Below are 72,089 nucleotides of genomic sequence, written 5' to 3'. Positions count from 1 at the left end.
TCTTCCTAGCATTGATGGACGTTACATTTTGACATGTTTTTGCAATGGCTGGTACCTGTTGTTCCTTTGCATGTTTAGTGCTTCCTTCAGGATCTTTTGTAGGGCAGGCCTGGTGGTGACAAAATCTCTAAGCATTTGCTTGTCTATAAAGGATTTTGTTTCTCCTTCACTTATGAAACTTAGTTTGGCTGGATATGAAATTCTGGGTTGAAAATTCTTTTCTTTAAGGATGTTGAATATTGGCCCTCACTCTCTTCTGGCTTGGAGAGTTTCTGCCAAGAGATCTGCTGTTAGTCTGATGGGCTTCCCTTTGTGGGTAACCCGACCTTTCTCTCTGGCTGCCCTTAAGATTTTTTCCTTCATTTCAACTTTGGTGAATCTGACAATTATGTGTCTTGGAGTTGTTCTTCTCGAGGAGTATTGTTGTGGCGTTCTCTGTATTCCCTGAATTTGAATGTTGGCCTGCCTTACTAGGTTGGGGTTCTCCTGGATGATATCCTGCAGAGTGTTTTCCAACTTGGTTCCATTTTCCCCGTCACTTTCAGGCACACCAATCAGACGTAGATTTAGTCTTTTCACATAATCCCATACTTCTTGGAGGCTTTGTTCATTTCTTTTTACTCTTTTTTCTCCATGCTTCTCTTCTCGCTTCATTTCATTCATTTGAATTTCAATTGCTGATACTCTTTCTTCCAGTTGATCGAGTCGGTTACTGAAGCTTGTGCATTTGTCACGTGGTTCTCGTGTTATGGTTTTCATCTCTATCAGTTCTTTTAACTGCATTGATTACTCTAGTTATCCATTCATCCATTCCTCCATTCCTTTTTCAAGGTTTTTAGTTCCTTTGCGCTAGTTACGTAATTCCTCCTTTAGCTCTAAGAAGTTTGATCGACTGAAGCCTTCTTCTCTCAACTCGTCAAAGTCATTTTCCGTCCAGCTTTGTTCTGTTGCTGGCGATGAGCTGCTTTCCTTTGGAGGGGGAGATGTGCTCTGATTTTTTGAATTTCCAGCTTTTCTGCACTGCTTTTTCCCCATCTTTGTGATTTTATCTGCCTTTGGTCTTTGACGATGGTGATGTACTGATGGGGTTTTGGTGTGGGTGTCCTTTCTGTTTGTTAGTTTTCCTTCTAACAGTCAGGATCCTCAGCTGTAGGTCTGTTGGAATTTGCTTGAGGTCCACTCCAGACCCTGTTTGCCTGGGTATCAGCAGTGGAGGCTGCAGAAGATAGAATATTGCTGAACGAGTGCTGCTGTCTGATTCTTGCTCTGGAAGCTTCGTCTCAGGGGTGTACCCCGCCGTGTGAGGTGTGAGGTGTAGGTCTGCACCTCAGTTGAAAATGCAGAAATCGCCAGTCTTCTGTGTCACTCATGCTGGGAGCTGGAGGCTGGAACTGTTCCTATTCAGCCATCTTGGGCACGCCCCTAATAGCTATTTTTCTAGGTAAAAGTAGTTGAATATGACCAATTTCAGTGTTTCAACCTGGTGTTTTTCTATTACTACGTTCTTAGGTTATTTCCAAATTCTATTGTATAAACATTGATGCACTGAACATTTTCCCCATAAATCTCTTTGCAAACCTGTGATTATTTTCTTAGAATACTTTCCTAGCAGTGGAATTGCTGGGCCAAGGTGGATGAATAGTTTTACGGCTTTTGATACACAATGCCAACTTTCCTTCTAGATAATGCTGATTTATAATCTCTTTGGTATCTTCTCTGTTGTTTTTTTTTTAAAGACTCAATTATTCTGTTCAGTTAAACTTTGCATTAAATACCATGAAATCATGTGACTATTGGTTATCTTTCAGCACAGTCTTCCATTTTATACTTTATCAAACAATATTTTTATGTGCCCAGAGCCCTCATAAATCCTTGTTTAATGTAGATTTGAGGATAAATCTTGCTTAAATCCAATCACCATGTAGAGTGGTGATGTAGTAAAGGAGAGGGAGACGTGTGCATGTAGATGAGTGTGTATATAAGTATATGTTAGGGAACCCTGACAGTCACTCTTCTACAGGTAACAATTGATTGGATGTAAAGGAAAAATGTTATCTATCTATTTATCTATTTTTTGAGATGGAGTCTCACTCTGTCGCCCATGCTGCAGTGCAGTGGGGCGATCATGGCTCATTGCAACCTCTGCCTCCCAGGTTCATGCCATTCTCCTGCCTCAGCCTCCCAAGTAGCTGGGATTACAGGTGCCTGCCACCCTGGCTAATTTTTGTATTTTTAGTAGAGACGGGGTTTCACCATGTTGGTCAGGTCAGCCTCAAACTCCTGACCTCAAGTGATCAGCCTCCCTCGGCCTCCCAAAGTGCTGGGATTATAGATGTGAGCCACCGAGGCTGGACTGTTATCTTTAGTCTCAGATTAAACTACCAAACTTTGAAAGAAAAGCTTGCAATAGGAGATTTACAACCTGGTAGAAAACATATGCTGACAATTTGCGTGTACCTTAAATGGACAACATGCACATTATTGAGTTATTATACATTATTGGGGTTATTAAGTCTTATTAAGAAATTACAGCCAACATGATCCTTCTCTTTTCCTAGAATAAGTAATATAATGGATTTTTTAAAAATAAAAATACATTTAAAAGCTCTCTGTACCTCTTCCCTACCAAGTTGTGCATTTGGAAATACGAAATTACCTATAAGTGACAGCTCTGATGATCAAAGCAGGAGCAGAATTTATAACTTAAAGTTTCATAAAAGAACACTGAAATAATAGTTTTCAAATCAGCAAATATTTTTAAAAACTACACTTGTAAGATTGGTTCTCTTATGCAAGTGCTAGTGAGAGTGTGAATTAGTAAAACCTTTCTGAAAACAACTTGACAATATGCTTTAATAAACTTAAAACTTTTTCATCTTTTAACTTAGTTCCACTAACGTAAAAGGGCAATTAGTTATGGAGGAAAGATTTGTGAACAAGTAAGACATTCACAATGATTATGGTATCATTTGGAAGCAATCCAGATGTTGTTACAGGAATGGATGAAAAAGTCATATTGTATGATGGAATATGATGTGGTCACAAAAATGCTGTCTCTAATGAGTTTTCTTTTATAAAATGGAAAGTGAAATTGCTAGGTAGGTAAAGCAGGATATACAATACATACATTGTATACACATAAATATTTTCTCACATTATCAATTCCTAATCATAAGTTTGTTAATAGAGACTTGAATGAATAGAAAAAAGTCTTAAAGCAAATATACCAAAAATTCCAAACACAAAGAAATATGTGGGGAGTGTGATTGTTGATAATTATTGCTTTTGGTTTTACATTTTTCTGCCTGTTCTGATTCCCCTAAATTAAAGACATATTAACTTTTATAAAATGAAAGTTGTTGTGAAAGGAAAAAAAGAAGAATGAAAGGAGGGAGGAAAGAAGGAAGGAAGAATGACAGAGACAGAGCAAAAGAATGAGGAGAAAGAAAGAAGGAAAAATGGATTTCCTAATGTTTTGGAAGTAAATTCTCCTGTCTGATAAAGAAAATACTATTCTGGAAAAGAAGAAAACAAGAACATTTTGACTGGACTGCTGAATGTCTGTACAGATACGATTATTTCCATTTTTCAAACTGTTTCATAGCAGGAGAAAGAAAGGCAGGAGACCAACAGAATGAGATCTAGTAGGTCACCCTAGATGGACTTGGTCCACGGAGCTCACAAACAAAAGATAATGGAGGTAAATAAGGTGCCAGGGTTGTTTAGTAACCTCAATAACTGTGGAAATCAGCTACCTGGGACATAGGTCAAGTCCCTGTGTCTCTCTCAGTGAGGCCCTTACCTAACCGTTCAGGTTATGTGAATGCTTGTCACATGGATTCGTTTGACACTTGGCTTACTCTCTGTTAGCCTGGTATTGGTCTTTCTAGGGGCCATGGTTTATATCTTTCTGCGTCTGTTACCTCGTGCTATGCACCATGCCACATGTTTGATTAATGCTAACAAAAGGGTATATATAAGCTTGAGTTCTGGGTTGCAAAAGTAGAAACTGACTTGAGATAACTTAATTAGAGAAGGAATTATTGGAAGAGCCTTGGGCTGCTGACAGAATTGGAAGGAAAACCAGAGATCCAGACTCAGCAGGATACAATGGAGGCTTAGGAGGGCTGATATGGTTTGGATGTTTGTCTCCTTCAAATCTCAGGCTGAAACATAACCCCAGTGCTGGAGGTGGGGCCTGGTGGGAGGTATGGAATCATGGGGGTGGAGCCTTCATGAATGGTTTAGCACCATCCCCTTAGCGATCAGTGAGTTCTTGCTCTGAGTTCAGGTGAGATCTGGTTGTTTAAAAGAATGTGGAACCTCCCCCTTCTCTGTCTTGCACCTGCTCCCGCCCTGTGATTTGCTGGTTCCCTCTTCACCTTCCGTCATGATTGTAAGCTTCCTGAGGCCCTCACAAGAGGCGGATTCTGGCACTCTGCTTCACTAGCAGAGTGCAGAACCATGAGCCAATTAAACCTCTTTTCTTTGTAAATTACCCAGCGTCAGGTATTTCTTTGTAGCAATGCAAGAACTGACTGACAAATACAAGAACTGAGCCCTTGTCACAGGAATGGCCTAGCAGAACATCATCATGACTGCTGTCACCATGCTTACCTACTGCCAGCCAACTCTGTTCTCACTGTTGCTGCACTGAAGAACTCTTCCAGCCCTGGGCACTGAGATCTTGCTTCTGTGGCTGCAGCTACAGTGACTGATAGCTGACTGATTCTATCTTAAGAGTCCAGAACTGGTAGGGGCATCTGCTTAGTCACTCTAGCTGTTACGGGCAGAGGCAATGTAATATCCATCTTTCTTGGCTTCTGTAGCAGGAGTTGTAAACTGACCTCTCACTAATGTTGGAAATCTCCTCAATTAAGAAGGCATTTGGATGGTGGGCAACCAAAATGTCAAATATTCATTATGCACAGTGTTGATGATGAAACACAGACCACAACTTTTACTTTTGTGAATAGTATTGTCTGATTTAACATAGTTTTAAAAACACAGGCCAAAGTTTGGTGTCTGGATCATCAGAGTGTTAGGAAGATACTGGAGAGAGAACATTCTCCTGATGGGCAGAGGTACAGTACTGCACATGATCATGAACTTTGTGTGAAAACAAAGGTGGTGTGAATTAAGAATATACACTGACTGCTTGAGAATATGAAGTGGCTTAGCTGGTTACAGGGAACCTGGAAGAAGCAAGATTGTAAAGTCAAGGTTAAAGAGGTCCAGGAAAGAGGCATGTGGATGGACCTGAGGGAGGCTGAGGATTTTTCTGGCATGTGTTAATGCCCCCAAGAGAGCACCCCTCACAGAATGGGCACTAAATAAGCATGTGGATAGGAGGGCTCAGCCTGCAAATGTCCACCAGCAGTGGCCTCAGCCACCCCAGTGCTTGCTCACTGGGCTCAGAATGGAGTAGCCATGGTGATAGAGAGGGAGGTTATGCATGTGCTCAGCTGCACGGGCTCTCTTTTGTCAAGGCTGACTGCTGCTGAACGTCCATCCTGTCAGCACAGAGATGAATGCCGAGCCCTTGGCATGCCACCATTCCTCAAACAGGTCCACCAGCCACTTGGTCACAAGTTGATTAGATCAGATCCCTTCCACTCTAGAAAGGACGATGTTTCTTCCTAACTGGGTAATGATTTGCCTTTCTTGCCTATAGTATCTCTGTCAGAACCACCACCCAAAGGCTCATCTATCAACCTGGGATCACATATAATATTGCTTCAGACCAAGGGACCCTTTCTATAGCCCAGGAGATGAGTTGCTGGAAACACCACAGTGAGATCCACTAACCCTATCACATACTGCACCATCCATGAGATGCGGACCACCCAGAGTGATAGAATAATTTCTCGAAATTGCGGCTGTGGCACCAGCTTGGAGGTAACACCACATGATGATGGACATTAGACTTCAAGATGCAGTACTGCTTTAAACCAATGGCCAGTGTATGATGCTGAACTCAACAGGCAGAGTACAGAGTCTGGGAAACAACAGGCAGAGGTAGGAGAAGCCCCACTTAACATCACTTTCAATGACCCTTTGGGGAATTTATACTTCCTATCCCTGCAACTTTACTCTCTGTGGATCTGAATATTCTGGTTCCCAAAAGGGTGTCAATTATACTGTGCACACAGTAAGATATCATTAAATTTAAGGCTAGAGCTCTCCCCTGGTAATTTTAGGTTGCTTGTGTCGATAGACCAACAGGCACAAAAGGAGTCAGCATACTATTAGGACTAACTGTGTCTGATGATCACAAGAAGGTAGATCTGAGATCTTGCTTCTGTGGCTGCAGCTACAGTGACTGATGGCTGACTGATTCTATCTTAAGAGTCCAGAAATGGTAGGGGCATCTGCTCAGCCACTCTAGCTGTTACGGGCAGAGGCAATGTAATATCCCCTAATGGGATAGAGAGGAATATACTAGGGCCTCAGGTGATCCACTGGGGCATATATTAGCACTCCCATACTCAGTTTTAGCTGTAGATGGGCAAATACAGCAGCCACAGCCTGTTTAGGTCACAGTAACCAGTGGCTCAGACCACTCCATGGATGAAGGCCAGGGTGACTGAACTAGGCAAGTTAAGTAGACCAGCATAAATATGCATAGTAACCTAAAACAAGTGGAGGAAGAGGAGGAAAATGAAGAGGAGGAGGAGGAGGAGGAAGAAGGGGAAGAGGAGGATTGAGCATCAGTTCCCACCCCAGGACCAACTTCAGCAGCAGGGACTATAACTCATCCTGCCAAATCTTTTCTTGTAAACGTCCCCAGAAACTGGGTCTAACAGGAACCCTGAAGAATATATGCCTAGATAGAGTGAACTTAGTCTAAGAAGCAAGTGGACCTGACCAGTACATGAGGAGGATACACTGGGTGCTATTGATGCCTCACACAGATACCCTCTACTGAGAGGGTCTAAGTCATGACCCAGTCGTTGTGTTGGCTGCTCCTTCTCCAGAGAACTGTCTTTGATCAGCAAGAACTACCTCAAGAATTTATGCCCTCCCTCCACCCCCCACCTTGCCACACACAGGAGCAGGAATGACTGACTAACCTAGTAGTGCAAAAGCCAGCCCCAGTGTGCGATAACAATAAGGTGCAATTCATGCTCCAGAGCTGCCCAGGGGATGGGGCTGAAGCTAGGCTCCAACTGAGGCATAATCCTTGCTTAGCTTTCTCCCTGCTCCTTAGAGCACGCTCTCAATAAATCACTTGCCCAAGAATCCCCATCTCACAGTTTGCTTCTAGGGGATCCCAAATAGTCACCATTAAATATTTTATATACAAGTATTTTCTTCTTAATTTCAAGAGTTGGATGTCTCTGGTGACATTTTAATTGTGCTCCTGTAAAAAGATTCTTTTCACCAATGAAAACTGATATATTTAGGCCATTTTTCTCCAGTTTCTAAGGATTCCCAGGGTGCGATTTGTGAAAAGCAAGTGTCTCAAAATAATCTAGGACTCAGAAAAAAAAAAAAAAAAAAGGTAAAATTGTGTTAAACGGTTTGAGAAGTACTGAATTAAACATCTTACTCTTGAAAATTCACCATGCATGTTAGCCATTAAAGACTGTGAGGCAGTGCTGCCAGTGGTTAAATGCCTCTGGGAGACCTGTGTTCAAATCCTAGCTCAACCATAAGCCATTAATTAGGACCATCATTTAACTTTGTTTCTAAGTTGCCGATACACAAAATAGATTAGCACATGCCTCACCATCATAATACAAGAATTAAATGATAGAATGCATAAAAAGCATTTAGCACAGTACCAAGCACATAGTATATGCCATAAAACATAACAAGAAGGCTGGGCGCAGTGGCTCACAGCTGTAATCCCAGCACTTTGGGAGGCTGAGGCGAGTGAATCACCTGAGGTCAGGAATTCGAGACCAGCCTGACCAACATAAAGAAACCTCATCTCTACTAAAAATACAAAATTAGCCAGGCAAGGTGGCACATGCCTGTAATCTCAGCTACTTAGGAGGCTGAGGCAGGAGAATAGTTTGAACCCGGAGGCAGAGGTTGCAGTGAGCTGAGATCACGCCATTGCACACCAGCGTGGGCAATAAGAACAAAATTCCGTCTCAAAAATAAAAAAGTAAATAAATAAAAATAAGTGCCTTGGGTTGAGTGAAGAGGCAAAGAACTGCTTAATTTTCTTCACCACAGAATCCTTTTTCTTTTTTTTCTTTTGAAATGGAGTCTGGCTCTGTTGCCCAGGCTGGAGTGCAGTGACATGATCTCAGCTCACTGCAACCTCTGCCTCCTGGAGAACCCTTTTTCTTTACACACACACACACAAATACACACAGAAAAACTCTGAGATGCATTTTATAAACTGCTGATTTAGTGAAATTGGACCATCCTTACTCATCACAAATATTATCTGAAGCAGTTGAGCTATGTAAACATTTAAACAAGATTTCAGGCAAATGCCCCTAATGACAATCCAGAGCTCTCTGCATTAAAAAAGAAAGAAAGGAAGAAAAAAAGAAGAAGAATTGTTCATTTAATTCTAAGAAAATAAGTATGTGCCTTGCTCATATTTTCCAAATCAACATTTACTTTTTACCTTGACTGCATGATGTTCTAGCCAAAATACTCTTGACATTTGTTTAGCTAATAACAGGTTATGTGTCAAAACTTGAAAATAATTATCCTCCTGTATCTCAGGGAGGATACGGTCTGGGTTACTCCACTTTTCCTGCATTCACTGCACTCCTGAGAGGAATCCTAAGGGGGCACGGAGGGGCAAAGGGTAAGAGGCTCTGCTCTCGAAGGAAGAGTTTGGCTGAGGGGTCAATCTCAGGAAAGCCAGAAGCTGGAGCCAAAAGTGCTCAGGCTAAGGAAATCATGCTTTGCTCGGTAGGCACAAGAGGTTTCCGACAGAATATTTTTATTGAGTGCAGACAATAAAACATCCAGAAAAATAATGAGACATTTTCAGAAAAAGAGATTCAAGAGGTATTGTATTAGTTTGCTAGGGCTGCCCTAACAGACTGCCATAACAGTCTTCAATAATAAAAATGTATTTTCTCACAGTTCTGAAGGCTAGAAGTCCAAGATCAAGGTGCTGGCAGAGTTGGTTTCTGGTGAGGCCTCTCTTCCTAGCTTGCAGACGGTTGGCTTCTTGCTCTGTCCTCACATGGCCTATTCTCTGTACATGCCCTTGGTGTCTCTTCCTCTTCTTATAAAAATGCTAGTCATATTGGATTAGGGCCCATCCTTATGACTTCATCTGACCTTCATTACCTCTTTAAAGACCCTATCTCCAAATACAGTCACATTCTGAGGTACTGGGAGTTAGGGCTTCAACTTATGAATTGAGGAGAAACACAATTTAGTCTATAACAGGTATTAATATACATCAAACATGTTTTTTGACAAACGGGCATAAGATCTATCTCCTGAAAATATTTATTAGGCTTGGAGTCAAGACAGTCTTAAGACAATGCTTTCATATCTTGTACCTTTGCATATTTACTTCTACAGCATCCTGCAAGGCAAGTTCTTCCTCTTCCCAATCCTAGGACAATGCTATCTGCATTGGGAATCATCACTTTAAAATCATTTAATCAGCCGGGCATGGTGGCTCACGCCTGTAATCCCAGCACTTTGGAAGGCCAAGGTGGGTGGATCACGAGGTCAGGAGATGGAGACCATCCTGGCTAAAATGGTGAAACCCCATCCCTACTAAAAATACAAAAAATTAGCTGGGCATGGTGGCACATGCGTGTAATCCCAGCTACTCGGGAGGCTGAGGCAGGAGAATTGCTTGAACCCAGGAGGCAGAGGTTGCAGTGAGCCGAGATTGTGCTGCTGCACACCAGCCTAGTGACAGAGACTCCGTCTCAAAATAAATAAATAAATAAATAAAATCATTTCATCATTTAGGAGAAAGTACATCTCCTCTCCCACAGAGTCTTCCCTCAGATGCTACATGGGCCACATCTATACACTTCTGTATGGGAGAATAGCCAACTTGGAGTCTGGAAACCAAAATTCTAGTCATAGGTTTATCTCTAACTAGTCAGGTGATCCTAGGAAAGTTATATCACCTCTTTAGGGCAAGGCAACATTTGGCCTGTAGCCTTCACCTCTGGAAACAAGTTCCATTTCATTATTATCTTTCACGGACAGTCAAAACGTGCCCAAAGGGCAGGGAGCAGTGGCTTACGCCTGTAATCCCAGCACTTTGGGAGGCTGAGGCAGGCAGACCACCTGAGGTCAGGAGTTCAAGACCAGTCTGGCCAACATGGAGAAACCTCATCTCTACTAAAAATAGAAAAATTAGCCGAGTGTGATGGCAGGCACCTATAATCCCAGCTACTCGGGAGGCTGAGGCAGGAGAATCACCTGAACCCAGGAAGTGGAGGTTGCAGTGAGCCAAGATCAGGCCACTACACTCTAGCCTGGGCAAGAGAGACTCCGTCTTAAAAAAAAAAAGTTCCCAAAGATAATGTGCTTCATTATTTTCACACAGTTATTTTTTAACCAAATCTAACATTCAGATGTCACACAAAATAGAAAACAGATTACTATGGCAAAAGTCCAGGTTCTACTACCTAAACAGGAAATCGAAAAATGGAACTTCACAATAGAAACTGATTTCAACAGAAGAAAAATGAAGCACAAACTTATATTTCATCTTTGCAAATATGTTGTGGGACTTCCTCTTTCACCCATCAAAATATTTCTCGAAAAAAAAAATCTTTCCTTCCAAGTGTTTTCTTCCTTTGTTATTGTGACATGAATAAATCTTCTTGTAGATTCTCTGTGTTTTGACTGCATTCTCATTGTCAGGGACTAGAAAGACCTGCTGTGTGGCCATTTGCTATGGTCTGACCCACCCTGACCCCTCAATTCCTACACTGAAGTCCCAACCTTCCAGCTGATGATAATAAGAGGTGGGGTCTTTGGGAGGGTGACTGGATCATAATGGCCAAGCCCCTGTGAATGGTATTAGTGCCCTTATAAAATAGGCCTAAGGGACCTCATTCACCTCTTGTCACCTCTTCCACTATGCAAAGACACAGCAAGAAGGTGCCATTTTTGAACCGGGAAAGCTAGCCCTCACAGACACCAAGTCTGCCTTGATCTTAAACTTTCCAGACCCTGGAACTGTGAGAAGTAAATTTCTGTGGTTTATAAACCACCCAGTTTAAGATGTTTTGTTGTAGAAACCCCAACAGACTAAGCCAGCAATGCATAAAATATTAGAGCTAAAAGGGACCTTGCACTAATCTCATATAAGCCCTTCATTTCTAAATATGAAAAAAAACAAAACCGAAGTCCTGGCAGTTAGCCTACTAAATCCACAGGTAGCCAGAAGTAGAACTGACTCACTGTTATGTCTCCCCAGCTCAAACATGTTCTTCCATATCATAAACATTGGCTTATGCTTCTTTCCATCTCCTTTAAACCCCAGACAACTGCTGGGCACATGTAATACTTTAAAAATACTTGTATATCAGTCAGGCATGATGGCTCATGCCTGTAATCCCAGCACTTTGGGAGGCCAAGGTGGGTGTATTACCTGAGGTCAGGAGTTTGAGATCACCTGAGTAACATGGTGAAACCCTGTCTCCACTAAAAAATATAAAATTAACCAGGCTTGGTGGCACGTGCCTCAAGTCCCAATTACTTGGGAGGCTGAGGCAGGAGAATTGCCCAGGAGGTGGAGGTTGCAGTGAGCCGATATCACGCCATTGCACTCCAGCCTGGGCAAAAAAAGTGAAACTCTGTTTCAAAAATACATACATACATACATACATACATACATACATACATAAAAAACAACAACAGCAAAATACTCATATAGCAACAATGTCATTACCCTAAAATGGTAGTAAAGGCTAAAAACAAAAAAAGCCTAAAAAGAGAGAAAAGTATTAATGTCATACCCCTAGAACCATGAAGAATTATTTCCAAGTATTAATACAATTTGGTAAAATAATGTTTAGACCCAATGGACTCATCAAGAAAAGCAACCACGTGATTATACAACATGCTCTGCTATAGAATAGAATAAACCTTTTAGAGTTGGAGAGAACCACAGACTTAGTAACAACTCTCAATTTTGAAGGTAAGAAAGCAAAAGGACAAGAATATCCAAGATTTTCTTGAAGAAGGTGGCAAGAAGGCTTTTTATTGTTATTTATTTATTTATTTATTTTTGAGACGGAGTCTCACTCTGTCGCCCAGGCTGGAGTGCAGTGGCACGATCTCAGCTTACCGCAAACTCCACCTCCCTGGTACACATCATTCTCCTGCCTCAGCCTCCCAAGTAGCTGGGACTGCAGTTGCCTGCCACCACGCCTGGCTAATTTTCTGTAGTTTTAGTAGTATTTTTAGTTTCACTGTGTTAGCCATGATGGTCTTGATCTCCTGACCTCATGATCCACCTGCCTCGACCTCCCAAAGTGCTGGGATTACAGGCATGAGCCACCACGCCCGGCTAATACATTTTATTATATTAAAATAAACAATTGCTCCTTATAAAACAAACCACTAAATGAGTGCAAAGAAAATCCACAAAACACTAGATTATTTGCAAAGTATATAAGCAGCAAAGGACAAGTATCTAGACTACATGAAGAATTTCCACAAATCGGCCAGGCGTGGTGGCATGCGCATATAATCCCAGCTACTCGAGAGGCTGAGGCAGGAGAATTGCTTGAACCTGGGAGGCAGAGGTTCCAGTGAGCTGAGATCATGCCACTGCACTCCAGCCTGGGCAACAGAGCAAGACCTTGTCTCAAGAAAACAAACAACAACAACAAAAAAAGAATTTCCACATTTGGTAACAGCAAAACAATCCAATAGAAAAAAGCATTTGAAAAAATTTTTGAATAGTTACTGCCAGGAAGATGGAACCTTAATTAAATAATTACATATCAAAAAACAATTACATATTTAAAATATAATGAGGTTGAATATTATAAGGAAATGCACATTAAAGCCTCATTATAAGGAAATGCAAATTAAAGCCACAATGACATCCTCTTATACACTAACCAGCTGGCAAAACCCTCCTACAATACCAAGTGAGTATGCAGTGCCACAGGAACTCTCTCACTGCTGGAAAGATGACAAATTGGTGCTAACTTGTGGAAACTTTTCCCAGTAAAATGACATGAACAAAATCTACAACACAGGTAAATGTTGATGTGCATCAGGAGACATATATAAGAATGTCCACAACACCGACTATTCAAAAATTGAGCAACCTCCTAAAAGCCCATTAACAATTGAGTGGATGAATAGTGGAATACTTATACAATGGAGTACAGAAGAGCAGTGAAAATTATAACAAACTACAGTGTTATACGTCAACATGAATGAATTTTACAAATAATAAAGCTGAGTGAAAGAAGCAAGCCATAAAAGAATATTTATCATGTGATTCTATTTACACAGAATTCAGTTGGTAAAATTATTTTTTAAAAAGCAAGAAATTAAGCATCACAATAAAAGTCAAGATAGCAATTCACTCTGGGGGCAATGAGCACACAGGGAGTGTGCAAGTGACTGGACAAAGGTAATAGACCTTGGACTAGACCAAGGTCTTGTAATAGACCAAGGTTCTAATTATAACCTAGGTGTTAGTTTCATGGTTTTATAATTATCACTTAATTATACATATAAATGTTTTATATTATCTTCTATAGGCATGATGTATTTTATAAGTACAAAAGCAATTTTGCATTACAAACATTGGAAACGATGGGATTTTCTGTAGATTTACTTGAAAGAAGGTGAGTATAAAGTGCTTTGCAGTCGTTATTATAAGGACAAAAACACTGCTTAACTGTGAATCCAAAACAGTACAGCTTTCAAATTTTAAAGCTGAGTTTTTATGCTGCCAATAGCAAAATGCTTTTCCATTAATGGAGTATTCATGCCTTTCAAGCATTTGAAATATGGTAATACTCATAAATGTGTGGTCTGGAAGAATGTTTAAATTATTCTTCCTAATTTGCTTTTCCCTTGGGATAGAGTCAACCAGTAATTTGTAGTAATGACTTTTGGAGTGTAGTAGGAATGTTAAAGGCTAACTATCTGGACTATCTGGACTTATTGAAGCCACACTGAACTTCCTGCTGATTTTTTTTTCCTTCAGTAATAAACAAAATACTAGGGGGAAAAACAACTTTAAAAGGAACAAAATAAGAAACTCAATATAGTAGAAAGGTATTAAACTTGGAGCCAGAAGTTGCTACTGAATATTCAAATGTTAAAAAAGAAAGTCTCTGCAAACATTAAGTCTCTCAACTGTTCAGCAGTGGAAAGTGTCTTTGGGGTAGGAATGTTTTCAAGTTCTCTAGATACTATCATTGAATATTTTTGAAGTCTGGGTGATGTGTAAGCACGATTACACTGGGCGGCCATCAAGTACTCTCTAAGCACCACATTCTTCACAGCATAGTTTCATGTTATCATTACAACAAATCTCTAAGTCTGCATTATTATCCCTGTTTTACAGAGACAAGAAACCTGAGGTTTAAAGAAGTTAAATGCCTTGCCCTGGTTCATGCAATCAGAAAGAGAGAGAGTGCACCAGAGTTTCTCAGCCTTTACTGTGCAAGTGAATTCCCTGAAATCTTACTAAAATGCAAACGTTGAAGGTGCTGTGGCTCATGCCTGTAATCCTAGCATTTTGGGAAGCTGAGGGAGGCAAATCACCTGAGGTTAGGAATTCGAGACCAGCCTGGCCAACACGGTGAAACCCTGTCTCTACTAAAAAAAAAAACAATTAGCCGGGCGTGGTGGCATGCAAGTGTAGTCCCAGCTACTTGGGAGGCTGAGACAGGAGAATCGCTTGAACCCGGGAGGCGGAGGTTGCAATGAGCTGAGATTGCACCACTGCACTTCAGCCTGGGTGACAGAGTGAGACTCAGTCTCAAAATAATAATAGTAATAATAAATAAATAAATACATAAATACATAAAATAAAATGTAGATGCTGACCCAGGAGATCTGGGGGCCCTGAGAACCTGCATTTATAACAGGCTCCCAGGTGCAGCGGAGACTGCTGGACCATGGACCCACCTCGAGTATTATGGGCTCTGGGATCACACTGCTTGAAACTCTCAGGCCACCAATTTGTAGTTTAATGTCATAGGACAATTACATTACTTTTCTTCACTGATAAAAATGAAGGTAATATGACCTCATAGGGTTGCTGTGACATATGAAGTTATAATACTCATGCAAGGCTTAGAAGAGTGCCTGGCACTTAGCATTCAAAAGCATCAGTTATTTATAACATGTAGCACACAGCTATGCTTCCAGTGATAATTTGTTTGTTACTAAAAGGAGCTAATAAATTATACCAAAGAGCTGTCAGCACAGTTCTAGCCCAGCAAGGAACTCTGCCTTCTTATATTCTGTAACTCTCACTCCTTATATTCTACCCAGATGTCTTACCTAGTTATTTCGCATAATATTGTGGAAAAACACTTGAGTCCCAGAAGACTTTCTTATCTGGAGCAATAATCTCCCATATCTTTTTTTCAAAATCAGGTTCACTATGTGGAAGGAAACATTTTTCTAGGAAAAGATCCAAGGTTGAGAATCCAGCCAATTATTTAAAACTGTTATTAAATCTAGACTGACAAATACTGTTGATGTCAACTATTTTGAAGTCAAAATGTTACCTTAAATGAAATAATCAACCAAAGATATTTTGGGGGAAAATTGCAAATTGCAAATATTACTAATGCCAAGTTCCTCCCCTCTCCAACACCCTGCCACAACACTGCTGTCTGATCACAGAGGTTAAAGCTATGGCCTGGTTTTGATTGTCCCTTTCCTTTATCCTCTTCCTTTGTCATTTAGCCAAGCTCTAAGATTAAACTCAGTAAGTTTATTTATTTTTATTTTTATATTTTTTGAGACAGAGTCTTGCTCTGTCGCCCAGGCTGAAGTATAGTGGTGTGATCTTAGCTCACTGCAACCCCTGCCTCCCCGGTTCAAGTGATTCTCCTGCTTTAGCCTCCCAAGTAGCTGGGATTACGTGTGTGCACCACCACATCCAGCTAATTTTTGTATTTTTAGTACAGACAGGATTTCACCATGTTGGCCAGGCTGGTCCGGAATTCCTGACCTCAGGTGATCTGCCTGCCTCTGTCTCCCAAAGTGCTAGAATTAAAGGAGTGAGTCATCATACTTGGCCAAAATTCAACAAGTTTAGAAAGGATCCCGGACAGACACGGTGGCTCACACCTGTAATCCCAGCGCTTTGGAAGGCTAAGGCGGTCAGATCACTTGAGGTCAGAAGTTCGAGACCAGCCTGGCCAACACGGTGAAACCTTGTCTCTACTAAAAATACAAAAATAAGCTGGGTATGGTGCTGTGTGCCTGTAATCCCAGCTACTCGGGGGCTGAGGCAGGAAAATCGCTTGAACCTGGGAGGCAGAGGTTGCAGTGAGCCAAGATCGCGCCATTGCACTCCAACCTGGGGGACAAGAGCAAAACTCCATCTCAAAAAAAAAAAAGAGAGAGGATCTTAACACCACCTATAACCCTGTCTTTGGTCAATGGAGAGACAAGCTAATTCGTTCAGTTGAACATATAGTTTCTAAACAAAAATGTTTCTTCATTGCTGGTTTAGCAAGAATTATTTTTGTTTTATAAAATGTGTAGTTTTATGAAATCCAACTTTTATTAAAATAGAAATTTGTTAAGGCAGATATGATCAATTCTAAGAATAATGTGGATAAAATATAGACATTTTGTGTCTTTTAAAAAAAATTAAGATTTAGATATATATTAGTGAAAACAAAATATGGTAAAAACTTGGCATGTTTAACTTCTCAATATACAGTTCATATTGAGTATGATTTTCTCCCATTGAACTTGGAGAAAATTGATTATCCCTGTCTTTCCAGAAAATGCATTCTTCAGTATCAACACAATGTTGATACTGCCAAAAAAAAAAAAAAAAAAAATTAACCACACCTAGAGCTATTTCACCTAAACCTCAAACTATTTGATTTTACAATTACCGTATTTTCTACATTGATGATATGTTTGTTATAGTCTAGTAGTATTGAAAAACAACATGGTTCTTTTTTTTTTTTTTTTTTTTGAGACAGAGTCTCGCTTTGTCGCCTGGGCTGGGGTGCAGTGGCCGGATCTCAGCTCACTGCAAGCTCCGCCTCCCGGATTTTACGCCATTCTCCTGCCTCAGCCTCCCGAGTAGCTGGGACTACAGGTGCCCACCACCTCACCCGGCTAGTTTTTTGTATTTTTTAGTACGGGGTTTCACCATGTTAGCCAGGATGGTCTCGATCTCCTGACCTCGCGATCCGCCCGTCTCGGCCTCCCAAAGTGCTGGGATTACAGGCTTGAGCCACCGCGCCCGGCCCAACATGGTTCTTTTTAAAGGTACTCATTCATCTATTATTAAAGGGATGGCTGAAAAGCAATACACATCATACTCAACTATTACACAAACCTCTCCAACTTCTTTTATCAAGAGATTAACTACAACTAGATCAGTAAAGGACTCAGTCTTGACATTTCATTTTTTCACTCTACTATTATTGCTGAGGATTCTGCAAGGAATACTACCACAGTCACGACTGCTAACAGTGAGATCCACGATTACAAGTTTCATGGGTCCCAGGTCCTTTTGTCAGAGTCCCTTCTTCCATAAAAATGCTAACAATTATATTTTATGACTGCATTGGTTAAAAAAAATATAACCCCCTTTGGATTACTTATTATATACTCATTATTATTGTATTCATTTTTTAGCTGATTTAAAAAAAATTAAAATTTAAACATTTTTTATCAAGTCATAAAGTTTCATGGCCCTCAGCCACTTTGCCTACTGTGACTAGTGGGTAAGTTAGCACTGCTGAAAGCAGTTAACTAGTGCTGAGCCCTCGTTAGTGTCAGGTATTGCATTAACCCAGTTTCTTGCATTGTCTTACTGAACCTCCATACAAGCCTGTTTTTTTTTTTTTTTTTTGAGATGGAGTTTGTCTCTGTCGCCCAGGCTGGAGTGTAGTGACGCGATCTTGGCTCACGACAACCTCTGCCTCCTGGGTTCAAGCAATTCTTCTGCCTCAGCCTCCCAAGTCAGCTGGGGCTACAGGCGTGCACCACCATGCCCAGCAATTTTTGTATTTTTTGTAGAAACAGGGTTTCACCATATTAGCCAGGCTGGTCTCGAACTCCTGACCTCGTGATTCACCTGCCTCAGCTTCCCAAAGTGCTGGGATTACAAGCAGGAGCCACCACGCCCGGCCCATACAACTCTATGACATAAATGTTAGTATTATTCCCACTTCACACATAAGAAAACGGTAGCAGAAAGAAGTCACAGAGAAAGTAACCACAGAGCTCAGAATCAAATCCAGTCCCTCTTGATCCAAAGCCCATGAATTTTATCACTACCCCATATGCCTTCCAAGAATTGATGGCTCAATAGGTCACTAACCCAGGGAGGAACCTGGTTACCAGCCTACACTAATAGTTAAGGCATCAAACAGGCCATTTTCTTCTAAGCTGTAAAACAGTGTTAACTTCTTCACCAGCTATAAGACCCTACTATAAAAAACACTGATTGACTGCCAGTCATGCAGATATTGGACATGATTTAAGTGCTGTCAACCTGACTTCATACATCAGAAATATTTGAGAAACAAAAGCTAGAGTTGTTGAATTTCTTCTAAGTAGAGAATTGTTAGGATCTGTTAGTTAAATTCACTTTTGAAAATAAAGAATTTTCAATGCATAGTCATTATTTTTTGGTCATTTCCCCTCCCATCCTTCCATGTAAGTTATTGGCGTCATCTCTTGCTAAGTGATTCTAGTAGGCAAGTAGAAGAGACTGACCTGATGACAGAGAAACTGATTCCTGTGCAGAATAGTAGAGCTACTTTGCAAGAAATATTGAGATAATGTGCAGCAGAAAAGCGGGGGGGTGGGGGGAGGGCGGGAAGAGGAATAAACCTCTGGGAAACAATAAAATGCCTACCATACCTGAAGGAAAAAAACACAGCAACCCAAATAAGTCAAGCGACAAACAAAAACATTTAGCCTGAATTTCCCCAAGTATAACTGTCAGAACGATTTGCTTTAGTTCCCATCAGACATAGTGACCTTCGTTAGTTAGACAATAGAGGTGAAAACAGATCATGTCTTCTTATTTCCTGGCTTAGTAAGCAGTAGGTGTTTGGCAAGGAAGGGATGCCCTATTTTCCTCTGTATTCAACAGGAGGGACTAAAGCTTTTGAAGCACCAACCAACAAAGTGTCTAGATACAACAACCATTTAAAATTATTTTTTCTTGGCCGGGCGCGGTGGCTCAAGCCTGTAATCCCAGCACTTTGGGAGGCCGAGACGGGCGGATCACGAGGTCAGGAGATCGAGACCATCCTGGCTAACATGGTGAAACCCCGTCTCTACTAAAAAATACAAAAACTAGCCGGGCAAGGTGGCGGGCACCTGTAGTCCCAGCTACTCGGGAGGCTGAGGCAGGAGAATGGCATAAACCCGGGAGACAGAGCTTGCAGTGAGCTGAGATCCGGCCACTGCACTCCAGCCTGGGCGACAGAGCGAGACTCCGTCTCAAAAAAAAAAAAAATAAATAAAATAAAATTATTTTTTCTTGTATTTCTTCACAGGGAAAATATCCTGCAGCCCGAGGGTGTAACCATCCAGAGGGTTCACTTTGCCCGCTGCCTAGACAGAGCCAATTCATGAAGCGGGGGAATTGCAATAGAGAAAGAGTAATTCATGCAGAACTGGCTGTGTGGGAGACCAGAGTTTTATTATTTCTCAAATCAGTCTCCCTGAGCATTCAGGCAGCAGAGCTTTTAAGGATAACTTGGGGGTGGGGGAAGCCAGTGAGCCAGGAGTGCTGACTGGTCAGAGAGGAAATCATAGGGAGTTGGAGCTGTCTTCTTGTGCTCAGTCAGTTCCTAAGTGGGGGCCACATGATCAGATGAGCCAGTTTATTGATCTGGGTGAGGCCAGCTGGTCCATCAAGTTCAGGGTCTGCAAAGTATCTCAAGTACTGATCTCAGGAGAAATTTAGGGAAGGTCAGAATCTTGTAGCCTCCTAAACTATAATTTCTAATCTTGTGGCTAATGTTAGTCCTACAAAGGCAATCTAGAGCTGTCCCCTGGCTCTGGAAGGAGGTCTTTTGGGAAAGTGCTTTGGGGAAGGGCTGTGACTGTTTTTGTTTAAACTATAAACTAAGTTTCTCCCAAAGTTAGTTCAGCCTATGCCCAGGAATGAACAGGGACAGCTAAGAGGTTAGAAGCAAGATGGAGTCAGTTAAGTTAGATCTCTTTCACTGTCTCAGTCATAATTTCACAAAGGCAGTTTCAAGGGTGCTGCTTTGTACTACAGGAAGAGATGTTTACTTTAGTAGGGAAGAAGGAAAATTAATCTGCTTGCTTGCAGATTAATTTAGATTTCTTCTTTCAAACAATTGAGTTTCAAACAATAATTGTCTGGAAATGAGCTTAAACTCACTGTGTGTAGGACTCCTCCCACAACGGATTTTACCTTTTAACCTCTGTATCTTTGTTAGTTTGAAAGTCAAACAGAACTTGTCATTTTGGTTGCCTTTTTAGTTAAAATTCTACCTGTGAATGTCCTGTGAAAACAAGAGGGAATGGGGACAGGAGGCCCCCACAGGAGACCCAGAATTGAGTCTTCTTTCCCAAGGAAGGAAGAAAGGTTGCAAAACTTACAGAAACTTGGAAGAGGCATTTGTGAATTTACAAATTTTACAAATATTTGCTAAGCACCCTCTTAATACTGAGATACTGAGTTACTAAAATAAATGCAAAAGCAAAAGTTCTCTCTCTGCCTATCAGTGCTTCTCCCTGTCTGACAGGCCGCAAGACTATGTTCTGCCCTTCTTGTGACAGCATAAGAAAGACACAAAACAATTCAGGGAAGCGATTTACTTATCGAGAAGCCAGGCTAGCCCCAGACTTCCTTTCTTATACTGATATGCACGTCACTCACAGTAAAAACCACCCTACTAGCATTAGATCCTCCCCTAGATTTGCCTCTGACATGTCCGGGAGAGCAGTTGTGGTCTCCAGAAACTGTTGTAGGCTGAACTGCCAAATGGGATGAAACTCCTCACCCTCTCTGGTACCACTGCCATTCCCTGACTCAGACATTTCAGGCTTGCTCTTCAGTGTCAGGGCCTGCAGTCCAAAACCCCTTCCTCCAGGAAGCCCTGCCAGTATCCTCTCATGCTTACCTCCCACCTGTACACCTACTGCTTACTAAGTGCCAGAAACTCCTAGCATTGGTAATCTAAGACAATAAGATGGGCCTATGCCTATTAGGGAGGCAGTCTTGTGGGGGAGTCGAACTTATAACAAAATGTAAATGCAATACTGTCATAGGTTATTTGAAAACAAAGGAACAAGGAGCAAAGTGGCAGAAAGAAGAATAGTTGTGTACTCTACTGGTGTGGAAAGAATGATAGGAAAGTGTTTGCCCAAACAAGTTACACCTGTTTACTTTCTCCCTCCTCCCAGCAGGTAAACTTCCTGGTCCTTCTTTACCATTTCCTGGCTGAACCTAACAGCCCTCTGGGCTCAAGTGCTGATGGCAGAAGGCCTGAAGAAAGGGAAGGAAACTTTACTCCTGCTTTATTTGCATCTTCGGGCCTACCCAGAAAGCCACCTTAGCTGTTAGAATCCCTACTAGATGGAAGAGAAACTTGGGATCAGAGAAGTTGACTGGCCTGGCCAAGAGCACACAGCTAGTAAGATCTCCTTCTGACTTGTGTTACTATAGTGGGCTGTTCTCACATTGTTACAAAGAATTACTTGAGACTGGGTAATTTATAAAGAAAAGAGGTTGAATTGGCTCACAGTTCTGCAGGTGGTACAGGAAGCATCGTGCTGGCATCTGTTTGGCTTCTGGGGAGGCCTCAGGGAGCTTTTACTCATGGCAGAAGGTGAAGTGGGAGCAGACACATCACATGGCCAAAGTGGGAGCAAGAGACAGAGTAGGGTAGGGGGAGTGCCACACACATTTAAATAACCAGATCTCAGGAGAACTCACTCACTATTGCAAGGACAGCATCATGCCATAAGGGATCCACCCCTGTGACCCAATTCTAGCAAATAAGCCATTAGGAGAATTTTCTGGAGTTGTCTGAGGAATGTTTTCCTCAATCTTAAGAGTAAGGTAGGGTTGGACTTCTGACTTTTGATAATGGCTGAGTAGATAATATGGAACTACTTCTCTGCTCATAACAATTCTAAATTTGGGGGAAATACTTTTTGAAAGCAAAAAGTTTCATCACACACCGGGGCCTATCATGGGGCGGCGGGGGAGGGATTGCATTGGGAGTTATACCTGATGTAAATGACGAGTTGATGGCTGCTGACGAGTTGATGGGTGCAGCACACTAACATGGCACAAGTATACATATGTAACAAACCTGTACGTTATGCACATGTACCCTAGAACTTAAAGTATAATAATAATAAAAAATAAAATAAAATAAAATGAAAAAAGAAAACAACTGTTTCAAGGCACTGATAAGCAACCAAAAGCAAGCAGAAACTAGAAGAGACACAAGCCTTGAAATAAGGGAAACACATTGGGTAAGATATGATATCTAACTGGCTTTCCCATGAGGAAACTCTCCAGTGTGCAAAATGCAGGGGAATAGAGTTCAAGCAGAAAACAGCAGTTTTGTTTACCTATGTAACAAACCTGCATGTCCTGCACATGTACCCCAGAATTTAAAACAAAAGTTGAAGGAAAAAAGATTCATAAAATGTAAAAGAAAAGAAAAAAGAAAGAAAATAGCAGTTTTACTGGACTGAGGAGTCTGAGGATAGTTTTTGGGATTATTACAGCAACAACTTAAAATTGAAGAGAAAATCCCAGAAAGAAGGGAGTCACAGAGAAGTGAGTGCTGAAACCTGAATACAAATTTCCCTCAAATGCGTGGCTGAATCCTAAACTATCCATGTACATAGCAAGGGAGACCAATGGAAAGCAACTCTGAAAACCTGAGGAGATGAGCAACGATTTTAGCAACTACTCAGTACCAGGGGAGACTGAGTTTGGAGTTCAAATCTTACCAAGTTAGAAGACTTGGTAAGTTCCTTGGTCTTTACTAAAACCCCAGGAGGGTCAGGTCTTTAAAGTAAGTACCAAAGCTCAGGACTAACAGCTATTCCCCAGAACTAAGGGAAAATAAAATAGACTTGCTATATCAAAGCCTAAAAGCAAGTCTCCATGGGATCAAGGTGATCCACCTGTAATTTAACCGCCCACCAGGAAACAACTCAATCATCTTCAGAGGAAGATTACATAATCCATAGTTTATATAATGTATCATTTGTGCTGTCTGGTATATAACCAAAAATTACTAGGATGGGAAGAAACAGGAAAATAAGACCTCTATTAAATTTATAATAAAGTTAATAATTAAAGAGCTATTTGTGACATAGATATTGGAATTAGTAGACAAGAACTTTAAAATAATTACAAACTTTTTTTAAGTCAGTAGGAATAAATGGTTATAAATAGTGAAGGAATGGGGAATTTCAGGAAAGGCATGAAATTCTGCAAAAGAACCAGATGGAAATTCTAAAAGTGAAACAAACAATATTGAAATAACACATTCATCAAATGGAAATTATGGAAAATTAGACAATGCAGAAGAAGATTTTGTACCATTGAGGACAAGACAGTAAAAAAAAAAAAAAATACACATACTGGACTAGAGAGAAGAAAACTGGTGGGGTGGAGTGCGGAAGGAATGAGACATCAATGACTTGTTACACAGTATCAAGTACAGTCTCCAAATTACATTGGTTAGTTACACCTAACGATTTTTCAACTTGATTATGGTGTGAAATTATCACAATTTTGATTTATTTCAAACTTTGAATTTTGATCTTTTCCCAAACTAGCAATATGTGTTACATGAGATATTCAACATTTTACTATAAAATAGGCTTTACGTTATGATTTTTCCCAACTGTAGGCTAATGTAAATGTTCTGAACATGTTTAACGTAGGCTAGGTTAAGCTATGATATTTGTTAAGTTAGGTGTAGTAAATGCGTTTTCAACTTACAATATTTTCAACTTACAATGGGTTTATCAGGACATAACCCAATTGTAAGTCAAGGATCATCTGTAACTAAAAATACATATAATTAAAGTTCCAGAATGAGAACAGACACAATGGGGCAGAAAATTTATTTAAAGATGTATTGGTTGAAATTTTACCAAATTCTATGTAAAACGTAATTCCAGTGATCCAAGGAGCTAAATAAACTCCAAAATGGATAGATTAAAATAACACACACATTTCGGAACATCATAATAAAACTCTGAAAACAGAAGATACAGGAATTTTTTAAATAGAAAAAAGACGTGATTTATGGAAAAACAATGATGAGAATTACAACTAACTTTTTGTCAGAAGCAATCGAGATCTGAAAATGATGAAAGGTTGTATTTCAAGGTATCAATGAAAAGACACCTGCCAACCTGGAATTCTATGTGTAGTGATATCATCCTTTAAAAACAAAAACAAAATTAGGAAATTTTCAGAAAAACAAGTCTAAGGAAGTTGTCAGCAGAATGCCACTATAAGAACTGCTTAAGGAAATTCTCAGGCTAAAAGAAAAGATACTATAAGAAAATTCAGAGCCACAAGAAATAATTAAGAGAACCAAGAATGGTAAACATATTTACCATTACATATAACAATGTTTAAACAATATTTTTCTTTATTTCTTTAATATTTTGTAAAAAAACAATGTACTTATTAAAATAAGAACAATAACAATATATTCTGGTATATGTAATAAGCTAAGCAAAAGTAAAATATGTGTCAACAATAGCATAAGAATGGAAGCGAGCAATAGCATTATACTGATGCAAATTCTTTTTTTTTTTTTTTTTTTTGAGACAGGATCTCACTTTTTCACCCAGTCTGGAGTGCAGTGGCCCTCTCTCAGCTCACTGCAAGCACTGCCTCCCGGATTCATGCCATTCTCCTGCCTCAGCCTCCCGAGTAGCTGGGACTACAGGCACCTGCCATCACACCGTGTTGGCCAGGATGGTCTCGATCTCCTGACTTCATGATCTCCCGCCTTGGCCTCCCAACGTGTTGGGATTACAGGTGTGAGCCACCATGCCCGGCTGCAAATTCTTACATTATATATGAAATAATATAATTTTAATTCAGTAATTCATTTAAAAGACATAATAACTAATAGAAATGATTTAAAATACAAGAAGTAAAACTATTAGAAATGAGATAAAAATCAGAAAAACCTACCATTATAAGTGAGATTTTAACACTTCTTTCTCAGAAAATAGTAGAAGTGGACAAATAATCAGCAAGTTATAGAAATTTTGAACTTCACTATCAAGCAACTTGACCTCGTTGATATTTATATAATGCCACACCAATCACTGAATTCTTTTCAAGTGCAAATGAAATTACCACTAAGATAGATTATATGTTAAGCCATATCTTGACTCATTTCTTTCCTCAACCTGATTAAAAAACATTTAAGAGAAACTTACACTTAATCCATACTTACTGGTGAAAACCTGAATACTTTGCCAATAAGAATGGTAATAAAGCAAGAATATCCACTTTCATCACTCCTGCTTTTCTTTTTTTTTTTTTTGGTTTTCTTGACATGGAGTCTCGCTCTGCTTCCCTCCCAGGCTGGAGTGCAGTGGTGTAATCTCTGCTCACTGCAAACTCCACCTCCCAGGCTCAAGCAATTCTCATGCCTCAGCCTCCTGAGTAGCTGGGATTACAGGTGCTCACCACCATGCCTGGCTAATTTTCATATTTTTAGTAGAGACAGGGTTTCATCATGTTGACCAGGCTGGTCTCGAACTCCTGACCTCAGATGATCCACCCACCTAGGCTTCCCAAAGTGCTAGGATTACAGACATCAGCCATCGCGCCCGGCCTGACTCATTTCAAAAGATTAAAATAATGTAAGTACATTATCAGTCCACAATAGAATTCAATTAAAAAATAAATACCAATAAGATGTCTAGAAGATCTGCAAATACTTACAAATTAAACTGCATGCTCTAAATACTTTTGTCTAAGAAGAAGTTACAAAGGAAAATTAGGGGATATTTAAAATTGAATGATAATGATGACAAAAAAGTCAAAGTTTACAGAATGCAGTTCTTAAGGGAAAATTTGTAGGCTTACAGACCTATTTTAAAAAGGAAGCAAGGTTAAAATCAATTATTTGAGCTTCTAACTTAAACAGAAAAAGAAGAGCAAATTAAATAGAAGAAAGGATACCATAAAGAGAAGAAATAAATGAAAGAGAAAGTGGACAAATAATATAGACATTAGCAAAACCAAATGTTTGTCTTTTGAAAATATTTATAAAATTGAAGAACTTCTAGGATGGTTGACCAAGAAAAAAGAAAAGAAAAGAAAGAAAAACTGCAAATACCAATCATAGGAATACAAGACAATGCATTATTTCTGTCTTTATAGACACCAAAAGAATAAGGGGATATTATGAAAAACTTTTACCATTACATTTCACAATTTGGATAAAATGGACAAACTCCTTAAAAAACACAACTTCCTGAAACTGACACAAGAAGAAATAGAAAATAAAAATAATCCTATATCTATTAAAAATTTGAATTCATGATTTAAAAGTTTTCCTTGTAGAAAACGTCAAGCCCAGATGGGTTTCCCAAATGAATTTTGTAAAATATTTAGAGAAAAAATATCAATTTTACATAAATCATTTCATCAAATAAAGGAGAAAGGGCCATTTCTCAACTCATTTTATAAGGCCAATATAAATCCAATGTAAGAGCGTGTTACAAACATTACAAAAAGAAAAGGAAAGAACAGAAAATGACAGTTCAATATTTCTCATACACATAGGTATAAAATCATTAAAATATTGGCAAATCAAATCCAGCAATGTATTTTAAAAGGTTAATATATCATGACCAAGTAAAGTTTACTCCAGGAATCAACGTTGGCATTACATTCAAAATTAAACATAATTCATCACAATAATAAAAGAAGAAAATGACACTATAATTTCAATAGATGTTCTTAAAAAAATAAACTCAGCAAACAAAGTAAACAAGAAAGTTTCCTCAACCTGATTAAAAAACATTTAAGAAATCTTACACTTAATCCATACTTACTGGTGAAAACCTGAATACTTTGCCAATAAGAATGGTAATAAAGCAAGAATATCCACTTTCATCACTCCTGCTTAAGGTACTATGGAGGGACTTAACTCATTGCAATAAGGCAAGAAAACAAAATAATAAGGTATAAGATTGAAAAGAAATAAGTAGAAGTGTCTTTATTTGCAAACAAAAAGAACCGATGATTAATATATAAAATCCCAAGGAATAACTTTTAAAAAAACATACTAGAACTAATGTTTGGCAAAGACACAGGATATAACATGTCACTATTAAATATTAATTACATTTCCTTATTCAAACTGTTGAGACTTGAAATTAAATAAAGAATAACATGTAGAACAGCACAAAAATGTGTAGAAATAAATTTAACAAAAGATGTGAAAGATTTCTACACTGAAAGCAACAAAACATTGCAGAAAGAAATTTTAAAGACAATAAATGAAGGTAGAGGGCAAGATGGCTGACAGATGCAACCAGGTTGAACAGCTGTCACCAAGGACCAAGATGATTGGTGCCCTCCTGACAAATCTTCAGAAGGAAGGCACTGAGTGAACAGAGGGAAGGCACGGAGTGGGCGGAGGGAAGACACAGAAGCTGGGCTGAAAGGGGAGGAAACTGGGAATCCCATATGGGGCTACTACACACTAGGACTCATTCCTGACCCCCAATGACTTCAGGGGAATGCATGAGTTGAACTGGCAGAAAGCAATCCGCCGCCGGGTGGGGTGGCTCACGACTGTAATCCCAACACTCTGGGAGACCGACGCAAGTGGATCACGAGGTCAGCAGATCGAGACCATCCTGGCTAACAGGTGAAACCCCATCTCTACTAAAAATACAAAAAAAAAATTAGCTGGGCAAGGTGGCAGGCGCCTGTAGTCCCAGCTACTTGGGAGGCTGAGGCAGCAGAATGGCGTGAACCCGGGAGGTGGAGCTTGCAGTGAGCCGAGACCGCACCAGTGCACTCCAGCCTGGGCGACAGAGCGAGACTCAAAAAAACAAAAAAACCAAAAAAGCAGTCTGCTCTTGCCATAGACCTCCGGAATCCTGACAGGAGGAGACCCCGTGGCCATCAGGGACACTCAAGTTGGCAGGAGAGCTGCTTAGAGAAGGGATAGGGGCAGCACAAGAGCTGAAGCACAACCAAGAGAATTTGGTACAGGAGCATCTGTAGCAGAGGATGGCCAGAGAAGCCCATCTCCCTGGGCTTGACTTGCTCCCATAGGAGACTTTAGCCCTAATGGAACTGTTGGACCTGAATTCTGAAGGACAGTCTTGCCCATCAGACGGGGTGGGTTTGACCCGAGGACCCCTTGGTCTGCTGGCCTCTTCCAGGGCCCCAGCCTGGCTACACCTGCTTGCAAGGCAGCCTTGGGTGCTCCAGGGGCCCACATCATAGCTGGTGGATCATGTCTGATTGGTGGAGAGCTCCAGCAGGGTGGCCCTCATGGCCATGCACCAGCCTGCCCACTCCCTTCCCAGACTGCAGCTTCCCTCAGGCCGATGGCAAAACCCCACATCAATTTGCCAGTGTGTGCATGTATGAGTGGGGTTTGCCTTCTTTGCCCTGCCTGTACGCCTGTGTGTATGCACCCTGCCCTGCCACTGTTGCAACAGGAGTGCACTCTGCTGTGCTCCCCACCGCGCCAGACCACCATTGCAGTCAGAGCCTTGGCAGGCACAGAGCTATGCAAATGGAAAAGAGAAGAACACTGGGGTTGCAATCCTAGTTTCAGACAAAATAGACTGAAACCAACAAAGGTCAAAAAAGACAAAGAAGGGCATTACGTGACAGTAAAGGGTTCAATTCAACAAGAACACCTAACTATCTTAAATATATATGCACTCAACACAGGACTACCCAGATTCATAAAGCAAGTTCTTAGATACCTTCAAAGAGACTTAGACTCCCACCCAATAATAGTGGGAGACTTTAACACCCGACTGACAATATCAGACAATCAAGACAGAAAATTAACGATACAATACAATAAGTCTTCATTAATGTTGTCAGCAGGTTCTTGTAAACTGTAACCTTGAGTGAAACAACATACCGTATACCACAGGAATTTGCCTCATTTATGTCAATTAGCCTATAGTAAAATTAGTTTTGTTAGACAGTACGTTGTCTCACTTGAAGTTGCAGTTCACAAGAATTTATGAACGACGCAAGTGAAGACTTACTGCTTACATATATTTTTAAACTCTTATAAATCAACAATAAAAATTTGAAAAGCCCAATGACAAAAATACATGAATAAGCATATCACAAAAGAATCATTAGCCATTAGGGAAATAAAATAAAACCATAATGAGCCACCACTTCACATCCACTACAATGGCTATGATTTTTTGTTGTTGCTGCTCAAAAAGAAGTTTCCTATATTTATTAACAGAAATTTCACGTCCCCAATTAAGAATTTTATGACATTTGCTTAGAAGACATATGTTCAAGCGATATGTATTTTGGAAACATTGTCACATGATTTCGAGATCAGAATACATCTCCTCTTCCTTTACGCACCACTCTTGAAAGACGTTCCTTTCCACCATGGATGGAAAGATTAAACATACACATTTCAAACAAGTTAAAATTATCAATTTACAACCAGCACAGGAGTAAGTACTTGCAATTTCAATGTTTTGGCTTGCTTCCAGTCTTTTATTTGCAATTTCTTTAGAGACAGTGATGAATTTGGAGAATATACATATCTCCATTGTTACCCTCTTTTGGGTCCAAAATCTTGACTTCTATCCAATTTCTTTTGCTAAATTAAGATTCTTCATTATTTCAGATCTTCTCCACTAAAATGTGCATGAACATTTTACATAAAGTAGAAACTATTATTTCTATAATTTGATAGAATTTGTCTTTAAAATTTGCAGAATATAACCAGGTGCAGTGGCTCACACCTGTAATCTCAGCACTTTGGCAGGCCAAAGCGGGCAAATCACTTGAGGTCAGGAGTTTGAGACCAGCCTGGCCAACATGGTGAAACTCCATCTCTACTAAAAATACAAAAATTAGCCAAGCATGGTGGCAGGTGCCTGCAATCCTAGCTACTCAGGGGGCTGAGGCAGGAGAATTGCTTGAACCTGGGAGGCGGAGGTTGTACTGAGCTGAGATCACTAGTGGCTGTGATTTTTTTAAACTGCCAATATCAAGTGTTGGTGAGGATGTGTGGGCAATTGAAACACGTGGATTATTGATTAGAGTGTAAAATGTTACCACCTCTTTGAAAAACTGTTGGCAGGTTTTTTTGTTTGTTTGTTTTGAGACGGAGTCTCGCTCGGTCGCCCAGCCTGTAGCCCAGGCTGGAGTGCAGTGGCGTGATGTTGGCTCACTGCAACTGCACTCCACCTTCCGGTTTCAAGCAATTCTCCTGCCTCAGCATCCCGAGTAGCTGGGACTACAGGTGCCTGCCACACCACGCCTGGCTAATTTTTTGTATTTTTAGTAGAGACAGGGTTTCACTGTGTTAGCCAGGATGGTCTGGATCTCCTGACCTCGTGATCTGCCCGCCTTGGCCTCCCAAAGTGCTGGGATTACAGGCATGAGCCACCACACCCAGCCTTTTATTTTTTTTTAATTGAGATGGAGTCTAGTTCTGTTGCCCAGGCTGGAGTGCAGTGATGTGACCTTGGCTCACTGTAACTTCCACCTCCAGGGTTCAAGCGATTCTCATGTTTCAGCCTCCCATGTAGCTGGGACTACAGGCACGCACCACCATGCCTGGCTAATTATTTTGTATTTTTAGTAGAGACAGTGTTTCACCATGTTGGACAGGCTGGTCTCGAACTCCTGACCTCACGTGATCTGCCCTCTTTGGCCTCCCAAAGTGCTGGGATTATAGGCGCGAGCCACCACACTTGGCCAGCAGTTTTTTAAAAAGTTAAACGTCTACACTGTGACCAGAAATTCTATTCTTCAACACTAACTTAATAAAAAGCTTTTGTGCATAACAACTTTACAAAAACATTCAATGTTACTTTATTCATAATTATCAAAAACTGAAAACAACCCTAAAGCTCATCAATAGAAGGAACAGAGAAATTATGGAATACTACTTACTAATAAAAGAGAACAAACTACTGATGCATGCAAAATAGGGATAAATCTCAAAAACATTATATTAAGGAGGAAAAAAAGCCAAAAAGTAATTACCTTGAGGGGGTTAACTGGAAAAGTGCATGAGGGAAATTTTGCTCTAGGACTGCCAGGTTTGTATGCCTGCTGTGTAGCAACAGACCGTTACCCTGACAGTTATCAGTGAACTGAAAATGTCCCTTGTGGTTTGAGCTGATAACATCCCTTACGGCTGTGGCATTTAGCTTTTGCTTTGACTAACCAGCATGCAACTAACTTCCTTCCAGTGTTGGAATTTTTCTAACTTGCAAGGCAGAGCTCATTTCTCATCGGATAAACTGAAAATGTTAGATACTCACCTTCTCATCTTCCCTTGAAGCTAGGGTGTGACATGACCTAGACTCTGCCAATCAGGTACATAAACACACATGAAACAGAAGCTAGTGATGAATTATGAAGCTCATGAATTATGAAGCAGAAGAAGACACTGAGCAGATTCTGTTCTGGGGATTTTGTCCACTGACTACTGTATTAAGTTTCCAGAAACAGCAGTGTCACTGGTTCTAGGAGCAGCATCTGATGTCTAGTGTAGGTGGCACCAGTGTTGCAGCTGTGAAGTGTGTATTCCGTGGTGGAAGCAGTTATATTGCTACCACAGTGACTGTGTGTGTATTCAGTCTCCAGAAACAGCAGCATCACTGGTTCTAGGAGCAACGTCTGACATCTAGTGTAGGTGGCACCAGTGTTGCAGCTGTGATGTGTGTATCCTGCAGTGGAAGCAGTTATATTGCTATCAGAGTGACTGTGTGTGTGTGTGTGTTCAGTTTCCAGAAACAGCAGCGTCACTGCTTCTAGGAGCAGCATCTGATGTCTAGTGTAGGTGGCACCAATGTTGCAGCTGTGATGTGTGTATCCTGTGGTGGAAGCAGTTTTATTGCAACCAGAGTGACTGTGTGAATAGGTTTTGGTGATTCCAGATTTGAGAGCTCCAAATCTAGGTTTATAGCCACCTCAACTCCCACCAAGATTCAAACAAGTCATTTTTCTGTTTCCATGTGTCAGAATTGGTGTTAGTTGCCTGACACTAAAACACTACTTGAAATTTAATTGAAGTTTTCTTGAGTAGTGTTCTCTGTTAATTGTAGCTGAATGTATTTAAATAATCCCCAGTCCTAAGCTCTATCAGTTTTCTATTGCTACAATAATACCTTGAAGCCAAGAACTCAGTGGATTAAAACAATTATTTATTCTTGCTCACTTCTCTGGGAGTTGCCTGGGAATCAACCGATCTAGGCTGTGTTGAAGTGACCTTGGCTCCAAAATGTGGACTAGGTCTAGCTCAGCTCCATGCACCTCTCATCCTCCTTGGACTACCCAGGGTTTGTCTTCTCATGGAAATAACAGAGTTGGACAAGACCAACCATGAAATTTTAATCTAAGCCTTCTCATGTTAGGTTTACTGATATTCCAATGGTCAAATCACATTACCAAGTCCCACATGGGTGAAGAGGGGATATACACTCCTTATATACTGATGTGAACTGTAAAGCCACATGGCAAAAGGTATGAATAGAGAGACGGATGAAGAAGTGGGGAAAATAATGAAATCTACTATATTAACTTATATCCCACCCCTATCCTCCAACATAAAAAAAGAAACACTTAGGTAGTGACTATTGTTGGTATAATTGTTGGGTTTTGTTTGTTTTTGTTTTTGAGACGGAGTCTCACTCTGTCACCCAGGCTGGAGTGCAGTGACATGATCTTGGCTCACTGCAGCCTCCACCTGGCCTGGTATAATTGTTTTAATAGCTATTGAAGTCTTAGCAGAAGATGCCAGGTGCAGTGGTCATGCCGGTAATCACAGCACTTTGGGAGGCTGAGGCAGGTGGGTCACCTGCGGTCAGGTGTTCAAGACCAGCCTGGCCAACATGATGAAACGTCGTCTCTACTAAAAATACAAAAACTAGCCAGATGTGATGGCAGGTGCCTGTAATCCCAGCTACTCGGGAGACTGAGGCAGGAGAATCACTTGAACCTGGGAGGCGGAGGCTGTGGTAAGCCGAGATCACACCATTGCACTACCGTTGCATTCCAGCCTGCAAGACATAGCGAAACTCTGTTTAAAAAAAAAAAAGAAAAAGAAAAAGAAAAAAAAGCTGTTATCTCCAAAGAGTTTGTAAAAAGTGGACAGATACTTTGTATTGCTTAAGAGGACTCATCTGGCAGCAGTTTACCATCTTCATTCTGGAAGCTCAGTTGTCCCAACACCTATGAGATTACTAGCCTGAATCAGCAGCTATTGAGTGGTAGAGTGTGGATGCTTAGGCAGAAGAGTCCAAACACATATCCAATTTTATATCTAGTGTGATGGGGGGAGGAGGAGTAAATGATTTGAGGAATACAGAATTGGTTTTGCCCTAATGTAGTGTGGATAAAATAGCCGAAGTTTAGAGCAATTTACCTGGAAGCAAATAGATGTGAATTCTAGTCATTCTGCCATTTTGTAGTTCAACAACCATGGCTAACTCACTTAAATTTTGGTGCTTTAGTTTCCTTTATCAACCAAGCAATAGAATTTTCCTGGGGGTCTTTAAGATGTCTAACAGTCCAGTCATTTTATGATTCTACCATGGCCTGATTATAAAAATGATAGGATTCAGCCCGCCACAGTGGCTCATGCCTGTAATCTCAACACTTTGGGGGGCCGAGACGGGTAGATCACTTGAGGTCAGGAGTTCGAGACCAGCCTGGTCAACGTGGCAAAACCCCATCTCTACTAAAAATACAAAAATTACCTAGGCGTGATGGCACAACGTGCCTATGGTCCCAGCTACTCGGGGGTCTGAGGTGGGAGAATTGCTTGAACCCAGGAGGTGGAGGTTGCAGTGAGCAGAGATCATGCCACTGCACTCCAGCCTGGGTGACAAAGCGACACTCCATCTCAAAAAAATAATAATAATAATTTAAAAAATTAATATAATTCATTTCTTCACTCGAAGGCAGTGTGTCCAAGACCTCTTCTGACAAGACTTCATTTTTATTTTTATTTTATTTTTTATTTTTTTGAGACTACATGTCCTGCTCTTGCCCAGGCTGAGGTGCAGTGCATGATCTCAGCTCACTGCAACCTCCTTCCACTAGGCTGAAGCAATTCTCCTGCCTCAGCCTCCTGAGGAGCTGGGATTACAGGCAGGCACCACCATGTCCGTGAGCCACTGCACGCGCCCAGCCTAACAGCTCTTATAATTAAATCTTTACATAAGAAGAAAAGTTTTAAAATCTTTACAAATCCTCACAAGGCACTGGTGCGGATTTGTAAAGCTTCTGTTTTTCCCTTCATGTTAAAAGCAAACAAGGATCAACTATTGGCAAAATTAAGTGCAGGAAGTATAGATCTTTTAGACAAATACCCAGGCTTATATTCCCGAAACCTTTTCCTGCATCTCTGCTTGAGGAATGTACAGTCTTCTCTTCACCTCTATTGTGCCTTGGTCTGGTTAAGAAAACAACTCAAGCCTCCCAGTGTGGTTAAAGTTACTTTAACATTTACATTTTAACTAACATCTTTATTCACAGAATGAAATATTTGGCACTTGGTCACGGGATGTCATGCACCAGGAAGCAAGTAATAGATTTCTTGTAAGGCTTGGTGGGGAAGACTTAACAATTCCTTGTCTGTGACCATTCCGCAGAGCACACTGCTGCTCCTGAGGTAAAGAGCCTTAAGATTGTGAAGACTATGTAATGCTCATTCATCCAACCAGCATAGATTGTGCTCACAGTGTGCAAGGCATTGGTAGCAATGCATGTGGCAAAGTTTCACTCTCATGCAATCTACATTCTTATAAATGGGGTAGCCATAAAATAAATAAATAAATACAGAAACAAAAAGCCAGGCATGGTGGCTCACACAGGTAATCCCAGCACTTTGGGAGGCCGAGGTGGGCGGATCACCAGGTCAGAAGATTGAGGCCATCCTGGCTAACGCGGTAAAACCGTCTCTACTAAAAATACAAAAAAATTAGCTGGGTGTAGTGGCATGCGCCTGTAATCCCAGCTACTCGGGAGGCTGAGGCAGGATAATCGCTTGAACCCGGGAGGTGGAGCTTGCAGTGAGCCAAGATGGCGCCACTGCACTCCAGCCAGGGGGGACAGAGCGAGACTCCGTCTCAAAAAAAAAAGAAGGAAACAAACAAGATACCCTGGAAGTTCTCTAACCTTCAGTCAGTATGTTCCACAGAGGGAATGAAGAACTTAGGCTGTTCTTCTGTTTCCGTCTATATATCTAACAAGAATTAAATTATTCTCAGAACTGATTATGCCAGTTCTAATTACATAGTTCATATAAATATCATGGAAGCCAATAAAATGTGAGTTGTTTCTTGGAATGCTAAATTTAATGTTTTGTAAGGACTTAATTAAAAATTACTTAAAAATTATAAAACAGGCCAGGCTTGGTGTGTGATCACACCTGTAATCTCAGCACTTTGGGAGGCTGAGGCGGGTGGATAACTTGAGGTCAGGAGTTCAAGACCAGCCTGACCAACATGGTGAAACCCTGTCTCTACTAAAACTACAAAAAATTAGCCAGGCATGGTGGTGCACAGCTATAATCCCAGTTACTCAGGAGGTTGAGACAGGAGAATCTCTTGAACCCGGCAGGCAAAAGTTGCAGTAAGCCAAGAGCCCACCACTGCACTCCAGCCTGGGTGACAAAGTGAGACTCTATCTCAAAAAAAAAAAAAAAAAAAGAAGAAAAAAGTATTTTTAAAAGGTTCTCAGCCGGGCATGGTGGCTCACGCCTGTAATCCCAGCACCTTGGGAGGCTGAGGCAGGTGGATCTCTTGAGGTCAGGAGTTCGAGACCAGCCTGGCCAACATGGTGAAACCCTGACTCTACTAAAAATACAAAAAAAAATTAGCCAGGTGTGGTGACGAGCACCTGTAGTCCCAGCTACTTGGGAGGCTGAGGCAGGAGAATCACTTGAAACCAGGAGGCGGAGGTTGCAGTGAGCTGAGATTGCACCAGTGCACTCCAGCCTGGGTAACAGAGTGAGACTCTGTCTCAAAATAAATAAAATAAAATAGAAAGTTCTCACTCCAGTTTAAAGAAACTGAATCCCTGATTAAAGGGTATAGTTAATGTATGGATGCCAGTCAGCAGAGTCATACTAGCAATAACAAAAATGGCTTTAGCTCTATGTTATTTATATTAAACGTTATTATAACAAAAGGATTAAGATTTCTCTATATCAAATACATATATATAATATCTTTGTATTTAATACATTAGGAGGCTCAAAGATAGAGGTAGCTGGACCTCTTGTCTCTTGTTTGTTTTTTGTTTTTGTTTTTTCTTTTTTTGAGACGGAATCTCGCTCTGTGGCCCAGGCTGGAGTGCAGTGGCACGATCTCTGTTCACTGCAAGCTCACACCATTCTTCTGCCTCAGCCTCCCCAGTAGCTGGGACTACAGGCACCTGCCACCATGCTCCGCTAATTTTTCGTATTTTTAGTAGAGACAGGGTTTCACCATGTTAGCCAGTATGGTCTCGATCTTTTGACCTCGTGATCCACCTGCCTCGGCCTCCTGAAGTGCTGGGATTACAGGCGTGAGCCACTGCACCTGGCTGACTCTTGTAACTCCTCAAATCACCCCTTCTCCTGACCTGACCCCAAGATAAGCCTCCTCATTTCCACACTCCGGACTTTCTCACATGCTCATAAGATAGAGATGTTGACTTCCTGCACGTTTCCCATTCCTTCATTTCATGCCTTTCATGTACATCATAGCCGTAATGTTTCTATTTCTGGATTATAACAAAGGTGTTACTTTGGTTTTCTTTGGTATTCTCCCCTGTGTTTCTTTGTTATCCCTCATTTCTTGTTTCTGCCCTGCCAGACTGTGTGTCTTGTGCATTACAGTTATCCCACTCATCTTTCACCTGATTTAAAAAAACTCATTCAGTCCAGGACTTAGAGTATAAGTGTGTTTAAATAGTGTTAGGTTCACATAACGTCTAAAACTTTTAGTAGGAAAAATGCTACCTTGCCAATTTGTCAGTATCTGAAACGAATTTGCTTTTAAAAATTTGGCAATTTGACAGAGGCAAATTTAAGATTTGAAAATATTTTCTTAAATGTCGACAGTTGACTCACCTACAGCTAGAAGGCAAGGGCAAGAAGCGATGGTGACCAGCGGAGCCTGAATGAACTCAGGAATGTAACTCTAGATCAAGGGTCCTAACTGTAGGTTTCAAAGACTCTCTTGGAGTACTTGCTGAAAAATGTAGGTTCCTAAGTCCACTGCCAGAAACTCTGATTCAGTGGGTCAAGATGGAATAACTAAACAATGGCCTGATACAGTGGCTCATGCCTGTAATCCCAGCACTTTGGGAGGCTGAAGCAAGAGAATCACTTGAGGTCAGGAGTTTGTGACCAACCTGGCCAACATGGTAAAACCCCATCTCTACTAAAAATACAAAAAAAAAAAAAAATTAGCTAGGCATGATGACATGCACCTGTAATCCCAGCTACGTGGGAGGCTGAGGCAGGAGAATTGCTTGAATATGGGAGGTGGAGGTTGTGGTGGGCCGAGATCTTGCCATTGCACCACTGCACTCCAGTCTGGGCAATAAAGTGAGATTCTGTCCAAAAAAAAAGAAGAGAGAGAGAAAGAGAGAAAAAGAAAAAGGAAGAAAGAAAGAAAGAAAGAAAGAAAGAAAGAAAGAAAGAAAGAAAGAAAGAAAGAAAGAAAGAAAGAAAGAAAAGAAAAGAAAGAAAGAAAGACTGAACAAGATATAGAGACAACATACAGCCGGGCCAGCATATGACATCTGATAGTGGGGAGATGTGGGGCTGGGTCCTGAATCTGAAGGTAATTAATTCCCTGTAACTTCTTTTCCTAATCTGTAAAAGGATAGTGACAGTGAGACACTGTGATGGGGTTAATATCTTGGAAAACATCCACATGTTTTTTTCCTTTGCCTTTCTGAGTGTGTCAACTACTTCCTACCTGTCCAGCCTAATACACAGGCATATTGTCTTGGTGGGGGTGGAGATCTGAGAAGGAGATTAGAATTTGTGTCTGAAGGTTTACAAAGAGGAAGAAGAAGTCAATATTTAGATTCTGACATTCAAGATGGAGTTATGTAGCAAGACTATTGCTATGAGATAGTATTTCTATTTTCCTTTATCCACTCCCACCCTGCCGTCTCCCCACACCTCACAGTAGCATGAGAAAAACCAGATATGGAAGTTTCAGGTCATAAAAATTATCTTATAATTTAGAAAATAGGCCTTGTGCCTATGACAGCCAGGCCATGAGGTTTAGAGCTCTGTGGTAGAATGAGGATATGTTGGGGAAAAGCAAAGAAAATCACTTCCCTCTTCGGCTGAGGACATTATAAAAAGGAGAGCAAGAAAGAGAAGAGAGAAATGGGCTTGAGGTGAGTGCAGAGAAGGGGTGCATGGGTCCTGAGGGCAAGGAGAGGAGCTTCTTTCAATTTCCCTCCTTTCCAACAACTACTTTGAGACAAGAGTTGTCACTGGGCGGTAGGAAAGGGGAGGGACAGATGGAGGTTCAATAGATGTGGGTGGGGCCAAGGCCACAGAACCCAGAAAAACAACTCATCCGCATTCATTTCCTCACTGACTGTAAAATAATAGAGAAGGAAGGGCTTCAGTGACCGGCTGCCTGGCTGACTTACAGCAGTCAGACTCTGACAGGATCATGGCTATGATGGAGGCCCAGGGGGGACCCAGCCCGGGGCAGACCTGCGTGCTGATCCTGATCTTCACAGTGCTCCTGCAGTCTCTCTGTGCGGCTGTAACTTACGTGTACTTCACCAACGAGCTGAAGCAGGTCAGTGCAGGACAGTGCACTCGGTCTCGGGGGCGCTTAGCAACTGTCTGGTTACCTGCTCCTCCTTTGCATGTCAGCTTGCTCCTCTCTGAAGACTTACTGCTTCCTTTCTCAGTGGGTACACTCTAACTGCTAAATTGCATAATCACTGAGGTCCTCGCAAAAGTGTAAGTTCAAGAAATTGTGTAAACTAAGTGCAGTGACAGAACTGGCTCCACTAGTTACTAGCAGATGTGGGCAACAAAACTCCTGAGAGATTTTTTGTTTTTAAAAGTATGCGTATTTTATAATATTAGCCATTGCAACTGTTCATGAAAGCTTTCTGCTAAATGCTTTATAGTTCTTTTGTTTTTCTTTTCCAAACTTTTATTTGTGCACATTCAATTGAAAAAGATAACTTTTACAGGTTCTTTGGTGCCCATATTCAGCATACAAAAATGTAAAAGACTATTCACAAATAAAACACATTAGCTCAAAATGGAAAAAAATAACAATGACAACAATAAAACAACCTAAGGTAGCGCACACTGTGACAGCTCTGCTTATGGGGACATGAGAATTACTGCGAAAATAAATAGAATGTCCTTTTGTAAAAGCAGCAATGGCATGTCTTGTAAACTTCCTTTTCTATGTTACAGCAAGGTTTGGAATACAATCCACAGGGACTGAAGCTTACACGGCAGCCATGAATAAATAAAAGAGTCTGTTTCCTCAATTACCGTTGGTCCAGTTTTCCTTTTGAGTCCAAAGTGCAGCAGGTTTTAAAAGGTGCTCAGTTAGAGATTCTAACCGATTAAGTGGTGAATGATAACATTTCTTTCCTGCTTTCAAACACAAATGGGTAAATCTGCTCCACAGCAGTAGCAACAGCCTTTAAACAGGGCCTTGTTACTGTGATACTTCCTGTCGAAAAAATCTGTAAGGTTGCTCTTAGAATCTTTATCCAATAGCACACAGCAGGATGAAGTTCAGGTTCGTAACTCACATGAGATCTATTGTTCTTTGTGAATTCTGGCAAACAGATTTCTTTATTTTTTAGTTTTTTTATTTTACTTTAAGTTCTGGGATACATGTGCAGAACGTGCAGGTTTGTCACATAGGTATACATGTGCCATGATGGTTTGCTGCACCCATCAACCCATCACCTAGGTTGAAAGCCCCACATTCATTAGGTATTTGTCCTAATGCTCTCCCTCCCCTTGCCACTCACCCCCTGGCAAGCCCCAGTGTGTGATGTTCCCCTCCCTGTGTCCATGTGTTCTCATTGTTCATTATAAGTGAGAACATGCAGTGTTTGGTTTTCTGTTCCTGTGTTAATTTGCTGAGAATGATAGTTTCCAGCTTCATCCGTGTCTCTGCAAAGGACATGATCTCATTCTTTTTTATGGCTGCATAGTATTCCATACTATGTAGTATATGTATATGTAGTATGTGTATATGTGCCACATATTCTTTATCCAGTTTATCACTGATGAGCATTTGGGTTGATTCCAAGTCTTTGCTATTGTAAATGGTGCTGCAATAAGCATATGTGTGCATGTGTCTCTATAGCAGAATGATTTATAACCCTTTGGGTATATACCCTGTAATGGGATTGCTGGGTTGAATGGTATTTCTGGTTCTAGATCCTTGAGGAATTGCCATACTGTCTTCCACAATGGTTGAACTAATTTATTCTCCCACCAATGGTGTAAAAGCATTCCTGTTTCTCCACATCCTTCCAGCATCTGTTGCTTCCTGACTTTTTAATAACCACCATTCTAACTGGAGTAAGATGGTATCTCATTGTGATTTTGATTTGCATTTCTCGAATGACCAGTGATGATGAGCTTTTTTTCATATGTTTGTTGGCTGCATAAACGTCTTTTTTGGAGAAGTATCTGTTCATATCTTTTGCCCACTTTTTGATGTGGTTGTTTGTTTTTTTTTTTCTTGTCAATTTGTTTTACAAGAAACAAATTCCTTGTGTATTCTGCATATTAGACCTTTGTCAGATGGGTAGATTGCAAAAATTTTCTCCAATTCCGTAGGTTGCCTGTTCACTCTGATGATAGTTTCTTCTGCTGTGCAGAAGCCCTTTAGTTTAGTTAGATTCTATTTGTCAATTTTGACTTCTGTGCAATTCCTTTTGGTGTTTTAGTCATGAAGTTTTTGCCCATGCCTGTGTCTTGAATGGTATTGCCTAGGTTTTCTTCTGGGGTTTTTATGGTTTTAGGTTTTACGTCTTTAATCCATCTTGAATAAATTATTGTAGAAGCTGTAAGGAAGGGGCCCAGTTTCTGTTTTCTGCATATGGCTAGCCAGTTTTCCCAGCACCATTTATTAAATAGGGAATCCTTTCCCCATTGCTTGTTTTTGTCAGGTTTGTCAAAGATCAGGTGGTTGTAGATGTGTGGTTTATTTCTGAGGCCTCTGTTCTGTTCCATTGGTCTGTATATCTGTTTTGGTACCAGTAGCATGCTGTTTTGGTTACTGTAGCCATCTTCCCTGCTTTGTTGTTCCGGGTTGGAATTACACTTCTTGACTCATGAATTCTTGAGGGTTAAGGTAGCTGTATCAGAGTTGTGTCTGCTTCTGTTCACTGGTATAACTCTGGGTCTAGCATGTGGTTCCCAAGTAACCACTAATACTAATACTTGTGGTTCACTAAATACTTTTTGAATGAATGAACAGCCTTTGCAAATGCGGTAGGCACCACGAATATGCAGGCAACAAGGGCAGAGTCAAGCTCAACCCAAAGCCAGGCTCTAAATCACTGAGCACTCCCGTTTTGTTTTCCAGATGTAGCTAGTCCTGGTGAACTTTCACAACTTTGAAATGTTTTGCTTTTAGGTATGAGGCATTCCTGTGTTGACAATAAGTGAGAATACAAAGGACTGGCATTCTGCCTATTCCTGGGGCACAGGCATGTCATGGGTAAAATCCATAATAAAGAAGTTATCAAATAGACACAGCTGTTCATGATAAAACAATTGAAAAGCAAACTGCCGGTCTCTGCCTATGGATAGTCCGTGTCCAAATTGAGGTATCTTTGACAGAAAAAACAAACAAACACTTAGTGTCACTTTAATTTATTATTTTCTCGATGAAAATCCCTGGTACTATGACTCCAAAATTGCTGAAAATAAACCAACTCAGTTTTGGACTTCTAATATATATTTTAATTCATTGTATATTAAGTAGTAGAGAATCATGAGCTACAAGGAATCCTACCCCCACCACCACAACTACATTTTTACAGATGAGAAGACAACAAATAGTGTACTCACGTTCAGACAAGGCTTTGGAGGCAGTGCTGGGGTGACTAGCACCCAGGTCTGTAGGCTCTTCCCTCCATAGTGGGATGTCCACAGGGTTAACCTATGTGCACCTTGTAATGTACAGTGCTTGCACAGTCCATCCTGTAGCACCAACTCTGTCAGCTGACTAGGAAATGAAAGACTAAGGATCTCAGAAAAGTAGAAATTGTGCAAAAGACATAGAGTGGTAACTATTTGCTAGTTTGCATATCCTGTGGAGTGTAAGTTTGGTTATCTCAATCAGTCAGAAATTTTTCTTTTGGAAATGGATGAGGCAGACTCTTGTTTTATTTGCAAGTAATTATGAAAATTATGGCTACCATTAGATGACCAGCAAAGTCAGGTTTATTGTAGGCACATTTAGAAAAGAATTTCTTTTGTAACAAAAAAAAAATTCATGAAACTATAGTCATACATTTAGCTTTAAGTCTACACGAGGGACTGGCACCAATTTGGAGCCAGAATTTCCTAAACTTTCTTAACTTTACAGCATAAACAGAGTAAAGCATACACAAGTAGCTCCATCAATTTGCTCACATTGCAAGTTGGACTAATTTTAAGATTGAATCAACCAGTTATTTACTCAACTGACTCATGCAATTGTCTGTATATATATAAAATCAAATTTCTTTTTCAATTCTACTATAAAAATGGAAATTTCATATAAGGCTTAAGATTTTCCCACTTGCACACATTTTTCCTAATTGCATTTTGACATATGAATACATGTACATTAGGCATGCAGAAGAATTCATTGAGAGTACAAGAAAGCTAGGAGAATTACAGATATTGAGCAATTACTGTGTACCAGGAACTTTGAAAAGTATTGCCTGATTTCAATTCTCATAACAATTCTATAACGTAAGTATAATTACCCCATATTATAGATGAACAAACTAAGGCTGAGGTGAAGTTAAGAGATTTGTTCAAGATTACAAAACTAGTAAAAGGCAAAGCCTAATTTTGAACCCAGGCATGAAGGAGGTACTCAATAAATTGAAACACCTACTTTTTTTTACAATACACTTTTTTCAATACATTACAATGCTATTTTTATAGTAGCATTGTAATTACTGCTGAAAAGTCTCCTGAAGGTGTCACTTTCTTCATCAGAAATTTTCCAAAGGGAAAATATATTTCAATCTTCTGTGTAGACTTTGGAAAAGTATATTCAACATAAGTATTAATTTCTTAAAACTGAATACAGGCTCCACTTTGGCTGGTGAAATTTTGCAGAAGATACAGTCTGCAAGGATTATAGGGTGTAAGGGTTAAGGAAGGCTTCATAACATTGGATTGGATCTTCACAAATAAGCCTGTAGACCAGCAAACATGAACAACAAATATGGGCTGAGCCCCCAAAGTCTGTGTCCCTCTGAGAAGGTTTTATGATAAGGGAATGGCCTATCACTGTGGCATCATAGATGGGAAGGAAAAAGGAGAAGGGATTCCTCTCCACAGATCTCCATAAATGATCCTTTATGCTATTTGCAGTTTGCAGAAAATGATTGCCAGAGACTAATGTCTGGGCAGCAGAGAGGGTCAGTGCTGCCATCTTGAAGTCTACCTTGCTGAGTCTACCCTACTGACCTCAAGCCCCATCAAGGACTGGTTGACCCTGGCCTAGACAACCACCATGTTTGTAACAGCACCAAGAACAGTCACCATGGAAATCCACTTTTCAGAACCAAGGGCTTCTGGAGCTGAAGAACAGGCACCCAGTGCAAGAGCTTTCTTTTCAGAGGCACGCAAATGAAAATAACCCCCACACGCTACCTTCCGCCCCCAGTGCCCAGGTGTGGTTAGTTAGAGAATACAGCCTCAGCCTGTGATATGCTGCAGGAAACTCATACTTTGAAGTGGAAAGGATGGGAGGAGGCGGGGGGAGACATATCGTCTTAATTATCATTCTTGGAATAACCACAGCACCCCACATCAACCCACCATGTGTCTAGTCACCAGCATTGGCCAAGTTTTATAGAAGAAACTACCAAAATTCATGATGCAGGAACCATGTGAGGGTGGAGAGGGTGATTGAGGCTTCCTCTCTGGGTTTCTATTGTTCAGAAAACAGTATTTATGCATAAAAAGGTCTAGAAAGAGAAACACTAAAATGACAATGTGATCTCTAGATGGTATGATTATGAGAGCTTTTTTTCCTTTTTATTTTTCTATATTTTACAAATTTTCTACAGAGAATGTCATAAAAATATCCATGCTATCCATATGTAATTTTCATACAGATTTAAAGAACACAACATTTTTATATACCCTTATGAGAAAACAACCATACTGAAAATTATGCACACACATAGTGTGATCTCACCCCTGTAAACAAGAGAGATCATCCAAAGGTTAACTAGGAGGTGGGAATATAGCTGCCATTGGTGGTTGTTTCAGGTTTTTGTTTGTTTGTTTTTGTGATTTACTTATTTAGTTTTGGGAGGGTTTTTTTTTTCTTTTAGAAAATTGTTCTTTACTTTTCCATGCTTCCCAGCTTGCCTGTGTATCCTGAATGTATCCAGGCTTTATAAACTCCTGGGTAATAATGTAGCTACATTAGCTTGTCAACCTCCCATCCACTTATACCCAGGACCTTACTCAATTTTCCAGGTTCCCCCCACCTCCTCCTGAAAGTATTTCCGGAAAATACCAAAAGGGATCACAGGCTGTAGCCAGCAATTGGTACTAAAGTGTCCTGTGGCTCAAGCTCCACTACCACCATCCATGTCAAATTCCACCTCAGTTGACAAGTTGTTGCCTGCTGCCATTACTGCCTGATCACAGGCAGCTGTCAACTCTGCATCTTGCCCCTCATGGCTGGAGCCTCCCATCTTCAGCCATTTCCTGCTGAGAGAGCTTACAGCTGATGTGAAGTAAAAAGGCATACTTCTCCCTCCTTTCTGTGTCATGCACACCTTTTTGCCCCAACAAGTTAGAGAGACTTGTGAGCCTGCTTGTTCAGTGTAATCAAACCGAAGCTTGGCCAGAGTCCTCTCATACTGGGTGAACTGGGACAGTGTCCAGGGAAAGTTCGCTCTTCCTGGAACTACCCTCGGGCCTTGTAGCTGATCCCAGTTTCTCGTCTCTTCCTTCACGATCCTTTCCCACAGTTTGCTAGACATGCTTTCATACTACTGAGTCACATGTGACTGGGTGCCTTCCTTGGAAAGGTTTTGCATCTCCCAAGTCAATTGGCGTTGCAGCTAGATGTCTACAGGTGGGGCAGGCAGGGGCAAGGAAATGTACCTAAGTCCATGGCCAGTCATGTCTCAACTCGGGCAGCCCCAGCTTCACCTCCAACTACATATACTACGGGAATGTTTTTCTCTTGTTGCTTAAAAGAGGAAGAAAGAAAATAAACATTTGTTTAAAAGTAAATGAATGATCTATGACAGGGTGTGTGGAAGAAATTTATTAACTCAAGTTTGCACCTTTGCATTTGAGGGACCTTGGCCAGATGTCCAAGGGTTACATGGCTGAGTACAGAACTGTGTGATTCTGGCTAGGACCGCTCATGAACAGTTCAGATACTCTGATTTAAAATGAGATGGTCTTTCCATAGAAAGGAGTGAATCATCATTCAATTTGATCCTCCCTTCAAGCTTTGCAGTACCTTAGTTCAAATAACAGATTAAAATTGCCATTTTCTCATTTATTTCCCCAGGTAGAGTCAATTCAGCAGATTTTTTCAGGGAAATAACATCTCTTCTATCCTACTTGTTAAAACAAAACAAAACAGAAGAGAAAATCCTTCTGGCTTTGTTTGGACCTTCTGTTTCCTGTATTTCTTGATTAAACAATGATCAGCCTGAAGAGTTCTGGGTGGTTTGGGGTGTGTGTGTTTGTGTGTGCTTATAACATCAAGCAAGGATTTGTTGATGAGAGTGAGGAGTTTGTTGACAATGATCTGGCTATTGCCATTGTTTACTTTCAATCAGAAACAGGGAGAAAACCTTCAAAGAGTGTTTAAAGAAGTCTCTGCCAATAAATCCCTAGTTAGTGTAAACATTTAATGAAACAGCGTTCAGATTTCTAGCGGCAACATGGTCCAGATTCTGCCATCCAGAGGAGTAGAAATCAAATCAGTAACTAGAATCTACTTAGCTAGCCACAGCTCAGATCAAGAAACAGAACATGACCCCCTCCCAAATGATTTGGCTGTTTTTTATTTAGGATCCTAAAATTTAAACTGACTACACTACCAACCTTGTAGGTTTCCAGCTTCAAAATGGGATACATACCGTGGCAGAGCTGGAAGAGACCTCAGAATCACTATAGTGAACCGGCTCAAAACTAATGAACAGACACAGGAGAATGGAAGCAACTTGTCAAGAAAAGCACAGCTGTTTAGTAAGGGAGGCAGGGAAGGACACTGTGACTCCAGATGCCTGACCCACACCTGCATCCTTTCCACCATATCCAGCTGCTTACTTTTATTCTCTTTCTCTCTTTTTTTTTTTTTAAGGACAAAGGAGAGCATGCTTACTCTTATTTCAAACAGGAACTTACTCAATGTACCAAAACTTCTCTAAGTCTGCTATTAGTTTCTGTTGTCTTAACTTCCAAATGAGCAAAAATAAAAAGCACTTATGCAAAATATTGTGTTATATTCTATCTCAACCCAGATGCAGGACAAGTACTCTAAAAGTGGCATTGCTTGTTTCTTGAAAGAAGATGACAGTTCTTGGGATCCCAATGACGAAGAGAGTATGAAGAGCCCCTGCTGGCAAGTCAAGTGGCAACTCCGTCAACTTGTTAGAAAGGTATGTAATCTCACCAGACCTCACCAGTAGGCAGATAAGGCCAGAAGAATTCTTTAAAGTGAAGGAATCTTTAAGATAATCAAGCCTAGACTCTGCATTTTACAAATAAGAAAACTTAGGCCCGGAGTATTTAAGTAATTTCCCCCAAATTCATAGAACTAGGAAAATGGGGCATAGCACCAAAACGCAGGGCCTGGCCGACTCCTGATCTAGAGTTCATTCCTCTGCCCCAGACAGACTCCACATCTAGTCTAATCTTTTGATCTCACATTATGGAAACTGAGGCACACACAGGGTAATGAAGAGAAGGTCACAAAGTCATAAAGAATGTGTGAGATTTTTTTTCATTCAAAAGATAAAGGAGATCAAATAATGATGTTTTATATTCTTCCCACATTGCCGATGTCTGGAATCAAATATTTATTTTTGTATGCATGTAGAGATGAAGAAAGAGGAAAGTAAGAGGGAAGAAAGAGGAAAGGAAGGGAAGGGAAGAAAGAGATACTCTGAGAATTTGAAGGTGGTTTTTTCTTAATTTACAGCCAATAAATAACAAATTACAAAAAGTATCTGTTTATGGAAGTTGCTTAAGCAGGACCTCCAGCAGAGACATGTTAGTTAACGGTTTATTTTACTAAATGTGGCAGAGTGACAGATCAAATCAAGTTTCTTCTCTTAGGCTCTTCTTTCTTTGTAAAATGGCATTTAATAATATTTGCGGCCGGGTGTCGTGGCTCATGCCTATAATCCCAACACTTCGGAAGGCTGAGGCAGGCAGATCACCTGAGGTTAGGAGTTGAAGACCAGCCTAGCCAACATGGTGAAATCCCGTCTCTACTAAAAATACAAAAATTAGCAAAGTGTGGTGGTGTGTGCCTGTACTCCCAGCTACTTGGGAGGCTAAGACAGGAGAATTGCTTGAACCCAAGAGGCAGAGGTTGCAGTGGGCTGAGATTGTGCCACTGCACTCCAGCCTGGGCAACGGAGCGTGACTCTACCTCAAAAACCAAAATAAATAAATAAATAAATAGATAGATAAATAAATAAATAAAGTAATAAATTGCTTCTGCCTATGTAAAAATAGGAGATGAGAACATGACTATAAAAATACTCTGTAAACTATGAAGTACCACATACACCGCCATTGTTTAAAGATGTTAACTGGGGGAATCCCCAGGGTAGGAGGAGAACGTGTTTTACACATGTTTGTAAGTCCATTGTTTGGTGCTCTGCATCTGTTTCTCCATATAAATACTGTTATATTGGTGGTTGGGGATCAAGTTTATAATCCTGAACTGTTTTCACAGTAGAGCCCTGACATACGTAAGATGCTATTTCTATGGGAAATGGAACTAGATTTCTTCCTAGGAATCCTAGAAACATAGCTGCTCTGTGGCTGCCCTGGCAGCGTGGCCCCAGGCAGGGTCCACACAAGCTATGTGGAAGCAGCTGTGATTCCACCACTGCAAATGACAGCGAGTGCTCAGGGGGCAAGGACCAGGAGACTAGGAAAAGCCTGGGCTGGAGAAGGGTCTTGAGGAAGCTGAGAAATGAAACTCCCAAGTTCCTGAGATAGGGGTTTGGGGAGGATGGAAGTGCAATTGTCCAGCAGGGGAGAGCGACTCAGAACTACGGTAGAAATCTGGAGACAGAGGAGAGGGCTGGGTGCTGTCGACAGGGAGTGGGGAGATAAGAGAAATAGTGAGGACATTTCTTTTTCCTGTTATTCCTGCCATTCTCCCTCCCATTCTCACATCCTGCTGCCAACTAGAATAGCGAGAAGCTGGGAGAGAACACAGAGGGAATAGGTGAGAAAGTGGGAAAAATAATTCTCTTTTTTTTTTTCAGGCACATTAGTTGAACGGACTTATTCCAGTAAATATCCTATGCCCATTATCTCATTTAATCATCATGACAGCTCTGAATAATAAGTCATTATTATCCTCTTAAATATATTTTTAAAATAGATGAATAAATTGAAGTTTAGATCAGTTAAATAGCTTGGGCAGTCTCACAGAGCCAGTAACTGAAACATTTGAATGCAGGACATCTGGCCATGCTTCTAGTCACTCTTTTTAGTTTGCCTCCCACATTGTAGGAAAGACCCTTTTCTTTCTCCCGCTGCTTCCCCTTCTTTCCTTCCTTTCTGTTGCAGAATAAGAGAAAGAGAGAATAGGAGTGGGAAAGAGAGACACACAGAGAGAAATGAGAGAGAGAGAGATAAGAGAGAATGCCGTGGTTTTCTCTCACTTTCCCTTCCTGTATGTCAGTGACCAGAGAACTGATTACAGTCACTCCACCACCACCAGCCCTGCCCCCATTATCTGGCATCAGGGCTTGAGGTGGAGGGAGAAGCAGAGAGCTTCTGCTTTGGGGTTGGGAGTACAGAGAACACAAGTTTCTGACAGTTGCAACATTAACTAGAGTGACTGGGAAAGAGGGCAGTGATGGGAGAAGGTGGCAGGAGGGACAGAGCTGAATTCAGAATCCATGGATGAGCCAAGTCAGGATCTTCCCAGTTAACAGAAAGGTTTGATTTTCACTCTTTCTTACTGGTTTTCCCCATTGGTTAGTACAAAGGGAGGGGGAGGTTACTAGATATTTAGCAAATATATGGCAAGGTGGTAAAATATCTTTATGTTGAGAATGGCTCAGCCACATTCTCAGAAGTGAAAGAATGACACGGTGTTGTCGGGTTATACCTTGATAGGCTATGTATGTCTGTGGGCATCCTGAGAGAGAGGAAGTGTGCCCTACGTCTTGAGGATTGGGTCTGTCCAATAATTTTAAGCCTCTGGACTCTGTTACCCAGTGCACTTATACACATACATCATGAAGGTGCACATACACCCCACACACAGAAAGTGACGTGACATGGCTGCCACCACCTATCAGCCACATTTGGCTGAACTCACATGGCAGATGATTTCTTCCTCCTGTACTGCTCCAGATGTGATCTTTCCAAGACTTCATCCAGCAACAGAACCTTCCCAGGCAGAGGACCATCTCTTGATTACTGTGTGGGGACAGTTATCTCAATATTCATCCCAGCTCCCACACCACCCCTTACAGACCCTATGCTTGACCAACTGAAAGCTTCCTAGATTGATAATGCATGTAGAAATTTCCTGTTAGACATCAGCAAGAAGATCCATAGGCATTCTATTGTCAGTTTAAATTTTTAGGGAAATTAACAAGCTTTATTCAATAATATTTGCAGATGATTTTGAGAACCTCTGAAGAAACCATTTCTACAGTTCAAGGTACTATCTTTTTTGTTGTTATTTTAATTTTTTACGATCGTCTTCATGACAGGTGGTGAATAGTTCTCCATTCTCCTCTCTGTTCTCTTCCACTCATCCATCCTCTGATCTGCTGCTCTGTATCTCAAGCTACTTGTCGATTCTATTTCCCTCTTTACATTGGCAGCTAGGAAGCTCAGAACCAAATCTGTGGCCCACCTATGGTCAGAACTTTATTTCAGCTTAATTTTATTCTGCCCCATGAATTTTCCTTTCTCCTTAATTTCTTCACTTATTTGTTTCTACCTTCTAATGTGTTACAAACAAGCCATCTTAAATCATTTCTGGGAAATTGACAGAAATAAATGAAGTCCCTTAAAGTTACCCTTCTTTGTTTCAGGCCACCACTGGGTTCCAGGTCTTTCTTTATGAAAGCCTCCTCCTCCATCATCCTTTCCCAACAATCTTTCTACCCATCCACGATCCTTATCCTGTGGTCTTCATGCCACACCACCCTCTTGTTCACGGTCAGCAGCCTTCTCTCGACCCACTTCTCTGTTCAGTACTATTGCCCAGGCTGGCTTCTTTAGCCTTCCATCTGACACTCCCTCATCCTTCACAGCTCATGTAATTGTCACCTCTTCCGAGAGGGCTTCTGTGGACACCTTTCTAAGTAAATTCCCTGCACTCTGTTATTTTTATCACACGTACCTTGTTCATTTCCTTTCAGTTATTTTTTAAATGTTATTCTTTTCCAATGCAATAAACTTCTTCATCACTTGGCACCCCCTTTTTCCTTTATTAAATATGTTTTCTTAAATATAAAGGACAGAATCTGGTCCTGGGGTCTAAGCCTTCTTTCTTATCATTTCTCCAAAGATGAAAGCAGTAGTCAGAATGTTGAACACTCCACCTGTTCAGATGATTCATATCAGATTAATGGTCTACAGCAGATAGATGCATGTACTGTTTTCAGTGTTGGAAGAATAAAATTCTTTGTTATTCATCTCAGTAAGGTGAAACACTACTCTGTATACTAAGATATATCCATAGTACCTCAATATACATATTTGCAAGTTTCTTTTCTGGCAGGTGTTTAATATAACCAGTAGAAAATTTCCTCTTTTAAAATTTTGCTTTCAAATCTAGGCTTTCCTATCCATATGCTTGAAATGACCGTAACAAATCTGTTGCCCAGGCTGGAGCGCAGTGGTGCGATCGTGGCTCACTGCAGCCTCAACTTCCTGGCCTCAAGCAATCCTCCCACCTCAGCATCCCGAATAGTAGGGCTATAGGCACAGGCCAATACACCTGGCTGATTTTTCTATTTTTTGTAGAGACAAGGTTTCACTATGTTGCCCAGGCTAATTTCAAACTCTGAGGCTAAGCGATCCACCCATCTTGGCCTTCAAATTATCACTTTCTAATTCATATTTTCTGTAGAAGGCTGTAAGTCCCTTGAGGACATGGTCAGTGAAGTCAGTGATTAATATTTGTGGCCCTTTAGGGTGTAGTGCCTTACCCTCGCACTGTCTGTTTGATGAAAGAATATAATTTATCTTACAACCAAAGTAAACACTCTTGGGAAGTTTGAACTGATTTTTTAGCGAAAGTCATTTGTTACATTTCTTTTCCATTTTTTTAAACATTTTTTTTAATTTTTATTTTTTGATGGAGTCTCGCTCTGTCGCCCACGCTGGAGTGCAGTGGTGCAATCTCTGCTCACTGCAAGCTCCGCCTCCTGGGTTCACACCATTCTTCTGCCTCAGCCTCCTGAGTAGCTGGGACTATAGGCTCCCGCCACCACGCCTGGCTAATTTTTTTGTATTTTCAGTAGAGACTGGGTTGCACCGTGTTAGCCAGGATGGTCTCGATCTCCTGACACGATCCGCCCACCTCAGCCTCCCAAAGTGCTGGGATTACAAGCATGAGCCACCGCACCCAGCCTACATTTCTGTTTCTTTAAGGCTACTCCAAAATACTTTGGATGGTGATCAATAAATGTTATTTGTTTATTGTGATCCAGTGAATTCGCAACTTATATGCTTGTATACTCAATATCATAACCAGAATGTCAATTCCTGTTCTTTCTTTTTGGAGTGGAAGGGTGGTTGCAGGATAACTGTTGGATACCAGTTTGCCGCATCTAAGGGCAATTGTTATAATTGCTACTGCTTTAGAATCTGCAGTAGTTAGCATAGAGAAAGGAAAATTGAGATGACAAAAATTGGTACCACTCTGTTTATTTCCATATATAATTCAAGGTGGAAATTTGCCAATACGTGGTTATTTGCACACTTTAACTCAGCAGCATTATTACATGTCTACAGTTATTGCTTTATATTTTTGGAAAAGGGATAGAATCTTCACTTTGTTGTATTCTCTTTGGACCTTACCTGTGAGACACTGATAAATTATAATCCATGTTACTGCTTATTCTTCCCGTGTAAAGTACTTTTCAAGTTGATCATAAGCTGAGGTAGGTTGATCACAATAATATCAAAATGTTATTTTTATGAAAACTCGTGGAATCAACTTTGGAAGCCCAGTATGCTTACAATGGCTGATTGACAACACCTATGAACAGCAATGTATTTGAGAACTAGTTTGGCAAGTGTTGATGATTCTTTATCATTTCTCCTTTAGAAAAGCAACAAAATACTTCTCCCCTAGTGAGAGAAAGAGGTCCTCAGAGAGTAGCAGCTCACATAACTGGGACCAGAGGAAGAAGCAACACATTGTCTTCTCCAAGTAAGAAAAACAACAAATAAGTGACTTAAGGGAAAATAATGGAAGGATTGTGCCAAGTAACTTATTTTTTAAATAATTTTACCTGAAATGTTTATATGGCTATCTACAAAATGCTCAGTATTAATCAGATCTCAGATTGACTGTTTTCAGATGCAAGATTACAGACAAATAGCTCAATTACTGCCATGACATAACTGGCCTCAGGAAAATTACAAAGTGGGAGAATTGGGTTTTTGCAGTTGCCAGGATCCCTTTTTTTTTTTTTTTTTCCCTTCTTTGGAGTTATTTATTTATTTTTTTATTTATTCCTTTCTTTCTTCCTTTCTCTTTCTTTCTTTCTTTCTTTCTCTTTTTCTTTCTGTCTTCCTTTCTTTCTTTCTTTTCTTTCTTTCATCTTTCTTTCTTTTTCTTTTTTTTAGACAGAGTTTCATTCTTGTTGCCCAGGCTGGAGTGCAGTGGCACTATCTCGGCTCACTGCAACCTCTGCCTCCTGGGTTCAAGCGATTCTCCTGCCTCAGCCTCCCAAGTAGCTGGGATTGCAGGCATGCTCCACCACGCCTGGCTAATTTTGTATTTTTAGTAGAGGTGGGATTTCTCCATGCTGGTCAGGCTGGTCTCAAACTTCCCACCTCAGGTGGTCCACTTGCCTCGGTCTCCCAAAGTGCTGGGATTACAGGTGTGAGCCACCGCACCCAGCCTTTCTCTCTTATGATTACTTCTTCCATCCCTTTGCACTTCTCTTCTTTGATCACCATCAAATCTACCTTCTCTTTAAAGGTTTCATTTACTATCACTATGAATCACTAGGTTCTCCTAGTGGCATTTATATTAAATTAAACCATAGGAGATTGCCAATATTTGACCATATTTTACTTACACAAATGTCAGTTTCATATAGTTTAACCATATATGTCACATTTAATTTATATCTAGGCAGAACACATGCTGATAAGGTGCTATGTAATACTGTGCATGTTTTTTTGTTGTTGTTGTTTGTTTTTTTGAGACGGAGTTTCACTTTTGTCACCCAGGCTGGAGTGCAATGGTGCCATCTCAGCTCACTGCAACCTTTGCCTCCCCGTTTCAAGCGATTCTCCTGCCTCACCTACCCAAGTAGCTGGGATTACAAGCATGCACCACCACACCAGGCTGGTCTCAGACTTGACCTCAGCTGATCTGCCCCCCCTCAGCCTCCCAAAGTGCTGGAATTACAGGCGTGAGCCACTGCACCAGGCCTCTGTCCATGGGTCTTACAGTGTAAATGTCTAGGTTGGAATCACAGCTCCTCTTCACCTAGATGCATGTTTTGAGCAAATTACTTAACCCAGTCAAGCTTCAGTTTCTTCATATGCAAACTTGAGACAAATCTTAACTCACAAAATGATGCAAAATGTCTGATCTATTGTATATACTCAAGAAATACTCACCTTTATTTTTATCAGAGGCTTTGTCCCATACATTTGTCTAAAAATATTTCAGACATCATTCAATAGATAAAAATGTTGTTTGGGGGGTTTTGGGTTGGTTGGTTGGTTTAGTTTCTTCTGGGTAGTTGCCTTCTTGACATTTTTGGACTTATGTTTTATAAATGATTGTCATGTTCTGCCTACAAGTGAGGGGATTATTATGATGGTACTGCTTGCTACTCATCAATAAATATAATTGGTTTACGCTCTGGAAAAGCCCAATTTTGCACCAATCATGGAGATAGGCTAAAAGTGTTAAGGAATATCATTTTGGAAGGCTCATTTTTCATTCAAAACCTTTGAGTGTGAAAGATTCAAGGATCTCAGAATCTTTAAATCTAGGCTCCTTTGCCAACTTTGTGCCTCTATTATTTTTGACTAGAGAAACCATCTGCTTGGATGTGCCTTTGACTCTGGAGAGCTGAGAAAGATCAAGGAAGGACCCAAAGAGTCCAAAAGGAATGGCAAGAACTTCTGAGATATAGGCTTAAAGAAATAGATACGTTTGTTTAGGTTTCCTAAAGAAATAGATATGTTTATTTAGGTTTCCTTCTGGATTGTCCACTTAAGTTCACCAGCACAAGAAGAGAGGAACGGATTCAGGGCAGAAGTTCTGCCCAGGAGTAACCATTGCTATCTAAGTGGGCCATCCCCTGTGCTACCATTCTAAGTGTGACACATGTGGCATAAGCAGCTGATAACGTATAAAAAGACAAGGGACTCCCAACAGTTCCCAATGTCACAATGATACAGGAGCCTGCTAATTTCTATGTGACTCGAATTTATAATCCACATAAGATTGAAGGAGGAAGAAGTTTGATATTAGATTGAAATCCCTGGCAATCCCAACAAAAATATAGGCTAGCCATAGCTACAAAGAAGCTCCTTGCTTTGCTACAAATTCCCTTCTGTTAACTCTCTTTCTCTCTAAATTTCCTACAGACTCCAAGAATGAAAAGGCTCTGGGCCGCAAAATAAATTCCTGGGAATCATCAAGGAGTGGGTATTCATTCCTGAGCAACTTGCACTTGAGGAATGGCGAACTGGTCATCCAAGAAAAGGGGTTTTACTACATCTATTCCCAAACATACTTTCGATTTCAGGAGGAAATAAAAGAAAACACAAAGAAAGACAAACAAATGGTCCAATATATTTACAAATACACAAGTTATCCTGACCCTATACTGCTGATGAAAAGTGCTAGAAATAGTTGTTGGTCTAAAGATGCAGAATACGGACTCTATTCCATCTACCAAGGGGGAATATTTGAGCTTAAGGAAAATGACAGAATTTTTGTTTCTGTAACAAATGAGCACTTGATAGACATGGACCATGAAGCCAGCTTTTTCGGGGCCTTTTTAGTTGGCTAACTGACCTGGAAAGAAAAAGCAATAACCTCAAAGTGACTATTCAGTTTTCGGGATGATACACTATGAAGATGTTTCAACAAATCTGACCAAAACAAACAAACAAATAAAAAACAAAAAGCCTCTATGCAATCTGAGTAGAGCAGCCACAACCAAAAACATTCTACCACACACACTGTTCTGAAAGTGACTCACTCATCCCAAGAAAATGAAACTGCCAAAAGATCTTTCAGGACTCTACCTCATATCAGTTTGCTAGCAGAAATCTAGAAGACTCTCAGCTTCCAAACATTAATGCAATGGTTAACATCTTCTGTCTTTATAATCTACTCCTTGCAAAGATTGTAGAAGAAAGAGCAACAATCCATCTCTCAAGTAGTGTATCGCAGTAGTAGCCTCCAGGTTTCCTTAAGGGACAACATTCCTAAGTCAAAAGAGAAAAGAGGCACCACTAAAAGATCACGGTTGGACTGATGCAGTGGCTCACGCCTGTAATCCCAACACTTTGAGAACCCAAGGTGGGCAGATCACGAGGTCAAGAGATCAAGACCATAGTGACCAACATGGTGAAACCCCATCTCTACTAAAAGTACAAAAATTAGCTGGGTGTGTTGCTGCATGCCTGTAGTCCCAGTTACCTGGGAGGCTAAGGCAGGAGAATCGTTTGAACCCGCGAGGCGGAGGTTGCAGTGAGGTGAGATCACGCCACCGCACTCCAGCCTGGTGACAGAGCAAGACTTCGTTTCAAAAAATAATAATAATAATAAAAATTGTATATGTATGTTATTTTTTCAATAAAATTCTATATTACAGTGTGTCATGTTTGTTTCAGTGCTCACATTTATTGTTGTTTTTATTTTAGTACTCACTTGTTTCATAATATCAAGATTACTAAAAATGGGGGAAAGACTTCTAATCTTTTTTTCATATCTTTTATCTGACACATATTACAGAAGAAAGAAATTTCTCACTTTTAATTTAATATGATCAAATGTATCAGTTCTTTTATTTATGGCTAATACTTTTGTTTTGGGTTGAGTTGTGCTGTGTCCTCAGGAAAGATATGTTGAAGTCCTACTCACCAGTACCTCAGAATATAACCTTATTTGGACATAGGGCCATTGTGAATGTAACTACTTAAGATAAGGTCATAGTGGAAAAGGATGGGCCCTTAATACAATATGACTGGTATTCTTTTTTGTTGTTGTTTTTATTTTTATTAATTTTTTTTAGACGGAGTCTCTCTGTCACCCAGGCTGGAGTGCAATGGCACAATCTTGGTTCACTGCAAACTCTGCCTCCCAGGTTCAAGCGATTTTCCTGCCTCAGCCTCCCGAGTACCTGGAAATTACAGGTGTGCACCGTCATGCCCAGCTAAATTTTGTATTTTTAGTAGAGATGGGGTTTTGCCATCTTGGCCAGGCTGGTCTTGAACTCCTGACCTCAGGTGATCCACCCCCCTCCACCTCCCAAAGTGCTGGGATTACAGGTGTGAGCCACTGCGCCTGGCCCACTGGCATTTTTGTAAGAAGATGGAAATTTGGGGCCGGGCGCGGTGGTTCATGCCTGTAAATCCAGCACTTTGGGAGGCCGAGATAGGTGGATCATGAGGTCAGGAGATCAAGACCATCCTGGCTAACACAGTGAAACCCCGACTCTATTAAAAATACAAAAAATTAGCCTGGTGAGGTGGTGGGTGCCTGCAGTCCCAGCTGCTCTGGAGGTTGAGGCAGGAGAATGGTGTGAACCCGGGAGGCAGAGGTTGCAGTGAGCCGAGATCTCACCACTGCACTCCAGCCTGGGCGACACAGTGAGACTCCGTCTCAAAAAAAAAAAAAAAAAGAAGGGGGAAGTGTGGTTATTTGGTTACAAAGACACACAGGGAGAACACTGGTGATTACAGACACCGAATGGAGTGGTGCCGCTGGGAGCCAAAGGATGACCAAGGATTGACAGCCATCATCAGAAGCTCAGAAGAAACAAGGAAGGGTTGATTTTTCGCAATCTCAGAGGAAGCACGACCTTGCTGACACCTTAATTTCAGACTTCTGGGCTCCAGAACTATAAGACAGTACATTTCTGTTGTTGAAAGCCGCCTGCTTTGTGACATTTTGTTCCAGCAGCTGTAGGAAACTACCTTACCTTTCATGCCTTGTTCAAGAAATCTTTTGCACTCTCATACAGATATCACCATATATTTTTTTCTAAAAAAATTAAAGTTTAGCCTTCATGGTTTGATAATGTCATTCAACTGTAATTTAATCTGTATATGAGGTGAGATAGGAATGTAATTTTTTTTTTTTTTTTTTTGAGATGGAGTCTTGCTCTGTCACCCAGGCCGGAGTGCATGGCGCAATCACGGCTCACTGCAACCTCCACCTCCCGGGTTTAAGAAATTCTCTGCCTCAGCTCCCGAATAGCTGGGATTACAGGTGCATGCCACCACACCCAGCTAATTTTTTTTTTTTTTTGTATTTTTAGTAGAGCCAAGGTTTCACCATCTTGGCCAGGCTGGTCTTGAACTCCTGACCTCATGATCCACCTGCCTCGGCCTCCCAAAGTGCGGAGATTACAGGCATGAGCCACCGTGCCCGGCCTAATTTTATGCTTTACCATATAAATAGCCAGTTGTCCAACACTGTTTATTGATTAGTCCCTCATTTTCCCCACTGATTTTAATGTCTCTTCTATCATACACCAAGCTCTCGTGGTTCGGCTTCTGTGGGTATTTTTTACCTATTGGTCTAGTTGTGCATTCTGCTCTATGCCATGTTTTTATTTAAAAATAATGGTAAACCATACTTAACATAAAATTTATCATTTTAATCCTTTCTGAGTGTACAATTCAGTGGCATTAAGTACACTGATGCTGTTGTGCAACCATCACCACTATTCATATCCAGAAAGTTTTCATGATCCCAAAAATCAAACAATAGCATCCCTTGGCCGGGCGCGGTGGCTCATGCCTGTAATCCCAGCACTTTGGGAGGCCGAGGCGGGCGGATCACAAGGTCAGGAGATTGAGACCTTCCTGGTTAACACGGTGAAACCCCGTCTCTACTAAAAACACAAAAAATTAGCCGGGCGTAGTGGTTGGCGCCTGTAGTGCCAGCTACTTGGGAGAGGCAGGAGAATGGCCTGAACCCGGGAGGCGGAGCTTGCAGTGAGCTGAGGTCGTGCCACTGCACTCCAGCTTGGGCCACAGAGTGAGACTCCATCTCAAAAAATAAGTAAAAATAAATAAATAAACAAACAAACAATAACATTCCATTACCCCCCGGTAACTACCATTCTCCTTAATTTGTCTATAATTTTAACTCACTTAAGTATCTCATATATTATGCAATATTTGCCCTTTTGTGACTGGCTTACTTCACTTAGTATAATGTCTTCAAGGTTCTTCCATGTTGCAGCATGTGCCAGAATTTCCTTCCTTTTTAAGGTTGAATAATATTCTATTTTATGTGTGTAACCCATTACCCCCCAGTAACTACCATTTTCCTTAATTTGTCTATAAATTTAACTTACTTAAGTATCTCATATGTTATGCAATATTAGCCCTTTTGTGACTGGCTTTTTTCACTTAGTATAATGTCTTCAGCATGTGCCAGAATTTCCTCCCTTTTTAAGGCTGAATAATATTCTATTTTATGTGTATAACACATTTTATTTATCCACTCATTGGTCAATCATACTATCTGGTTTAAATCACTGTTGCTTGTTGCTTTACTATAAATCTTGATATCAGGGATGTATGTTCCCTTTCTTTAGTCCTGTGGTTCAAAATAATCTGAGCTGTTCTTAGCTCTTACTTTTCCCTGTTAATTTAGAAACCACCTAGAAGTTGTGCACACGCAGACACACACACACACACACACATGCAACCTTTTATAGATTCTGATAGAGTTGCATTGAATTGCTGGATTAATCTGGGGATAGCTTCCATGTTTTAGATACTTTGATACTTCCCAAACACGAGCGACTATATCCCCCTATTTATTTAGACCATCTAAAATTACCTCCAATAAGGTTGTATTTATTTACTTATTTTTGACATCATGAATGAGATCTATGTCTTTTAATGACATTTTAAAGTAGTTGATGCAGGGAGTAGGTATTAACTTTAAGAAACAGTGCAACATAGTGATTGAGAACATTGTCTCTGGATCCAAATTGATGGAATTCAAATCCTAGTTTCACCACTTACTTGAACAGATTAGCAAATTCTGTGTCTCCGTTTCCGACTCTGTAAAGTGGGGTGGTTACAGTAGCCCTGTCATATGACTGACGTGAAGATTAATAGAGTTTACACTTAACATACTTAGCACAATGTCTGGTACATAATAAATGTAAACAAAATTTTTAACTATTGGCCAGGCATGGTAGCTTATGCTTGTCACCCCAGCACTTTGGGAGGCCAATGCAGGCAGATGACTTGAGCCCAGGAGTTTGAGACCAGCCTGGGCAACATGGCAAAACCCCATCTCTACAAAAAGTACAAAAATTAGCCAGGCCTTGTGGCATGGGCCTGTGTTTCCATGACTCAGGAGGCTAAGGTGGGAGAATCACTTGAACCCAGGAGATCAAGGCTGCAGTGAGCTGTGATCACACCACTGCACTCCAGCCTAGGCTACAGAGAGAGACCTTATCTAAAAAAAAAATTGTTAACCATCATTATTATATTGATCTGTACCCATAAGCCTTGCCAAACTCTCTTACTCAAAGCCGTATGAAGATACAAAGATCTTCAGTAAAGGGGAACACATAATAAAATATAAAAATCAGAATTATTGTAATTTTATTTGTAAACTCTGTATTTTCTACAATATCTAAAACATGACTGCACAAAACAATTATAAATCTATGTTAGTGGGTACATATATAAAGATCTAATTTGGGACAATAATATGGAGTTGGGGCAAGGGATACAGCTTTAAAGAAGTACAGGTTTTTTATGAAATAGAAGTTAAGTTGTAACAATTCAAAATAGATTTTATAACTTTAGGATATTATATATAATCTTTATGGTAATCACAAAGAAAATATTTAGAGAATCTACATGAAAGGAAATGAGATGGTAACAAAAGTGTGTCACTATAAAAAGTCAACTAAACACAAGGGAAGGCAGTAATGGAGGAAATGAGGGACAAAGGAAGCTATAAGACACATAGAAAACAAATAACGAATGGCAAAAGTCAATCCTTCCCTGTCCATAATTACTTTAAATATAAATGGATCAAATTCCCCAATAAAATGGTATAGATAGGTAAAAAGGCTAAAAACGTTAATTAAAAAAAACCATGATCCACTACATGCTGTCTCTCAGGGACTCATGTTAGACCTAGGAACACACATAGGTTGGAATTGAAAAGATGGAAAAAGATATTATTGCAAATAGTAACCAAAAAAGAACTAGAGTGATCATACTAATCTCAGACAAAAATAGAGTTGAAATGTAAAACAGTTACAAGAGACAAGGGTTTATCTAAATCGGATTTACAAAGAAGTTGTGAAGAGATAGTCTAGAGAGTTTCTGTACATTCTACATGCAGTTTCCCCTATTGTTAATTTTTATGTTAGTATGGTACATCGGTCACAATTAATAGAGCAATACCAATACATAATTATTAAGGAAAGTCTATACTTTATTTAGATTTCTTTAATTTTTACCTAATTTTTTTTTCTGTTCTGGAATCCTATCCAGGATACAGTGTAACATTTAGTCTTCCTTTCTTTTTAGACTCCTCTGGACAGTGGCAGTTTCTCAGATGATTATTGTTTTTGAAGCCTTTACAATTTTGAGGAGCAAGCAGTTTAATGTAGATAACATTTTATCAGGTTATAGAAATTACTTTCTATCCCTAGCTTCCTAAGAGTGTCAATATGAATAGGTTATCGAATACTTTGTCTAGATATATTGAAATAATTATGTGATTTTTTGATCCACTTACCTGTTAATAGGTGCATGCATTAATAGATTTTTTCTAATGGTAAATTATTCTTATAATCTTAAGACAAACTCTAATTGATCATGTTATTTATTATATACAGTAGTGAATTTAGTTTGCCAATATTTTACTTGGGAATTTTACTTATGTTTACTTTACTTATGTTTGTTAATAAGATTATTTTAAAATTTTTCTTCCTTATTGTATTCATATGCCTTTTTGGTGTCAAGGTTATACTAACTTCCTAAAATAAGGCAGGGAGTTTTTCCTTTTACAGAAGAGTAGAATTTTGATAACTGGCTCAGTTTATTTAATGTTTACACATATTTTCATATGATTAATTTCTTTTTGCTTATTAATTCACATTTATCTAAAAAATACTAAAATGTTTGTATATTTATTAGCATCAATTTGTGAATAACTGATGCATATTCCACAAAATCATTATCCAGTTAGCCTATCTTGTTATAAATCATTTTGGTTTTTAATTCACATACTTCTTGGAATATAGGTATCTCTTACTATGACATTTTTCAGATGGGTAGTTTGCAAATATGTTCTGCCATTTTGTGAGTTGTCTCTTCACTTTGTTGGTTTTTCATTTGTTGTGCAGAAGCTTTTTAACTTAATATGATCACATTTGTCCATTTTTGCTTTTGTTGCCTATGCTATTAGGGCATTACTCAAGAAATTTTGCTCAGACCAATGTCAAGGAAAAAGGATAGAATGACAGTTACCCAGAGGCTGGAAAGAGTGTAGTGGCTGTGGGGGTCAGTGGAGGTCAGGGATTGGGAGTGAGGTGGGGGATGTTTAATCAGTAAAATAGATAGTTAGAAAGAATAAATAAGACCTAATATTTGATAGCACAGCAGGGTGACTATAGTCAATAATAATTTAATTGTATATTTTAAACTAACTAAAAGATGATAGTTGAATTATTTGTAACAAAAAGGATAAATGCTTGATGGGATGAATGCCCAATTTTTCATGATATAATTATTAGAGATTGCATGCCTGTACCAAAATATCTCATGTACCCCATAAATTATACACCTAACATGTATCCACGGAAAATAAAAAAATAGAACGGGCACAGTAGCTTACACCTGTAATCCCAGCACTTTGGGAGACAGAGACAGCAAAACACCAACACTACAAAAAATACAAAAATTAGACAAGCATGGTGGCACACACCTGTAGTGCCAGCTACTGGGAGACCAAGATGGGAGGATCACTTGAGCCCAGGAAGTAGAGGTTGCAGTGAACCAAGATCTCACCAGTGCACTCCAGCCTGGGTGAGAGAGTGAGAGCTTTACTCAAAAAATAAATAATTAAAAAGTAAAAGAGGGGGGCGGAGCAAGATGGCCGAATAAGAACAGCTCCAGCCTCCAGCTCCCAGCGCCAGTGACACAGAAGACAGGTGATTTCTGCATTTTCAACTGAGGTGCTGGGTTCATCTCACTAGGGAGTGCAGGACAATTAGTGCTGGTCAGCTACTGCAGCCCAACCAGTGAGAGCTGAAGCAGAGTGAGGCATTGCCTCACCTGGGAAGCGCAAGGGGGAAGGGAATCCCTTCTCCTAACCAGGGGAACTGAGACACACAGCACCTGGAAAATCGGGTAACTCCCACCCCAATATTGTGCTTTACCAAGGGTCTTAGCAAACGGGCATACCAGGAGATTATATCCCACACCTGGCCAGGAGAGTCCCATGCCCACAGAGCCTCCCTCATTGCTAGTATAGCAGTCTGCGATCAAACGGCAAGGCAGCAGCGAGGCTGGGGGAGGGGCGCCCGCCATTGCTGAGGCTTAATCAGGTAAACAAAGTCACTGGGAAGCTCAAACTAGGTGGAACTCACAGCAGCTCAAGGAGGCCAGCCTGTCTCTGTAGACTCCACCTCTGGGGACAGGGCACAGCTAAACAACAACAACAACAACAAAAAGCAGCAGAAACCTCTGCAGACGAAAATGGCTCTGTCTGACAGCTTTGAAGAGAGCAGTGGATCTCCCAACATGGAGGTTGAGATCTGAGAACGGGCAGACTGCCTGCTCAAGTGGGTCCCTGACCCCTGAGTAGCATAACTGGGAGACATCACCCACTAGGGGCAGACCGACACCCCACACCTCACACAGTGGAGTACACCCCTGAGAGGAAGCTTCCAAAGCAAGAATCAGACAGGTACACTTGCTGTTCAGCAATATTCTATCTTCTGCAGCCTCTACTGCTGATACCCAGGCAAACAGGGTCTGGAGTGGACCTCAAGCAATCTCCAACAGACCTGTAGCTGAGGGTCCTGACTGTTAGAAGGAAAACTAAAAAACAGGAAGGACACCCACACCAAAACCCCATCAGTACGTCACCATCATCAAAGACCAGAGGCAGATAAAACCACAAAGATGGGGAAAAAGCAGGGCAGAAAAGTTGGAAATTCAAAAAATAAGAGTGCATCTCCCCTTGCAAAGGAACACAGCTCATCACCAGCAACGGATCAAAGCTGGACAGAGAATGACTTTGACAAGCTGAGAGAAGAAGGCTTCAGTCCATCAAACTTCTCAGAGCTAAAGGAGGAATTACATACCCAGCGCAAAGAAACTAAAAATCTTGAAAAAAGAGTGGAAGAATTGATAACTAGAATAATTAATGGAGAGAAGGCCATAAACGAACTGACAGAGATGAAAACCATGACACGAGAAATACGTGACAAATGCACAAGCTTCAGTAACCAACTCGATCAACTGGAAGAAAGAGTATCAGCGATTGAGGATCAAATGAATGAAATGAAGCGAGAAGAGAAATCTAAAGAAAAAAGAAGAAAAAGAAATGAACAAAGCCTGCAAGAAGTATGGGATTATGTAAAAAGACCAAATCTATGTCTGATTGGGGTGCCTGAAAGTGAGGGGGAAAATGGAACCAAGTTGGAAAACACTCTTCAGGATATCATCCAGGAGAACTTCCCCAGCCTAGTAGGGCAGGCCAACATTCAAATTCAGGAAATACAGAGAATGCCACAAAGATACTCCTTGAGAAGAGCAACTCCAAGACACATAATTGCCAGATTCACCAAAGTTGAAATGAAGGAAAAAATCTTAAGGGCAGCCAGAGAGAAAGGTCGGGTTACCCACAAAGGGAAGCCCATCAGACTAACAGCAGATCTCTCAGCAGAAACTACAAGCCAGAAGAGAGTAGGGGCCAATATTTAACATTCTTAAAGAAAAGAATTTTCAACCCAGAGTTTCATATCCAGCCAAACTAAGTTTCATCAGTGAAGGAGAAATAAAATCCTTTACAGATAAGCAAATGCTTAGAGGTTTTGTCACCACCAGGCCTGCCTTACAAGAGACCCTGAAGGAAGCACTAAACATGGAAAGGAAAAACCGGTACCAGCCATCGCAAAATCATGCCAAAATGTAAAGACCATCGAGGCTAGGAAGAAACTGCATCAACTAACGAGCAAAATAAGCAGTTAATATCATACTGGCAGGCTCAAGTTCACACATAACAATATTAACCTTAAATGTTAATGGACTAAATGGTCCAATTAAAAGACACAGACTGGCAAACTGGATAAAGAGTCAAGACTCATCAGTTTGCTGTATTCAGGAGACCCATCTCACATGCAGAGACATACATAGGCTCAAAATAAAGGGATGGAGGAAGATCTACCAAGCAAATGGAGAACAAAAAAAAGCAGGGGTTACAATCCTAGTCTCTGATAAAACAGACTTTAAACCATCAAAGATCAAAAGAGACAAAGAAGGCCATTACATAATGGTAAAGGGATCTATTCAACAGGAAGAGCTTACTATCCTAAATATATATGCACCCAATACAGGAGCACCCAGATTCATAAAGCAAGTCCTTAGAGACTTACAAAGAGACTTAGACTCCCATACAATAATAATGGGAGACTTCAACGCCCCACTGTCAACATTAGACAGATGAACGAGACAGAAAGTTAACAAGGATATCCAGGAATTGAACTCATCTCTGCACCAAGCAGACCTAATAGACATCTACAGAACTCTCCACCCCAAATCAACAGAATATACATTCTTCTCAGCACTACATCACACTTATTCCAAAATTAACTACATAGTTGGAAGTAAAGCATTCCTCAGCAAGTGTAAAAGAACAGAAATTATAACAAACTGTCTCTCAGACCACAATGCAATTAAACTAGAACTCAGGACTAAGAAACTCAATCAAAACCGCTCAACTACATGCAAACTGAACAACCTGCTCCTGAATGACTACTGGGTACATAACGAAATGAAGGCAGAAATCAAGATGTTCTTTGAAACCAATGAGAACAAAGATACAACATACCAGAATCTCTGGGACACATTTAAAGCAGTGTGTAAAGGGAAATTTATAGCACTAAATGCCCACAAGAGAAGGCAGGAAAGATCTAAAATTGACACCCTAAAATCACAATTAAAAGAACTAGAGAAGCAAGAGCAAACACATTCGAAAGCTAGCAGAAGGCAAGAAATAACTAAAATCAGAGCAGAACTGAAGGAGATAGAGACACAAAAAACCCTCCAAAAAATCAATGAATCCAGGAGTTGGTTTTTTTGAAAAGATCAACAAAATTGATTGACCGCTAGCAAGACTAATAAAGAAGAAAAGAGAGAAGAATCAAATAGATGCAATAAAAAAATAAAGGGGATATCACCACCAACCCCACAGAAATACAAACTACCATCAGAGAAAACTATAAACACCTCTATGCAAATAAACTGGAAAATCTAGAAGAAATGGATAATTTCCTGGACACTTACACTCTCCCAAGACTAAATCAGGAAGAAGTTGAATCTCTGAATAGACCAATAGCAGGCTCTGAAATTGAGGCAATAATTAAGAGCCTACCAACCAAAAAAAGTCCAGGACTAGATGGATTCACAGCTGAATTCTACCAGAGATACAAGGAGGAGCTGGTACCAGTCCTTCTGAAACTATTCCAATCAATAGAAAAAGAGGGAATCCTCCCTAACTCATTTTATGAGGCCAACGTCATCCTGATAACAAAATCTGGCAGAGACACAACAAAAAAAGAGAATTTTAGACCAATATCCCTGATGAACATCGACGCAAAAATCCTCAATAAAATACTGGCAAACCAGATCCAGTAGCACATCAAAAAGCTTACCCACCATGATCAAGTGGGCTTCATCCCTGGGATGCAAGGCTGGTTCAACACATGCAAATCAATAAACATAATCCAGCATATAAACAGAATCAAAGACAAAAACCACATGATTATCTCAATAGATGCAGAAAAGGCCTTTGACAAAATTTAACAGCCCTTCATGCTAAAAACGCTCAATAAATTCGGTATTGATGGAACTTATCTCAAAATAATAAGAGCTATTTATGACAAACCCACAGCCAATATCATACTGAATGGGCAAAAACTGGAAAAATTCCCTTTGAAAACTGGCACAAGACAGGGATGCCCTCTCTCACCACTCCTATACAACATAGTGTTGGAAGTTCTGGCTAGGACAATCAGGCAAGAGAAAGAAATAAAGTGTATTCAGTTAGGAAAAGAAGAAGTCAAATTGTCCCTGTTTGCAGATGACATGATTGTATATTTAGAAAACCCCATTGTCTCAGCCCAAAATCTCCTTAAGCTGATAAGCAATTTCAGCAAAGTCTCAGGATACAAGATTAATGTGCAAAAATCACAAGCATTCTTATACACCAGTAACAGACAAACAGAGAACCAAATCATGAATGAACTTCCATTTACAATTGCTTCAAAGAGAATAAAATACCTAGGAATCCAACTTACAAGGGATGTAAAGGATCTCTTCAAGGAGAACTACAAACCACTGCTCAGTGAAATAAAAGAGGACACAAACAAATGGAAGAACATACCATGCTCATAGATAGGAAGAATCAATACTGTGATAATGGCCATACTGCCCAAGGTCATTTATAGATTCAGTGCCATCTCCATCAAGCTGCCAATGAGTTTCTTCACAAAATTGAGAAAAACTGCTTTAAAGTTCATATGGAACCAAAAAAGAGCCTGCATTGCCAAGACAATCCTAAGTCAAAAGAACAAAGCTGGAGGCATCACGCTACCTGACTTCAAACTACATTACAAGGCTACAGTAACCAAAACAGCATGGTACTGATACCAAAACAGAGATATAGACCAATGGAACAGAACAGAGTCCTCAGAAATAATACCACACATCTACAGCCATCTGATCTTTGACAAACCTGAGTAAAACAAGAAATGGGGAAAGGATTACCTCTTTAATAAATGGTGCTGGGAAAATTGGCTAGCCATAAATAGAAAGCTGAAACTGAATCCTTTCCTTACACCTTGTACAAAAATTAATTCAAGATGGATTAGAGACTTAAATGTTAGACCTAATACCATAAAAACCCTAGAAGAAAACCTAGGGAATACCATTCAGGACATAGGCATGAGCAAGGACTTCTTGTCTAAAACACCAAAAGCAACGGCAACAAAAGACAAAATTGACAAATGGGATCCAATTAAACTAAAAAGCTTCTGCACAGCAAAAGAAACTACCATCAGAGTGAACAGGCAACCTACAGAATGGGAGAAAATTTCTGCAATCTACTCATCTGACAAAGGGCTAATATCCAGAACCTACAAAGAACTCAAACAAATTTACAAGAAAAAAGCAAACAACCCCATCAAAAAGTGGGCAAAGGATATGAACAGACATTTCTCAAAAGAAGACATTCATACAGCCAACAGACACATGAAAAAATGCTCATCATCACTTGCCATCAGAGAAATGCAAATGAAAACCACAATGAGATACCATCTCAAACCAGTTAGAATGGCAATCATTAAAAAGTCAGGAAACAACAGGTGCTGGAGAGGATGTGGAGAAATAGGAACACTTTTACACTGTTGGTGGGATTGTAAACTAGTTCAACCATTATGGAAAACAGTATGGCGATTCCTCAAGGATCTAGAACTAGAAGTACCATATGACCCAGCCATCCCATTACTGGGTATATACCCAAAGGATTATAAATCATGCTGCTATAAAGACACATGCACACGTATGTTTCTTGCAGCACTATTCACAATAGCAAAGACTTGGAATCAACCCAAATGTCCATCAGTGACAGACTGGATTAAGAAAATGTGGCACATGTACGCCATGGAATACTATGCAGTCATAAAAAAGGATGAGTTTGCATCCTTTGTAGGGACATGGATGCAGCTGGAAACCATCATTCTTAGCAAACTATCACAAGAACAGAAAACCAAACACCGCATGTTCTCACTCATAGGTGGGAATTGAACAATGAGATCATATGGACTCGGGAAGGGGAACATCACACACCAGGGCCTATCATGGGGAGGGGGGAGGGGGAAGGGATTGCATTGGGAGTTATACCTGATGTAAATGGCGAGTTGATGGGTGCTGAGGAGTTGATGGGTGCAGCACACCAACATGGCACAAGTATACATATGTAACAAACGTGCACATTATGCACGTGTACCCTAGAACTTAAAGTATGATAATAATAATAATTTTAAAAAAAGAATTTAATGGACTACATATACATGCACATACAAACTTTATAATTTATAATTATGTTAATACAATAGAAGGTAAAAACAAAATGGCACCATTTAAATAGAACCTATCTTAAAACTGACATTTTCATTTTGCCAAATACTGCTTTTAGTTTGGAAAGACCGGTTTTGGAGCATTTTCTTTGAGCATGAAAGCCCTGGACAAATATGGACATAATAAATATAATAAAAAGAGGGGAAAAAAAGTAATAGAAAAATCATTTTTCTAACAAAGTTTATAAGTGAAAAGTTTGTGTCCTCTTTTACTTCATTGAGCAGTGGTTTGTAGTTCTCCTTGAAGAGGTCCTTCATACCCCTTGTAAGTTGGATTCCTAGGTATTTTATTCTCTTTGAAGCAATTGTGAATGGGAGTTCATTCATGATTTGGCTCTCTGTTTGTCTGTTTTTGGTGTATAAGAATGTTTGTGATTTTTGCACATTGATTTTGTATCCTGAGACTTTGCTGAAGTTTCTTATCAGCTTAAGGAGATTTTGGGCTTAAGACGATGGAGTTTTCTAAATATGCAATCACGTAACAAACAAATGGAAGAATATTCCATGCTCATGGATAGGAAGAATCAATATTGTGAAAATGACCATACTGCCCAAGATAATTTATAGATTCAATGCCATCCCCATCAAGCTACCAATGACTTTCTTCACAGAATTGGAAAAAACTACTTTAAAGTTCATATGGAACCAAAAAAGAGCCTTCATTGCCAAGACAATCCTAAGCCAAAAGAACAAAACTGGAGGCAACCTGCTACCTGACTTCAAACTATACTACAAGGCTACAGTAACCAAAACAGCATGGTACTGGTATCAAACTAGAGGTATAGACCAATGGAACAGAACAGAGCCCTCAGAAATAATACCACACATCTACATCTTCAACCATCTGATCTCTGACAAATCTGATAAAAACAAGCAATGGGGAAAGGATTCCTTATTTAATAAATGGTGCTGGGAAAACTGGCTAGTCATATGTAGAAAGCTGAAACTGGATCCCTTCCTTACACCTTGTACAAAAATTAATTCAAGATGGATTAAAGACTTAAATGTTAGACCTAAAACGATAAAAACCCTGGAAGAAAACCTAGGTAGTACCATTCAGGACATAGGCATGAGCAAGGACTTCTTGTCTAAAACACCAAAAGGAATAACAACAACAGCCAAAATTGACAAATCAGATCTAATTAAACTAAAGAGCTTCTGCACAGCAAAAGAAACTACCATCAGAGTGAACAGGCAACCTACAGAATGGGAGAAAATTTTTGCAATCTACTCATCTGACAAAGGGCTAATATCCAGAATCTACAAAGAACTCAAACAAATTTACAAGAAAAAACAAACAATCCCTTCAAAAAGTGGGCGAAGGATGTGAGCACACTTCTCAAAAGAAGACATTTATGCAGCCAACAGACACATGAAAAAATGCTAATCATCACTGGCCATCAGATAAATGCAAATCAAAGCCACAATGAGATACCATGTCACACCAGTTAGACTGGCGATCATTAAAAAGTCAGGAAACAACAGGTACTGGAGAGGATGTGGAGAAATAGGAACACTTTTACACTGTTGGTGAAACTGTAAACTAGTTCAACTATTGTGGAAGACAGTGTGGCAATTCCTCAAGGATCTAGAACTAGAAATACCATTTGACCCAGCCATCTCATTACTGGGTATATACCCAAAGGATTATAAATCATGCTGCTATAAAGACACATGCACACGTATGTTCATTGCGGCACTATTCACAGTAGCAAAGACTTGGAACCAACCCAAATGTCTATCAATGATAGACTGGATTAAGAAAATGTGGCACATATACACCATGGAATACTATGCGGCCATAAAAAACGATGAGTTCATGTCCTTTGTAGGGACGTGGATGAAGCTGGAAACCATCATTCTCAGCAAACTATCGCAAGGATCAAAAGCCAAACACCGCATGTTCTCACTCATAGGTGGAAATTCAACAATGAGAACACTTGGACACAGAGTGGGGAACATCACACACTGGGGCCTGTCATGGGGTAGAGGGAGGGGGGAGGGATAGCATTAGGAGATACACCTAATGTAAATGACGAGTTAATGGGTACAGCACACCAAAATGGCACATGTATACATATGTAACAAACCTGCATGTTGTGCACATGTACCCTAGAACTTAAAGCATAATAATAAAAAAAAAGAAGTGAAAAGTTAATTTGCCTCTACAAAACTCAGTTCAGCAGTTTGAACAAAACATTGTTTTGAGAAAATTTTCAAATTACATCCCACATACCATTGATATTCTTCTTAGAACTACATGTAGACATTTCAAATAGTATGAATAGAGACAATTTAGGGAATATGCTTCTTGGATGTCAGTAGTACTAAGTGAGGCAGCAAAGGGTCACAAACGGAAAGAAACCAAGCCCACAAATAAAACTAACTTCAAAAGGTGTGTTTGTTTGTTTGTTTGTTTGTTTGTTTTGGGGGGACAGGGTTTCAATCT

At 40.3% G+C, this 72,089-nt stretch overlaps 1 protein-coding gene across 2 annotated transcripts; it reads left to right on the top strand.

Moving 5' to 3' along the window:
- The first annotated feature begins 38,896 nt into the window (after positions 1-38,896).
- On the top strand, positions 38,897-57,041 carry TNFSF10 (TNF superfamily member 10). 2 transcript variants are annotated; one of them, XM_033211720.1, is made up of 5 exons: positions 38,900-39,168; positions 47,096-47,233; positions 50,454-50,496; positions 53,122-53,226; positions 55,635-57,041. In XM_033211720.1, the coding sequence occupies exons 1-5, from the start codon at positions 39,037-39,039 to the stop codon at positions 56,060-56,062; spliced, it is 846 nt and encodes a 281-aa protein (XP_033067611.1). In that variant the 5' UTR covers positions 38,900-39,036; the 3' UTR covers positions 56,063-57,041. The 2 variants fall into 2 exon arrangements, with proteins under 2 accessions (XP_033067612.1, XP_033067611.1); XM_033211721.1 differs by lacking the exons at positions 50,454-50,496; positions 53,122-53,226 and having other exon boundaries at positions 38,897-39,168.
- The last annotated feature ends 15,048 nt before the right edge of the window (positions 57,042-72,089 follow it).

The sequence above is a fragment of the Trachypithecus francoisi genome, unplaced genomic scaffold (assembly GCF_009764315.1).
Source record: "Trachypithecus francoisi isolate TF-2019V2 unplaced genomic scaffold, Tfra_2.0 Lachesis_group0, whole genome shotgun sequence".
NCBI classification, from domain to species: Eukaryota; Metazoa; Chordata; class Mammalia; order Primates; family Cercopithecidae; genus Trachypithecus; species Trachypithecus francoisi.
Note: the sequence above shows the minus strand (reverse complement) of the source record. Positions and strands in the feature narration are given on the sequence as shown.

What these genes read in the sequence shown, in the direction of transcription:
- TNFSF10 (XM_033211720.1), top strand. Translation starts at nt 39,037, where the DNA reads ATGGCTATGATGGAGGCCCAGGGGGGACCCAGCCCGGGGCAGACCTGC. An exon ending in AACCATTTCTACAGTTCAAG is followed by an intron (nt 50,497 to 53,121) that starts GTACTATCTTTT and finishes TTTCTCCTTTAG; the next exon opens with AAAAGCAACAAAATACTTCT. An exon ending in CAACACATTGTCTTCTCCAA is followed by an intron (nt 53,227 to 55,634) that starts GTAAGAAAAACA and finishes AATTTCCTACAG; the next exon opens with ACTCCAAGAATGAAAAGGCT.